The 72,089-nt window shown below is 37.4% G+C and overlaps 4 protein-coding genes across 4 annotated transcripts; 2 read left to right on the forward strand and 2 right to left on the reverse strand.

The window, feature by feature from the left end:
• The first annotated feature begins 2,318 nt into the window (after positions 1 to 2,318).
• pif1 (PIF1 5'-to-3' DNA helicase homolog (S. cerevisiae)) lies at positions 2,319 to 15,163 on the forward strand. Its single transcript, XM_067454052.1, has 13 exons — positions 2,319 to 2,418; positions 2,613 to 3,172; positions 4,276 to 4,405; positions 4,502 to 4,627; positions 4,897 to 5,050; positions 5,460 to 5,574; positions 8,523 to 8,629; positions 8,870 to 9,009; positions 9,287 to 9,393; positions 9,475 to 9,562; positions 10,673 to 10,818; positions 14,471 to 14,662; positions 14,922 to 15,163. The coding sequence occupies exons 2-13, from the start codon at positions 2,618 to 2,620 to the stop codon at positions 14,973 to 14,975; spliced, it is 1,914 nt and encodes a 637-aa protein (XP_067310153.1). The 5' UTR covers positions 2,319 to 2,418; positions 2,613 to 2,617; the 3' UTR covers positions 14,976 to 15,163.
• A 3,057-nt stretch (positions 15,164 to 18,220) lies between these two features.
• Positions 18,221 to 20,294, reverse strand: LOC137090217 (cytochrome b-c1 complex subunit 6, mitochondrial-like). The gene is made up of 4 exons (XM_067454055.1): positions 20,137 to 20,294; positions 19,666 to 19,743; positions 18,472 to 18,633; positions 18,221 to 18,384 (listed from the first exon to the last, which is right to left on the reverse strand). The coding sequence occupies exons 1-4, from the start codon at positions 20,188 to 20,190 to the stop codon at positions 18,352 to 18,354; spliced, it is 327 nt and encodes a 108-aa protein (XP_067310156.1). The 5' UTR covers positions 20,191 to 20,294; the 3' UTR covers positions 18,221 to 18,351.
• Positions 20,295 to 20,566: 272 nt separating this feature from the next.
• Positions 20,567 to 24,562, forward strand: nsun4 (NOP2/Sun RNA methyltransferase 4). The gene is made up of 6 exons (XM_067454053.1): positions 20,567 to 20,694; positions 20,786 to 21,156; positions 21,239 to 21,393; positions 21,475 to 21,635; positions 22,087 to 22,211; positions 23,346 to 24,562. Exons 1-6 carry the CDS (start codon positions 20,602 to 20,604, stop codon positions 23,620 to 23,622), a joined length of 1,182 nt encoding a protein of 393 aa, XP_067310154.1. The 5' UTR covers positions 20,567 to 20,601; the 3' UTR covers positions 23,623 to 24,562.
• A 6,536-nt stretch (positions 24,563 to 31,098) lies between these two features.
• On the reverse strand, positions 31,099 to 37,995 carry dmbx1a (diencephalon/mesencephalon homeobox 1a). Its single transcript, XM_067454054.1, has 5 exons — positions 37,824 to 37,995; positions 34,016 to 34,182; positions 33,731 to 33,909; positions 33,235 to 33,634; positions 31,099 to 32,746 (listed from the first exon to the last, which is right to left on the reverse strand). Exons 2-5 carry the CDS (start codon positions 34,167 to 34,169, stop codon positions 32,328 to 32,330), a joined length of 1,152 nt encoding a protein of 383 aa, XP_067310155.1. The 5' UTR covers positions 34,170 to 34,182; positions 37,824 to 37,995; the 3' UTR covers positions 31,099 to 32,327.
• Between the last annotated feature and the right edge of the window lie 34,094 nt (positions 37,996 to 72,089).

The following is a 72,089-nucleotide window of genomic DNA, read 5'->3' on the forward strand; positions in this document are numbered from 1 at the left end:
TAGCCTCCATTGTGGTACTGCTCACATATCCTAAGTGTCATAACTCAGCCAGCTGTCGTCTTGCCAATGAATGTAAATTAAAGAAAAGCTTGCACGTACTGAACGGGGCCTAATGATGCGGGACAGTGACCCATTCCTGGAAATGTCTTACTATGACGTAAAAGAGCAAGTCTTGTTTACGGAAATACACCAACCCATGACTAATATAATATACTTGAAAATGCAATGAACCACCTCTAAATTAAAAAAACACTTTTTCTTACTGTCAGTATAGTAAACCATGGCCTGTGTGAAAATGACGTATTTTACACAATATTAAAGGGACAGTTAAAAAATCGTAATGAAATCACTCACCCGTGTTGTTCCAACCCCCTAAGTCCTTTGTTCATCTTCACAAATTAAGGTATTTCTGATGAAATCCAAGAGCTTTCTGACCTCTCCATAGACAGCAATTTAATTACCACTTTCAAGGCCCAGAAAGGTAGGAAAAACATAAAAACATTGTTAAAATAGTCCATGTGACTCCAGTGGTTCAGCCTTAATTTTATGAAGCGACAAGAATACTTTTGTGCGCAAAACGACTTTAACAAATTTGCTCTAAATTGCTGAGAGGTCAGAAAGCTCTCATCATTCATGTGGAAAGAAAGATAGAAAGAAAGAAAGAAAGAAAGAAAGAAAGAAAGAAAGAAAGAAAGAAAGAAAGAAAGAAAGAAAGAAAGAAAGAAAGAAAGAAAGAAAGAAAGAAAAAAAGAAAGAAAGAAAGAAAGAAAGAAAGAAAGAAAGAAAGAAAGAAAGAAAGAAAGAAAGAAAGAAAGAAAGAAAGAAAGAAAGAAAGAAAGAAAGAAAGAAAGAAAGAAAGAAAATAAAGAAACTACTGTGAGAAAGAGAGTAGAAATATAATGAAAAATAATCTTTAATGAGGTGATTCAGTTATGTATACCTTTACAGTTTTTTTAAATTGCTTACATTAAAAGTGGTGCTTGAGGCCCACTCAGTGAAACCATTCACTAATCTTCAGACAATCTGCAAAACTGCAAACACATTATCTGCTTTACACTCAGTTTGCAAGTTCCCTAATAAATACATAAATTCAACGTCCTTTGCACATTCAGGCAAATTATTACAGTTTACTATTATACAGTTTCTTCTAATCTTCTGTTCCTATTTTTATGATCCTGAGATTCTGATTGGTTTGTCATCAGTTTTGGTACTTAATGTTTACTCATTATATAAATGTGTTATTTGAGTTCACAATGTGACACTTGAGTTAATAATATTATAGGCCTATGTGTTTGTGTTTTATGAATGACAATGAATGGCTGTGTTAAAATGTCATTTTTGTGTAGAGGTTTTCAGAAATCATTAAGAAAGGTGTGTTAAACCAGGGGTTTTCAAACTGGGGTCCGGGGACCCCCAGGGGTCCTCCAGAAGGTTCTAAGGGGTCCCCAGAAAATGTTTAGATAATTAAAAGATAAAGCAAAAATGGATAAAGTCTACTGGCCAATCTAACTGTTTAATTTCTAAACGTTTCTCATCTTGTTTACCTTTCAGAATTGTATATGTTTGCTTTGTATCTTGCTAGTGAATTTTTCTCACTATAGCCCATCTTATCATGATCACTGGGTTCGTAGAGCAGAATTTTTAATGCGACACAATCTGCTTACAAGTACATACATTTATTGTGAAAGTTGCTTATACAAGTAATTTTTGATTGAACACCTTCGTCAGGTTTATACGTCCAACATTAAGTATATCCAATTTAAATTTGGAAACAATGTTGTATTTAAAATGTCATACTTAGTATCTATCTAACAGTTTAAATGTTTTTTCATACATAAAAATATATTGATGAATTTAAGGGGGTCCCCCATAAAGGTGCATCATATATGGGGGTCCTTGGCATCGTAAAGTTTGAAAACCCCTGTGTTAAACGTTTTCATAAATGTGCCTTTGTTTTGGGAAATCAATTAAAAAAAATATTAAACCAAACGTTAACGTTTCGTGTTTTTCAGGTCATTTTAATCAATTGATAATTGCCATTTTTGTGCTTATTTCAACTTTAGTGTAGCTAAAATTGTGGCTTCAGAAATAATCATTTGAATACATGAAATCTAACAAATTTGCTATGGTTACTTTTGCAACGCAGACGCTCCACAGTCCAGTAGATGCACAAAGGAACGAGGACATAAAAGCAACGCCGTCTCATTGGTGCAGCACTTGATCGTAGGCGGACCCGCCGCTAACGTTTAGGAAGCGCAATCGTTGATTGGATATTGTTTTAAATGCCTCTGGTTTGATTGGTCAACAGTTTGTCACACTCGACCAATCGCTGTAGAGCGGAACTATTTGAAAATCATGTGTGCGCATTATATGAATGAACAGCTGGTGGTGGTGGTTTGCTGTTAGTGCATCAGAAAGGTGAGTTAGTTTTCTTTATTAAGTAAAATAATAGCAAGACATGAACACGTACTTTAACGCTAAATTCGCCGTTACAGATGAGATTGATATTTGTTGCATTAACCTATATTATTTAATGTACACATTGAAATTAAAGGACCAAAGTCATAAGATACTCGATCAAATGCATTAAGATGTTCTTCTGTTCCCCGAAGGCGAAATGCTGGGACACATTGAGCCCGCTGAGCTTCAGTGCACCGTGGCAGTGGAGCGCTTGAATCCTGCGGGTCAAGCCATCAAACGGCAGCTCATCCGCAAAGCCACCGTCACATTAGGGCGTAATGAGTTTCAGGAGATGGTCCTGCGCGTGCACGATGGCAAAGCTCCTCAGAACTTCATGCTGCGCGATTTCCAGCTCTTCACGCGCTTTGCAAAGGATGGTAAATGCACTGTTAAGTTCGTCCCGGAGAGCACACAGGTTCTAGTCTCTGATTGTCCACCGGATCGTTTGAGGGTGTTCCTCAAGACGCTCAGCATCAAACATCAAGCATCCCAAAGCAACAAGCCTATGAGTGATAGGGCTAAACTGCGAGCCTGTCTGCCCAGAGCCTTTGAGACAGTCAGTCCTCTCCAGCTAAAAGATGTGCAGAAAGCAAACGAGCTGAGAAGTAAAGTGAACGCCCCAATCCAACCCAAAGGTCTTTCAGAGAGATCTGTCAACAAGATCTTTGGTGAAAGGAAACAAGTGAAAAGACCCAGACCTGATTGTGACACGGTATGTTCATCCTTTTGTATATGGGCCTACATTCCATTAATTTTACACCTTTGTCTTGGCAAATTTTGCAGAATTATTTTATTTTGCTTAGATTATTTGATAAACCATTAGGTTACCTACAAAAAAAATGGAGTAGTTAAAAAGAAAAGAGGTTGTTCATCTATGAAATGAGGGTTTTGGTCTGTTACACCGAAGGTCTTAACCTTTTCCACCATCTAAAAAGCAATTCAGTGGACCTGTTACTATATCTTAACTTAAACGCATGTTAAAAATTCAAATGTATTGCCTTAATTAAACCCTTTAAGTTGCAAACATTTATGTATAGTTCTGTTAACACACTAATGTTGTTTAAAGGGATAGTTCACCCAAAAACGAAAATTTGATGTTTTATATTAGAACTAGACCCCATTGACATGCATTATACGAGCAGCGGTTTGAGTTAAAAATCTTAATTTGTTTTCTACTGAAAAAACTAACACTTACATCTTGGATGCCCTGGGGATAAACATCAGATAAGCATCATAGCAGATAAACATCAAATTTTCATTTTTGTATTATAGTTAGGATACATAATCTAGTTAGGTTTTTATTACTTTTATTACCTTCAAATGAGCCATTAAAATAAGCAATGACCGCACTAATTCGGGTGACAAGTAATATCTGTCGTATTCATTGAATATGCATGTTAAGTTGGTATGTGTTATGAAAGCTGTGATTTTTTAACTGAAATAGATGACTTCAACTTTTTTTTTGAGTAATCAAGTTCCTCTAACTCAATGTAGCTTGTTGTAGCTTAATTTTTTTCTTTTTTGTATTTGAGCCAGCACATACATTTTTAGAGTGCAATGCATTTAACAAGTTAACATATAATTGTAATCCAGTAAATTGATATTAATTTCACTATATTAAGTTGTTTCATTAAGTTCATTTTTAGTAACCACAATCATACAATGTTAATCATGTCTCGTGTTTTTACTTTTGAGTTGTTTATTTCTGAGGTTCAGCATTTTTGGAACCATTTGCTGAAAAGGACTGTACAATGACTGAAGGTTTAATGTAATTTTGATTTTAGCAGGATTATTGACTTTTTTTTTCCTGTTTAGGTTAAGGCGCTTCACCCTAATAAGAAGCCTGCCTTGGTTATGCCTGTTGCACAAAAGCTAAGCAAAGAACAAACTGCAGTTCTCAATGCTGTTTTGAGTGGCAAGAATGTGTTTTTCACAGGAAGTGCAGGTAATGAACTTCACAAATTATGGATTTATTTTATAACAATTTATAGCCACATGTGTTATGGCAATTAAACCCTTGCTTTTTATGGCTTTGTTTTAGGCACAGGGAAGTCCTTCTTGCTCAAAAGAATTGTAGGCTCTCTGCCTCCGAAAAGCACATATGCAACAGCGAGCACAGGCGTCGCAGCCTGTCACATAGGAGGGACCACACTACACAGTTTTGCTGGTTAGGAAATTAAAAGTTCAAATGATTTCACTTGTGCAAACATGTTGCATGCATTCATTAGTGAATGTCCTCATATACCGTATAATTGATGGCAAAGGTGTTTTTTTTTTCTTCTTTTAAATGACTAGTATCCTCTCACCCCAAACAAAACAGTATTTTGGGATTTACCATTCACATTCTTGACGTGTCATGATCAACACATACCTCAAATCTATAAAAAGCGATGGAGTTGTGATATTGTGTGTGTGAGTCATGTCTCTTGTTATCAGGTATTGGGTCTGGCACTGCTCCTCTTGAACAGTGTATTGAGCTGGCTCAGCGTCCTGGGGTGCTGCAACACTGGACCTCCTGCAAACACCTCATTATTGATGAGATCTCCATGGTAGAAGCTGAGTTCTTTGACAAACTGGAAGCCATAGCTAGGTGAACTTGTGTAAAAACTGATACTTTCTTTTTTTCCTTTTTCTTTTCTCAGCACACTTAATTTTCCACATGGATAAAATTCAATTTACCGTTATCAGTTAATGTGGTGATGAGGGTTATGCTTTTGTTTTTTTACAGTTTAATAGTTTCATATAATGTGATTGGTTGCATCGTAATTTGTTGCTCTGGATTTCCTCCTAACGAACACCAGGTGGCAAATGAATATTTAAATGTTATTTGGATCAGAATTTGAATACAAAGTTAATCCAAACCATCAATTCTCAAAAGTCCCAGTCTAGTACATGTTTGCACATTATCATCTGTTCTGAAGGAAAGGAACAACACTAAATATTTCAATATTAGGTCAGAGTTGCTTATTAGAAAAGTGTCTTTTAAATTATGTTTCTAGGTCCATCAGAAGATCAACTGAGCCATTTGGAGGGATTCAGCTGATTGTGTGTGGAGATTTTCTTCAACTTCCACCTGTAACGAAAGGAAAAGACAAAGCTAACTTTTGTTTCCAGGTACTACCCTCCTTATTTAGGTGTAGTTCATGCTTTTTCTACTTCAGCCTAGATCTGATTTGGCATTAAAGGGTTAGCTCAGCCCAAAATGACCTCACCGTTTACTCGCCTTCATGACATTCCAGACTGTCATTGATAAGACTTTCATTCATCTTCAAAACACAAATTAAGGTTTTTTTTTATTTTTTATGAAACCTTTTTTATGAAGCTCATTTATTTAAATGTCGTAGCATTTTCATGTGGTACATTTTCAATAGAATTCCAAAGAATTGCCTGCTTTATCATCACCATTTTGATCATCTTATCACACTTTTGGATAGTGCTGTGCGATATTGAAGAAATGCGATATGCAATACCTTGTTAAAGGCCCACTGAAGTGCTTTGAAACATGCTGCATTATTCAATGTGTTGACGTAATTTCCCCTGAAACAGCTTCAGCTGTTAGTAGCTCCTCCCCTTTTTTGAAACAGCCAATAGCGTTTCTTTAATATACAGTTTGACTAGAGCGCAAGAGAGCAGACCTTTCTGTTTGGTGCAGCCAGTTTCCTCTAACACTGTTTACCATCATAATCTCCTCCATATCGCTTTGAAATGCAGCATTCTGTGCAGAGTTAAAATGGGTCGATATGTTTGTTGTCTGTGCATATGAGCCGCGCTGCGCTCTCGTGTCTGTAGTCTAAATTTAGACCAGAGCCGTTGGGGTGTGTGCGTTGCTGCGGTGTGTGAAACTAACGTGAAAACAGACTTTATTCTTTACTTATTCGCCTCAAATAAAAGCATATTTACAGTGAATCGTTTCCTATTACATATATAGTGCACTAAGTGCCTTTCACCATGTAGAAATTAGTAAATGTGTGAATAACTGACTGATTTCAGCTGCAGCGTAGGGGGCGGGCTTTAGATTCTAGAGAGCATTTTGATTGGAGATTCGTTTTAACAGAAGTGAGAGACTGTAAAATTTGAATGCTTAGATCTCCTAAATGCAAGTTTTGTCATAGTTTTGGAACATACCAGCTTATTCATAACTTTAAGGCTAACACAGTCGTACTAAAAGCTGCTAAACTTAAATTTTGATTTCAGTGGACCTTTAAATAATGCAATATTCAATATGCGATACGGTGTTGCTGTTAGTGTGTAAAATCTATTTAAATTGAATAAACTGAGAACGATACCATTTATGCGTTTCACATTCTTTCTGGAAAAAAGGAAGCATGACTACAAAAAAATTGTCACAAATCTGGCGCTATAATTATAACATCAGTGTAAACACATAAAAAATGTATTGCAAATATTTAAATACCAAAAACTCTTTGCTTGACTTGGTAATGGTTATATCAACCTAAGAACATCTAGGTAAACAAATACACCTGGGGCCTGTACCATGATGGTAGTTTAACAAACTCAGGATTAGTTTCGGGTTGACAAAACCAAACCAATCTATTCAGGCTTTGTTGGTACCATGATGCTGATCATCAGCGTTCTCTGTCAACTCGGACTTTGATCCTGAGTTCAGGAGTTTAGGTGTGACATCAGTAGTGAACAGCCAATCACGTGCTCTGAATCAGTGGAACTGAGATTCACTTCTCGCAAGAGAAACAACGAGATTCATTTCAGAATATTACATGATTGAAAAATATCAAGAATTAAAACAAAGCTCACATGTAGTAATTTTATAGCTTTATTTATTGATTTTAAAGCTTATTTGTATGACCTTTATATAGGCTATTTATATTCATTTTAACAAGTGCCTATTAATGATTGATTAACTAAAATGATACATGTGTAATTGATTAAGGGTATAATAATTACATAATTATATCTAAATCATTTAGAATTATTCTTATAAATAAACATTGCTAAAAGCCAGATGCTTTAGTCTTTAAAACCCATTTGCTATGTCATGACCTTTAATTTGGAGGAGAAACAGGAGGAGTGACTTTATCAGAGGTAAAGGCATCAGAGGTGCCACTTTACTCACAGCTGATTGGTACAATTTCAGCTTGAGATCTCTTATCCTGAACATAACCTGCCCTGGAGCAGGTAAGCTGTGGAACGTAAATTACTATGGAGATGAACACTGCAAAAGCCAAACCACTTTCATGGTACCTAAAACCCAGGATTGGGGGTGGACGGTTATTTTTGTTATTTTGATTTCTCTTTGTTAAAAGTAAGCTCTAAAAACAGTAGTCTTCATCAATTAAATATACGCTGAAACGTAATAAAGCTACAAAGGTTATTCAGCCAGAGCACTGAGTGATCATCTCTTGTTCTTCTGTTGTTTGACAGGGTTAGCTACAGCGGCACGTTTACTGTATTATCAGCAGACTGTCACTTTAAGAGCTAATGCACAGCTTTGACTCTCATTCGGTTTCTTTCCCCAACTGATATCGTTCACTTAAAGCATAACCGACTGTGTTTACATGAATACTCAAGACAGCCATTTGGCCATGACTGTGTGTATTTGACAGTAAGTGTGTAACAAGAAACAAAACAGAACTGAAGGGATCACACGCTTTCTGTGTGTCAGACAGTAGACACCGCAAGACTGAAGTTCATGCAGCTTATTAAAAAAAATCTTCAAACGTGTGACGTATACAATTAATAGCCTGATGATTTTCTGTGGGGGCGATCAGAGTACCGGCAACGTGAGATGTGGCAGTAAACAAGGAAGTGAGGGTACGTAACAGATTCAAATAATGAAATGTCGGTACTGCGTATCATTTTGTGCTTGCCCACTTCAAGCTCTCATTGAAGAGGAATGAAAAAGTGAGTAAATCATGACAATGTGGATAATCTATAACTTTAAAAGTACATTTAAAATGTCTCTTCAAGGTGGAGAATGTTGGTTTTGTTCATTTCTGTGTGCATTGTTTTTGGGTTAGCATCTATGTATCCACAGTCTAATTTTCTCTAATACAATAAGATACAAAAATCCATTTTGCCTGCAGTCGAGAAGCTGGCGGAAGTGTATCCATATGAACATGGAGCTGATGGAGGTTCGCAGACAAACAGACAAGGCCTTCATTTCTCTCCTCCAGGCTGTGAGAGTGGGCAGGTACTGAGCTCTCACCACGTCCGCCGTTCAGTGCGGTGACTCACTGGCTCGGGGTGTTATTGGGATGCAATCCCTGTGGCTCATGGTCAGTTTTTTCCATGACCTAATGTAGTTCTTGTAGGTGTGATTTTAAATGTTTATAAGCCATGTAGTGGGGATCGTTCAAGCTTCATCTTGTAATTATTGAAGTTGTGAACTGACTTGTTGATCCCGTTGTAACAGTGGCTTTCCATCCTGTAGAGTCACAGAGGAAGTTACCGTGCAGCTGCTGAGAAGTGCCAATCACTGCATCGAGAGGGATGGTATCCTAGCAACCAGGCTGTGCACACACAAGGATGATGTGGAGCTCACTAATGAGAATAAGCTCAAACAGTTACCAGGTTGGTCATACAGAAATCTAATTTTCAACTGGAGATGTGTGAAATGTGGTTTAGTTGCATCAGGTGGTGACTGTTCTGGTATCGCTGACAATGCTGTGGTGTGAATGTGAGCGAATGAGCACCAGAAACTGAAATCTGATTCATCAGTGACGACATGAAGCACTAGAAACCATACTATATAGCAATAACTTTGTATTTTACGTGTCTACAAACTTTAAGATGAGAAATCCTGAGATAGTACTTTACACATTTCTAAGTCTCAAGTGTTTACTTGCAGGGGCCGTGCGAGTTTTCGAAGCTCTGGATAGTGACCCTATGCTGGTTCAGACCATTGACGCCCAGAGTCCAGTGAGTCGTCTGTTGCAGCTGAAAGTGGGCGCTCAGGTTGGAGTAATCTCCTTCTGGCTAACATTTGCTCTTTTTTTTTTAATGTCAAATGTTGCAAGAACCTTTTTATTTGTTTAGGTCATGCTTACTAAAAACCTGGATGTCCAGAGGGGTCTTGTGAATGGAGCCAGAGGAGTAGTGGTTGACTTTCAGCCAGGCAATCAAGGTATGGCTGACTGTGACCGGCACTTCCACAGCACATCATATTTTACTCTCTCTGTCACAAGTGTGTTGCTTTTATGAAATGCTATCATAAACTCTACTGCCATCAGTGGTTAGACTTTATTTTAAGGTTTACATTTTAAGTATTACTAACTATAGAGTTAAGATTAGTTTAGGGTTAATTTATAAATTATAATAATTACTAAAGAACCTACGTGTAATGTGTAACAAAGACACTGTAAATAGTGTTCCCTATCAGTAAGTGAATGGGTACATCTCACAAAGAATGTTGTATCAGATGTCAACCCAATTAGAGGGAGAAATAAGTAATTATGTTTTGTAAGAAGGAATTGAAAGCCAATTATTAGGACCATCTAATATTGTGTTTTGACATCATCCTGTGGTGACATAATTTTCTGTTAGATGTAATTTATGCTGATTTTAATAAAACACAGGCAGTAATACAAATACTACCTGTAAATCAAAAGGCACTGTTTTTATTTTATTTTTTGTATTTTTTTTGTATTCCATGAACAGTCTACACCTATATAGTTTTCAAAAATATATTTTTTTAAATATATTATTTAAAAAGAAATTGAGACAATGTGGTGTTTTCACAAAAATATGATGAAATTAATGTTAAGCATCACAGCTTTTTTGAGCATTTATTAAAAATAATAGTTTGAGCAGCAAATCAGCATTTTAGAATGATTTCGGAATTATGTGAGTGACACTAAAGGAGTATTACAATATAACTTATTTGAAATTGCAATATTTCACAATTACTGTATATTTGAAGGCATAAATGCACTGACTGAATAATCGCACTGACCCCAAACTTTTGAATGGTATTTTTTTCAAATTTTTTCAGTTTCATTTAGAACCACATAAGTTACACACACAAAGAAAAAAAGAAGTAATTACGCATATTACTGTAATAAAATTGAGCGGTTGTCAGAATAAAATAAACATTTTAAAATTGACATGTTCTTAATTGGCTTTAAGCTACTCAAATGGCATTCACAGCTGTATTTGGCTGGTTGTAGAACAGCTATGGAGGATATGCAGTGAGATGTCGTGACATCTCTTCATTTGTCATACCCCTCCCCCACAGGTCTCCCTCGGGTGCGATTCCTCTGCGGGGCTGTTGAGGTAATGAAGAGAGAGCGCTGGATGTTTAAAGCGTCTGGGGGGCTGTACCTGAGCCGACAGCAGCTGCCACTCAAACTGGCCTGGGCTATTTCAATCCACAAGAGTCAGGTGAGTTCTGCAATGAAGCCCCATCATGACTCATGCATCGTCAAATCTGCATTGGCTGAATGCATAGAATGAAATCTAATATTACCAGATTGTGCTGCTGTTCTCCTACTGTTCTGGGCCCTAGAGGAAATGGTCATGCAATTTTCATTGAAAGTCCTATTAAACAAAATGACTTGGCTCTGGAATAATGTGTTTTTGTGCATCTGTGAACAGATGCTCAGAACTGGTTCTGGCTTCCGTATTGATTCATTTACTAGTCATCATGTTTACCCTTTTCTGACCTTTCCAGTGCCTTCTGCACTGATGGACTACCAAAGATGGTGCTATAAGTGTACGAGTAATCAACCTCATTGGCTGTCTGGCAAATGTTTCATGTGGCTGTGTCCGAATGCTCAGTGGAGAAACTGAGAAAAGTGGCATATTAAAACAATTCCTCACAATAACAATGTAGGTCTAAATCTATTGTAATTAGTTCTAACTTTGGGATGCTACAATACATTTGGAACACTTCTGGCATTTTTTAATATCATAAAACTGTTAGCGGTAGCTTTATCGACCAATTTCACAGTTGTGTAATTTTGCAGCTGCATGTGCATTGTGGTGGCAGAAAAACTGGCAACAAGTGGAGGAAAATTAAATCTACAGAAGAGGAGAATTTATTTGGATGTCAGAATCAGATTGCTCTTTATCTTCATATTTCTAGAATACCGTCATCAAACTCCTGTGAAGTTAAACGCAGACATTAATGGTTACAAGCCATAGACTGGACTGATGAAACCTGCAATAATTAGTCTGCTATTAAAGCATGGATTTTATGTAAATAATAGATCTACATAATTCTCACATGCAGTTCATGGGCATAATGGCTTTACAGTTACAGCATGAAATGTATAACACTATAAAGTTTTATATAAGTCATATTTAAACACAAAATTTTTAGGCTTATCTCTCAGTTCTGAGGGGTAAAAGGCAGAATATTTAGTTTAAATTATTTTACGATTCTAAGAATTAAAGCAGCAATTTTCACCGTCACCCAATGGCCTTTGGTAAAGGGTGAATATAGAAACGATATGCATTTAAGTGGGTAAATATAGGAGAAATGTGGCAGTCACTTCCTGCTGCCAGCAGGGGGCTCTTTGACTATCTGAATATAGAGGGAATGCGCGTGACATCACCGTCAGCTGGAGCGCCTGCGATTACGCCCTACTGAGTGGCAAAAAGCCTGAGAGGCAGCACTGGTTTACAGTGTGAATGCAGCGAATGTAGGAGGAGGCTTGTCCACGAACCCACTGGACATCGCTGTTCCAAGCTTGAGACGGACTTTATAATGGCGTGTAATTTTCTCACCCAAACCACAGCCAACCTGCTGCTGCTTCTGCTTTAAGACGGAAAAGCTGCCCATAACTGCTTGTCTAGGATATGTAATCCTCCATAAGAATTCATAATAGCATATTATTAGCGAAAATGAGCTAGCAAATGATCCAGTGTGTATCTGTATTTGCACTCGTCATTCGGTGAGTAATGTAGCCACTCACAGCTCTAGTGTTTGTCCAGGTGCTGAGTTCAGTTAACACGCACGTCTTTATAAGACGCGCTTTATAAGACACACAAAGTGCAGACATTGTGAAGATAAGAGATTCGTTGTATACCAGCTTCACTGCAGAAATCTGTGAGATTGCTTTTATTGAATGAGTGACAGCTTTTAGTGATTATAAAGGGAGCACTCTTTGCGCGCTGTCTGGGCAATATAATTATTATTTAGTTTTTTATTAATAATCTATAGTCTATAATATATTCAAAATTTGGATAAAACTTTTGTTTTCCATTCGTCACAAGCGGCCCCATACATGCTTCAATGCACTGACCATCCGCATATACATGCGGGATTCACTTGAAAAATGTGATGACTGATCAGTTATAAATAATCATGTTAAAATCAGGCTCATAAAAAGGTCAGGAAGACACGATTCCTTGCTGCATGTCCTTATCCATGGATCAATGAATCTTTGGTAAGTTGTAAGGAACACTAGATCGAGCCCAACCTTTAGTTTAAACTGATCATCGTTTGCTCAACTCTCGTTTTCCTCTATTAACTCCAGTCACGCAGCAGCTCTTCAGCCACCCAGCCCCGGCTGAGGGGGCGTGTTTCGGCGGGAAAGTGACGTTGATGCATTCCCTCTATTGGGGTGTAGAATAGATGTCTTCAGGCCAAGACTTATCAAACATGAAGTTAAAGGCAGATTGGACATTGGATTCCTCAGCAACAACAACTTCCTCTTTCATGGCAAAACCGATTTTGTCAGGGCGCTGCGGACACACCCTTTAGGGAAAACTCAAGATTTTTACAATTTAACATCACCAAGGCTTTTAGATCAGACTGACCAAATATAATGTTGATCTGGTTAAATCTCTTGGAGGAGTTTAAGAACAATGTCTGGAAATGGCAAAAACTGCAACATTTTTGCAGAGAAAATCCAAAGTATGTGACTGGGTTTTCAGATTATGCTCCCTGTGACTTTTTTTGTGTGTAGGTATTGGGCTGCTACCTGTGTGTACCGAATGTCATTCTTGTACGTGAAATGTAGTGTGAACGGTGCATAATTTAAATTTTGTAGGTGGCGCTTATGAGCCATTTTCCCACCCCTAGTTCTGAAACTCGTATTAGACATTAATTTATGCCACTTCTGACGCGTGTGTAAAGTTTCATGAGTTTGAGCATGTTTAAGCCCCCAATAAGATTCATTTTCAGATTAATAGATTTGAGCAATTCCAATAGTGTCCTCACACCATCAGTGCTTGGGCCCTAAACATCCAATTTGCATCCAAGTTGTGTAATAAACTCAATTAGTTATTTTTTATTACGTGGCTTCCATAGTGCTACTGCAGACCTGTCATTTTCTGTAGTTCAATAGTTGCGATAATACGATCGCAAATGGGCGAACATAGGGTAAGGTAGGTCCTGCCCACACATCATCACTGTTTTCAAACACCATAGTCTCTTCCATGCTGTTGTCGTCTCCGCCAAAACATGTCTGTTATATAATTGGTCTGGTCTTCCAGCACTGCAGGCCCTTTTTTAGCATGTTTCCTATAACATCTGACGTTACATTGCGTGAGAGTCACACACACCACGCAAAAACCAATCGGAGCGGTTTAGACTAAAACGGATTTCCAGAAAAGCAATCTGAAATGGATTTAAAACCCTGTAGGAATGAAGCTTGAAATGGATTTGTAAAAATCCTTTCTTTTGTCTTTATTTTTCTTTTCTCTCTCACACTTGTTAAATAAAAAATCTGATTTGGACTGAGTCTGAACATAGACTTAGAGGTGCAGTAGTAATGAGGTCACCGGTGTATGTTTCTGTGTAACTTAGTTTTGAATGTGGCTCAACCAATCAGAATCAAGGACTGCAACTAAGCATTTTTAAATGTGTTTTATAACTATGCTCTGCTGTTAGTAAATTAGTTCTTTTTGTAAACATTTTACATAAACTCAATTTTTTTTGTATCTTCGTTATTTTCTTGGTTTTGTCAAAAACTTGGTTCCAATACTAAAAACATGGTATTTCTAGCATATTGTTTACAAAAAATATGTCAAATGTTTCAAATTGGCAGATCAATGAAATAAATTGCTGGTGTCTTGATTTGTTTAGGGCATGACTTTAGATTGTGTGGAGATCTCTTTGGCGCGTGTGTTTGAGAGCGGCCAGGCTTATGTTGCTCTGTCACGGGCTCGGAGTCTGGAAGGTCTGCGTGTGATGGACTTTGATCCTCGAGTGGTCCAGGCCAACCAGGACGTGTTGCTCTTCTATAAGAGACTGAGGAAAGAGAGGCTCCTCATGCAGGTCAGTCTACTTGAGACAATCTCTCTGTTCCTCAGACGAATATCCTTTTGTTATATCAGACTGGTGCGATTTAAAAGATTGAATCTAAATGATCATAGATTGTCATATAAAAGGCACCCAGGAAGCTCAAATTTAATGGATGATTGTCGGTCATTTCAGAATATAAATTGCCCAATTTCAACTAGGTTAGCAATGATTTAGGAAGTTTATTATAGGTCTCTAAATCATTGTTTTTCTTTGTTTTTTTCTTTCCTTCCAGTCCTCAATGAATGACTATGTTGGACAGAGCAATAAGGAGAATTACCCTTGGTGAGGAAGTGACAAGAAGCTCTCGTTTTCATATGCACTGTGTGCATGGATGCATCAGGAACATGAATTTGTTTTTCTTATTGGATAAATTATGCTACTTTTCAGCTGAATATTTATTTTTGAAAATGATTGCCTAAGCCCGGTTTCATTTTGACCATGTTTTTCTTTTAATAAAATTATTTTATGTTTATACATACAAATTGGTTAATGAAAGTCTTGGGTTTACATGCTTTTCATCAGTCTCCAAGCTGGGTTTTGCTTTTGGGAATGGTGTTCTAATTGTAAATTAAATGCTTGTTTTTAATTTTTTTTTTTTTTATGTTGGTTGAATATTCTTACTCTGAGGTTAGCTGAAGTGGCTAACATCCTGTGACTGTTTACATTACAGGGAAAAAAGTAGGAATGTATTTTAATTCTATTTTTAAAGGAAGAATGCACATTAACATGAGCACTTAAGTCTATCATGTAAATGCGTTGGATTTAGCCATAGAGGCTCATTTTCATCTGTAGTCCCCTGCAGGTTGACAGGTACAACATTTAAGAATCATTAAAAACATATTCCAGCAAACATGGCAATAACCAGACATATTAACACAAAAACACAATTTTAAATATGAGACCTGAAACAAGCCGCTACTCCAAATAAGGAAGACCCGTTTGATTATCCAATCTCAACTGTTTTATAGATTATTAAAATGTTATATTTCTGTGGATGTAGTATTCTGGGTATGTGGTGCTCTAAGAAAAGGCTGATGGTCTCTGCTCTAATTTATTCCAAAGGTGTTCGGTCGGGTCGGGTTGAGTTCAGTACTCTGTCCAGGCCAGTGAAGTTCCTCCACACCAAACTCGCTCATTCATGTCTTTATGGACCTTGCTTTATCTGCAGTCATGTTAGAACAGGAAGGGGCCATCCCCTTCCACAAAGCTGGGAGCATGAAATTGTCCAAAGTGTCTTGCTTTGCTAAAGCATTAAAGGTGGGGTAAGTGCTTTCTGGTAACCATTGTAGATATTTCAAATCACCAAAACAAACACACCCATACCCCCAAAAGGGTCTCGCCCCTATTTTGAAAGCTCTGCCCAGCAAAAACATGATTCAGGCAATGTCTATGGCAGAATCTGTGTGTTTCTAATCCAGGTCGAATATTCAATGGTCACCCCTTCCATCACAAAAACCAAAACCGTTCTCATGAACAACTCGAGAGTACACAAGAACGACAGTCCAACTAAAGATATATTACAATTATGACCGATTTAGAGCATGAACCGTAAAAAAAAAGTAGTTATAGCATTATAGCGATCACAAAAAAAACTAATTCCATGGACATGATTTGAACACCTGAATTCAATGATTTCGAGGGATGTCCCAGTACTTTTGGCAATATAGTGTATCTGCAAATTTAATCACATTTTCCCAGTTTAAAATCATATTTAGTTAAAATATTACAGTGATATACAGTTGACTTCCTATCTAATATTTATTGTGTGCATATAGTCTTTTTATAGCGTATGTATGTATTATGTTTGTATGTGTTATGGGGTTTTTAAAAATTTAAAAACATAGTTTTACTAAAATTAAGATGTAAACATGAATTTAACCAATTAGATATATTGATCATTGCAGATAATTCTTCTGCTTTTAGCATGTGAGTATATAACCAAATCATTAGCATATTTACAATTAGCTACTATGCCAATAGGATGGAATCTTTGTGAAGTTTTAGGATCTACCCAAACATACCTTATTGACAAGTGATGCAAAGTCTGATTCATTTCCACAATCCGGTTCTTCTCTGGCAGTTCAGCTCAATGACCCGGTTTAAAAAGCCGATTCATAGGTTCCTGACGTCATCATGCAATGATGTCACTATGCATTTCTTTTATGCTTTTTAATACATTTCACTGTCATGTTATATCAAGAAAACATTCAAAAAAGTTCAAATCTGTATCAATGCATATTGAAGCAGTTTAATAGTTGTTTGCGTGAGTGCATTTTCTGATTATTGCCTTTCATTCTTGTTTGTGTTGTGTTCAGGTAATTTATCCTTTGCATCGGATTTGACTGAAAATTGGGCAACTATAGTACACGTTACAGTCACTGATCAACAAACAAGGATATGTTACATGTCTGAAGTAGGCTAGCTATAGAAAGAATAAATCAGTCTTCTAAACTTATAAATTTTGCTTCACAAAAATCTAAAAAAAAAAAAAAAAAAAACATTTTGTGTGTGCATGCTTTAAAGGCAGAGTATGTAAAATTGTGGCCAAAACTGGTACTGCAATCACTATCCCCCTCCCCCTGACAGATAGGCTGCAGGATCCAGCAGGAACGTTTGTAGCTGCAGCATAGACCGTAAAAAATATGGACGACGCGACATCATCCGTTTCCGTTTGGGTATGATTGGTCACTTCTCCAACATTTAAAATAGGAGCATTAGATATATGGGTGTAACTAAATCATTTGAACCAGGAATTTTCTGAATCAAAGATTTTGTAATCTATAAAATAATAATTAAATGATTCTTCCACCTTATATGGACTGTTACTCATATTTCCCACACTATTTAATTATATTATTAATTATATTACTTTAATAATGTTATACAATTTTCCACTTAATTTCTTTAAATTCTGCCATATTTCTTAGATATGTTCTCTAGCTTCACTGATTGTCTTAATAATAATAATTTAAAATAAGCTCCTTCACAACCTTATTTCTTAAAGTGGTAAATAAACACCTGCCATTTTCCATCTTAGACCTGAGAGCATAAATATGTCCTCTTCCTACTTTAAATCTCATTCAGATCTGTATAAAAGCAAGTGAAATGAGCTTCAGGGAGATACTTAGTCATGTTTCTTTTGTGGAAAACCTGAGGCTTTTTATGTAGCAAAGTATTTGTTAAACTATCATTATCCCTAAAATGAAAAACCTACTTTCATGAACTTGTCTTGCTTGCAACACTGTTGTAATAATCCAAACAAGAATCTTCTCCTTTTATGCAAAACAAAAACAAAGCTATAATATATTTAGATTAGATTCCATTAATATTAGAACTGACAGTGAGGTGAAACTATACCCAACAATGCAATGTCTACTGCCACCTTGTGGGACTGTGTAATTGCAATACGATCTAGAATAATGTATTGTGATTTGACCACCGTGTTTACTCCTGCATGGAAAGCAAAAATATACACATATGTTCACATGTGACGTCACATGTGTAAACAAAAGAACCACCTGATGGTACATAAGGTCTACACACATTTATTTGCATACAACACAATTACAAGTTTTGAGACTTGTTTATGCTTTTTCTGTACAGTTAAATACTTAAATGCTGAGATACTCCACTGGAACGAAAGGATAGTGTCAGATGGGGCTTCATTTAACTGAATTGAAGAGCTTTTGTGCAACCTGGAAGACAATGATAATATTTCAGCAATATTTTTAATAACAGTGTCTTGAAAATGGACACCAGTATATGGGCTGAGTGTGACTTACGCAGTGGTCCCGTGCATGTAGAAAGTCGAACAGCTCTTCTGTGCAGTCCTCTTCAGTGTGTGACCGCGAGCCAACTCGAGTTTCACAAGCTTCTAGTCTTTCTTGTGTGTGCATGCAATGTGCCGTCTGCTCACATCTCTGTCTTATTGTTTCTAGGGGGTCCTGCAGGGAGTCAGACACTGTTTAATCTAAATGACATTCAACTCTCCTTCAACAATGATTTGTTTAGTCTCCTTTTCTGTTCTTTATTAAACTAAAAAGATGCAGTGCAACTGCAAAGAAATGTGAACCCCTTGTAGAACCTGTAAATATCTGAATAATTTTAACAAAATAAGAGAGAAAATGCATGTTATATTTTTTATTTGGTACTGTCCTGAATAATATATTTTACATAAAAGATTTTTACATAAAGATAATAAGATTTATAAGACATAAGATTTTGATAAAGTCATCTTTTTTTGTCTTGTGGAATCCACAAGACAAAAAAAGATGAATTTATCAAAATGACCCCATTCAAGTTTATATACACTTGATCGTGTGTCATTACACTGTAAAAAAAAAAAAAATTCAGGTCTCCAATTGAAAAAAATTTAGTGACTGATCACTATTGATCACAAAAAAAATCACTAAATTTTTCACTTGGCCAAATTAAATTTCTGTGAATTAAATTGCATCAATTCACAGAAATTTAATTTGGCCAACTGAAAATTTTACATGTGATCAGTCACTAGAACATTTTCAATTGGAAAAATGATTTTTTTTTTTTTTTGTATTTGTACCTGGATGATCCTGAGCAGTTTATGTTTTGTGATGGTTGTTCTTGAGTCCCTTGTTTGTCCTTGCCCAATGTCTCTTTTGTTGCACATTTGAACTGTTTCTATGGATTTTGAGATCCATATTTTTGCACTGAGGGACTCAAGCACAACCATTAAAAAAACATTCAAACATTCACTGATGCACCAGAAGAAAACACTTAGTACTGTACTTGGTTTTTCATTTAGTACTGCCCTTCGGAAGCAACAGAAGAAACATGCTTCCTGGAATTACAAATTAAGTATTTATTTACTTTTTTTAATTATTCACAGGTTCAGACTTTTTTTTCTTGACACTGTATATACTTTTTAACTTACTGTAGGCCTATACGATAGAGGAATTTAATAATTATTTGATTTATGTAATACTGTCGTAACATACCACCATCTCTTCTTCCTCCTCCTCTTCTTCCTCATCTGCACCATCTTCTGCATCTTCCTCCTCTATTGCTGCTTGTTCCTTTACAAATAATAAATGAGGGACACGAGCCACAAAAATGTATTACTGTGATACTAGAAAACCAATTTATTAGGGATGTACAATTTGGGGGACCTAAGTGATATAAGTTAGTGTTGTTATAGTCATTTTAATGTATTTGCAATTTAAGCATCATAAACTAGTTCAATGTAGCTTATTATACTAATCGTGTTTTTTGTTTTTTTTTTACAGTCTGTATAGGCCAGGCATTGAATACCAGAACAGTTTTTTTCATCTTTTTGTCAGGTCTGGTCAGGACAGCTAACATTTTAAAATCGACTTGCCTGTAGTTTATACAATGACGTGAAAGTTGCCTTCACAAATGCACTTTCACTAACTTACAGTAAAACTCTGAAATCACTAGACATAGCCTACCTCCTCCGCCTCGTCAGGCTCTCCATATTTGATCGTTTCCCTTTCCAAAACCATACTTGTATGCTGTAAATTCACACTTTATCACGCCAAAGTAAGTATGACTGAAGTATGTGGTGTTGTGTGGATACATAGGATGCGAATTTACGAATTCTACTACGGTCAAGGCTTGGCTTATGAATATTAATGAGAAACGTTATTGGATGGTTACAATCGGTTACGCCTTCGCAATAGTAGGGGCTTACGAAAGACATTTCTGGAAAGTTCTAATTTTATAAGCACTTTATACATTATCGGTAATATATTGCTAAATGATTAAAAATATAATCTTTTGTTTTATATATTCACCATAGACTGTCAACAATTATATTCACATCTACAAGCAATCGCTTGTATGTGCAAAAATGATTAAACCAAGCTAGGAACCAATGAGGACAAAGCGACGGACGCTTTTGATGATACACAAACATGGCAGCGTACGTATGCACGAGATTTTGTATAAATACATTCAAAGACTCGATTACATTTATTCAGCGACGGTTTCGAGTTAAAACAAAATGGGTAAGTAATAAGTTTGCAGTCATTTTCAAAATAAAACAAAGTGACAAATGCATATTTTAAGATATTATTTTCGTCGTCTATGTTCTATTAGGCAGCAACAAGACCCAAGTTTCCAGCTACTGAACTTGCTCTGCACAACTTTGACACAACGTACAGTATGCAGTTAGGGCACCTGTGGCCCTCTGTTCGAGTTGCCATGCTGTGTGAACAAAAGTATGGAGCACTGATCAACAGTTTCTCTTCAGAACCTCATGTAATCACGGATTTAGAAGCTCAAGGATGTAGAGACTACATCAGTATTGACTCTCCCAGAAATAAAGTACATCAATTTTCACAGGACTCCACAACCTCACACAGAGATTTAACAGTGCTGGAACCTGCTGCTCTTCAACACAGTATAAGTCCTGATATCAAATGTCTTGTTTTTCCACAAGGGGACACATCTAGATTTAAGCCTGCAAGGTAAGAATTACAAAAAACAAAAAAAATCGAATTTACTCTCTTTTCCTTAGTTATGTTTAATATATCTGTCTTATTGACTTAGACCTGATAGCAGTGGTATTTTGGGATATTACCTTCTGGATGCTGCGTCTGTGCTGCCTGTACTGGCGCTGGACGTCCAGCCTGGACACAAAGTGCTGGATCTGTGTGCAGCTCCTGGAGGGAAGACCCTTGCTCTTCTGCAGGCACATTCAGTCGGTATGTGAATCGTAATATCACCAAAGCTTTCTAATGGAAGAGATGCATATATGATGTGATATGCCTGTTTTTCTGTTTCAGATTATATATGGGCGAATGACTTGTCAGTTTCCCGCACAGCACGATTACGCAGGACTCTTCAGAGCTACGTACCTAAAGAGTTACTGGATGAAAACAAAATCCACATCACATCCACTGATGGTCGGCAGTTAGGCCTGACCAAGGAGAAAAGCTTTGACAGAGTTAGTATTAGGCAAAATGTCTGGAAAAGAAGCACCTGTATTATGAAGTGAAAGGAGAATGTCATTGTTTTTTTTTTTCCTTCAAAGCAAGCAATGCTTTTATTCCACAAGAATGCATTCAATTGATCAGAAGGGATAGTAAATATATTTGAAACATTACAAGGTTTCAAATAACTTCTGTTCTTTTGAACTTCTATTCATCCTGGTTTGCACGAAAATATTAAACAGCACAACTGTTGTGCAACGTTGATAATAAAAAGAAATGTTTCTTGATCAGCATATCAGAATGATTTCTGAAGGATCATGTGACACTGAAGACTGGAGTAGTGATGCAAAATTCAGTTTTGACATCACAAGAATAAATTGTATTTTAAAACAACAGTGCAAATACTATTCCAGGCATATCTGAGCATTGTGCCATTACCGTTCATCAGCTTCCATCTTCTCACAGGTCCTTGTAGATGTCCCCTGCACCACAGACAGACACTCCGTAATGGTGGAGGAGAACAATTTATTTAAGAGGTCCAGAACCAAAGAGAGACAGAAACTTCCCCTCTTGCAAACACAGCTTCTTCTGTAAGTCATTTTTATTTATTTGTGCGTGTGCGTGTGTGTGTGTGTGTGTGTGTGTGTGTATACTGTTCCGGTCTAGACTGGGTAAACCCAGCTTGATCTGCCGGCAATTTGATTTCATCCGGTAACTCAGTCCTGAAACCTGGACATTCATTTCTACTGCTTCTGTTACACTTTTGCGGGAACCAATCACAGATTGGCTTCTCCACCTGGTGCGCTATTGGAGGATTTAACACAATGGCAGATAGAGAAACAATTGGTTGTTGCCCATTGATCATGCCTCTTGTGGTCTGATTGGTTAAGGACTATCCAATTGCGTACAGAGTTATTCGAATAATGCCAGTTGATCACGCCTCTTGTGCATTAGCAAATACAGAGCAGACTCCCAAACCAATGTTCAATTTTAAATTGAGCTTGGTCTGGTGATAGCTCCAGTCAAGAGTTTGGAAACATGGAAAATGTTTTTGAAAGAAGTATTTATGCCTATCAAAAATACATAAGAAACATTAATATTGTGAAATATTATAAAAATTTAAAATAATGGTTTTCTATTTTAATATACTTGATGAGATGCAAAGCTGAATTTTCAGCATCATTACTCCAGTCTTCAGTGTCAAATGATCTTTCGGAAATCGTTATAATATGCTGATTTATTTTATGTTGGAACCGGTTGTGCTGCTTAACATTTTTTATAATCCAACCCGTGATACTTTTTTCAGGGTTCTTTGATATAATAAAAATTAAACGTAAACAAAAAAATAATTTATTTAAAATAGAAATGTTTTGTAACAATATACACCACCGTTCAAAAGTTTGGGGTCAGTCATTTTTGTTCTTTCTTTTTTTGAAGAAATTAATATTTTCATTCCGCAAGGATGTGTTAAATTGATAAAAAGTGATAGCAAAGATAGTAAATAGTAAATATTTCTATTTTATGCTGTTTTTAAAAAATGCTGTTTTTAACTTTATTCATCAATAAATCCTGAAAAAAGTATCACAGGTTCCCAAAAAAAATATTATGCAGCACAACTGTTTCCAAGATCAAGCATCACATTTTTTAGGGTAATGTATGTGGATGTTGCATAAAGACTGAGAACTCTAAACTCAAATGAATCAGATATTTCTTTCTATGTCTAGGGCTGGGATCCAGGCCTCGCGCCAGGGTGGACACATAGTGTACTCTACATGTTCCCTGTCCCAGCTGCAGAATGAGTGTGTGGTGCAACAGGCCATAAGTCTCGCTCAGGAGGAGCTGGGAATCACAGTACAGGTTCTGGATCTCAGATGGTTCGCTCAACACTTTTCTGACACTTTCCACTTTGCGCCACAGTTAAGTGTCGGGGAACTGGTTTTGCCACACCTGTGTGCCAACTTTGGACCTATTTATATGTGTAAATTACAACGAATAAACTAGCTGGACATTCAGATATTAGCTCAAATGACATTCACAACTTAATGCTCCAATAGTGCCCCCTAGTGATCAGACATAGAACTTTCTCTGACTAAAACTAATGTAAACTCACCTGGAAGCATATTACTGCTGTAAAGAAGATAATAGTGAGAATCATGTCATTATTATATTATTTGATTATTAGATTTATTAAAGTTAAATATGACACCGACATAGTTTAGTTTTTCCCTTTTTTCAAGGGGAAGTTTGATGCCTATTAATTTCAATTAAAACAAATTAACAAATAAATAGCAGTAAAGCATCTGTCCAGAGTAAAATTGTATATGTATCCACTTGTCTGTAGATCAGTGAAAATCAGAAGCTATTGTTCCTGTTATGATAAAATCAAATACAAACAAATTTCTGAAATGAAGAATGGAGCAATGGTTTGGAAAACCGAGAATCCTTTTCATTGTTAGTCACATGTTTGGCCAGTAGGGGGCGTCGACGGACTGTTAGACCACTTACTATTCGAGGTTAAAAGTAGGCACAGATGAAATTGACAGTATGTATATCTGCATGATAAAAAAGAAGAAACAGTACTGTCATGCAGATGACTCTTTTTACAGTTATTTTAAATATTAGGCTATGTTTATTTATTAATGCTATATTTGCCTAAGGGTTCAGAAAAATCCCTTAACAGCTGTATCAGTGTCTTGCATTTTCAGAATTCTCTCAACACGTTTTTCTGTATTTCTTCATTTTCAGGCAAGTAATTCAGAAATGTTTTAAGATAATGAAATGAATCTCATGTTGGCCCTTAAGCGTGTTATTCACAGATCCGTTATACGCATGGCTATTTGCATCAAGCCCAAGTGTGTATAATTTAGATGCTGTATCTAGTCACCTTTGCTTTTAGGGGTTTCAATTTTTTTGAGTAATTAAAATTTTCATGAAGTCTCAATTCATATGACATTGAATGCTTAATAACTATGTTCTTTACAATAGTTTCCCATATCAGGACACTACAGAATCTTCTTGAAATTACGTATCAGCTGTTCACAAACAATTTTTGACTGGACAAATTGGAGTTTACACATATATTAAATACAGTCAGCAATGTAGGCAGTTTGATTTGAATGTTCAGTAGTGTTTGTAACATTCATTTTAAGGATAAAGAATGTCTTTATGAATGCTACATGGGCTGATGTGTCTGCAGCGCTTCCACTCCTAATGTCGGCGCTCCGAGTGTGTCGTTTAGATTTGGCATCAGAGGAGTGTTTTGTTTTCTGGTAGCGTATAAAAGGTTCAATTTTCCCCCAGTTGTCCGTGAACCTTGTGTCTATTCCGGGCAATGTAGCATGAAAAGGTGCGCGCATTTTAGGGAGAGGGGCTGACGAGAGCCATCGACTCCCCGCTATCATTAAGCTGCTCGGAAACTGTTCCATCGGTGCCAGAGTCGAGATTGGCCGAGCAGTCGTTTACTCGCCGGCTTCTCGTTGAACATTAAGGACGCAAGAGGATACTAAAATGGGATGCTTTCCCCTCGTTTTCCCCTTCGCCTTTTATTCCACAGATGAGTGCAGATAATTTTCTGTGCGATTGTGAGTGATTACTGTATTACCGCGGTAATATAGGGTTATTTGGGAATGCAAAGAGAATTAATGACACATAAAAACTATTTTTGCATTGACTGCCTCTCTCGGCCGGGATATTTCTCCATGCCTGCATCTTGTGATTACCTAAACGTATTGTAAATATGTGTTTCCTATGGGCTTTTACATAAATTTACATTTTTTAACACTCAGGAGACAGAGGGACCATTAGGGACGAGTTCTTTTCATCTATACGTTTTATTCATTATTGACTTTGACACTGCTGAGGATGCTGGCATCTGATCATTTGGAGAGCACCTTGCCAATGATGTAAATCGGGCGTAGATCTTTGTAATGACAGAAACATGTCGGGAATATCGTCCGGACGCAGAGGCCTTATAATGACGGAATCTCAGATGTCCGTAGGTGGGTGGAAGTCATAACGGCTTCCCATGGAAAAGGCAAACATGAGTGTTTTGTGAGGGGAAAAAAACAACTTATGATTCAATCACACACAGCTTCTTGCTGAAACTTTTGTGAAGTTTGCTTCAAAACTGCAGGGATCCTCACGAGGGTCATCATGCTCAACCTTTTGGTTTCATTATTTGTATGTGAGATTAATGCTCTGATGAATTACTGATGTACAGTTAAACTTAAAGTAATAAATATCAGTCCAGTATAGCCTTCTTAAATGGAACACAAGATATTTTTTTAAAATATTTGACAATTAAAGTAAATTGAGTTCAGTGTTGTTTTGGACTTGGTCACATATCTTCTGTTGTGCTCCACTGAAGAAACTAAGTCATTCAGGTTTTTAACAGTGTAAATGGTCATTCAAAATGAATAATCTTTGAGCAAACTAACACTTTAAATGACATGCATTCTCTCTGGATCTGTAAATGTCATCTTATGACAATAACTGGATCTCTGTCACCTTAAACCTCATATTATGCTAATAATTTTAAAGAGATATTTAGTTTCAAATGCCTCCAGTACTCACACCTACTGATGCAAGATGTCATGGATATCAGTAGATCTCTGTACTCCATGTTTGTTTAAATGTCCACAAGCTGTTAACACCGTATTCACATAAATGTAACGGCTGACCTTAGGCGCTTCAGTGATAAGGTATCTGATTGTTGTAGGTGGCGTGAAGGTCTGGCCTAAGGCGTATCCTACTGTGGGTGTCTGTGGTATGAGTCGCATATCTTAAGAGCCCAGCATGAGGCCTCGGCCTCAGCACTCACTCTTCAGACTGTGGATCAAGGGTGGACTGGCCTCAGGGGCTTTTCATGATGAGTCGGTTGACTTAGGGGCCAGATGTCGAAGCCAAATATTTGTATATATAATAATAACTTAATTATACAAATAATTCATTTGTATAATTGAATTACAAATATTTAAGGTTTAAATTTTAATCTTTAAACTTTAAAGATCCAGTAAAATAAGAATCTATTAATTAAAAAATGCAGCAGACATTTGTTTATAAAACATGCGTATGAAATGCACTGGTCAAAAGACAAAAAAATGTTTTAACGGTCTGTTCTGCTTTCTTAGGCTGCATTTATTTGATCAAAAATAAATTAAAAGCAGTGATATTGTGAATAACTAATTATTACTGTGATGTCAAAGCTGAATTTTCCACATCATTTATCTTCACATTATCCTTTATCTTTACATGAGAAATGACTATATGATGATTTGATGCTCAATACACTGTAAAAAATTTGTGGTGTTTTTTGTTGGTTTAACTTAAAAAAGTAAGTAACCTGGTTGCCTTAAAATTTTGATTTTATTGAAATTAAAAATTTGAGTTGATACAATGAAGGAAATTAGTTTAATAAATAGAAACTCAAAATATTTTTGTATCTGAACCACATAAAAAATGTGATAAATGATGAAAATAGCACAGTTTGGCATGTTTCACTGCGTCATCAGAAATAACACATAATTTCCCAATATGCTTACAAAATCTTTTAATAATCTTTTAATAAAGGTTGTCAAATCTCAAGAAATGTTCATTGTATTAACTCAAAATTTTAATTTCAATGAACTCAAAATTTTAAGGCAAGCACGTAACTTTTTTTCTAAATAATTTTTTACAGTGTACACATTTATTAATGTCATCATGTTGAAAACATTTGTGCTGCTTTTTTGAAAACACTATTTATGTTGTAAAAATACATTTGAGCAAGAGCTCAAAGGTGGCTGTAAAGATTTATAATGTTAAAAAAAGATTTCAAATAAATCCTGTTCGTTGCTTTTCACTTTCTATGCATCAAAGAGTCCTGTAAAATGCAGGCCATCATGGTTTACAAAAAATAAAATAAAATATTATGCAGTAAAAAGTAAGACCTTACAGCATCACGTCAACATTAACATTACATCTTAAATTCAGATAGTAGGCTAAATAGTTATTTTAAATGAATATTTTAAAGATATAATATGAATATTATATAATATTATAATAAAGATGAATATTAATTAGTCAACTCAGGACGCTTCTTTCAAAAACATTAAAAAAACAAAATTGCAGGCCTAATTATTTCGCTAGTGTTCGTTAACTGGTCCAGTCCAGTGTCCATATCTGCGGTGGATCCGTCATTACTGATGCGATGCAGCATTCAGATAATTTAAAATTCTGCTGAAGAAGCGTTCTACGAACCGTCCGTCCCATGATGCTTAGCGCGAATTACCACACTATACATCTTCCCGCTTAATCTACCATTAAGAAAATAAATCCTCGCAGGCAACGGCCGTTTCAATACATTATTTTTTTTGCCCGGGATTGTCTGCTTTCCTTAAGTCTCGCACAGTAGCGAAGTGTCTCGCCTAACTCTCAAGTGTCCGGTGGAGACTTAATCCATATGACTGTGTCCCGCATTCAAAGAGCGCTGAGCTTCCCTCCGCATGCCCACAATGCCACTCTCCCCGTCTGAAAGGTATGTGTAGTGTGGCATTGATGTGTAATTACGTGTGACTGAAACAGCGCTTTGGTGACAGGCTCTGGAGTGCTGCGGTTGGCTTGGGTGAGCTCTCCCCAGAAAAGAGGGGTTTTCTTTGCCCTTAAGAGGATTAAGTGGGGTTGTGATAACAGAGGGATAAAAAGGGGAGAATTGAATCAGAAAGAGAGCTGGGACCAAAGAGGCGACTTTTTGCAAGCGAGTTCAAACACCTGTTGTCATCGTCCCGTCATCAGCGCGTTCTCAGCTCCGTTACTCCCATAAAATTAAAATGAACAATTATTATTTTTATGGACTGAGTATTGCTATATTGATTTATTTAATGATTAAAAGGTGCACATCACTCTTTTTTTCATGTAGCTAGCATATACCTCGTGAACTTTAATCAAAATAGCTTGCAGTGGCATCTCTTCTCCGATGACGTGTTTACTGGCGCGAGGGCGGAACAACCTGTCACCCACGTGAGATCGCAGCAATAGCAAATCACAACCATCTAAACATCCAATCAGTTCCCAAGGACAAAATCAATTCCCGTCTTGTTTGACTCATATATCGGATATAGGCCTATATGAGAGCTTGTTCCGCCACAGAAGAAAAAAAAGAGAGGTAATTGCTTTAATGCTTTATATATATATATATATATATATATATATATATATATATATATATATATATATATATATATATATATATATAAAAGCAATTATATAAAGCTTTATATATATATAATATATATAAAGCTTTATATAATTGCTTATATAATTGCTTTTTAATTGCTTTATATATGTGTGTGTGTGTGTGTGTGTGTGTGTGTGTGTGTGTGTGTGTGTGTGTGTGTGTGTGTGTGTGTGTGTGTGTGTGTGTGTGTGTGACTTTATAGCACAATTCTGAGATGTAATGTTGCAATTGCAATAAAAAGTCTGAATTGTGAGTTTTACACGCACACTATATATAGGCATATATATATATATATATATATATATATATATATATATATATATATATAGAGAGAGAGAGACTAATATATATATATATATATATATATATAATATAGTGTGTTTGTGTGTGCTATAAAGTCAGGATTGCTTTATAAAATATAAAGTCGCAATTGCAAGCAAAAACTTCAGAAATTCGAGTTTATATCTTAAAATTCTGACTTTATAACATGCAAAGTGAGAAAAATTTGCAATTATCTTTTAAAATGTTTTATTCTGAGGCGGAAATAAGCTTTTATAAATATATCAGAATAAGGATGAAAGGACAGTTGCAATTTCATGTCGACTTTAAATATTTTGGTCAAACTTTAGATCAGGGTCCAATTCTCACTATTAACTAGCTACAACTTGCATTTTATGTGACTGCGTATTAATAATAAGTTCAGCTGTTCAGTTTAGGTATTGAGTAGGATTAAGGGATGTAGAATATGGTCATGCAGAATAAGGCATTAATATGTGCTTTATAAGTAGTAATAAATAGCCAATATCATTGCATAAGCAACTAGTTAAAAGTGAGAATTGGACCCTAAACTAAAGTGTATTTTAACACATTCATTTAAGTTCAGGTTTAACATGCATTAGTAGTTGGGATGTTTCGTTTTCCCGCTAATTTCTGAGTGAGCCGTATTGGTTTCCAGGAGTTCTTTGATGTGTATCTGAACAATGTGCTGTTAGAGAGATTTACCTCAGCTGACAGCTTGGAGAGTATGTGGCAAAATTGCAGTGCCAGCGGGCTAAAAGAATGCTGAGAACAGGATTAGGATCATATTCTGGCAGTGCCTGTCACTTCCTCAATGGGCTGGGGTTCCTTATGGTGGCAGCTTTCATTCTCCATGCAGCTAAAACCAAAAAGGAGAGCATGAGGGAAAAAAGTTCTGATTGAATGGTACACTGTGATTTTTGTGCTAGGCTTTCTCGGGGTCCATTTTGTGCTTGTGCGTCTCTGTAAAGGACTGTCTGACAGTGGCACCTGATTAAACACCAAGGTGAATTTAGAAACTGCTTAATAATTGAATTTGGATGCTGCAGAGCTTAGCAGTAACTATTTGTTTTGGTACTGTGACGTTTCAGTTAATCATTTAAATAGCTGCGCATATAACAGGCTTCGTTTCCAAGCATGCAATTTAATGCCGGTGTCTTAAATCATACTTCACGATTAACAGAAAATGCTTGCTGGTCTCATTACATGAGTTAGTAAAGAGAACTTGACCTTCTTGTCACATAATCTGTGTCAAACCCCTGGAGGCGGTTTGTTTTTGCTCTCGAAAGTAGAAAATAGCGATGCTATGTATTTACACTGTTGACTTGCTCGGACGTTTAACTGACAATTTGTTTGCTGTTTGCATGTTGGTGTTCATTTAAAACAAAAATAATGAATCATTCCGCCCTCCCATGTGTGTTTTGATCTACTCAAAAGGTTGAATGTTAGAACGCATTACAATCAGCTGTATTTAAATATGGCATAGGCACTTTAAAATGCAGTTAGCAGCCCCATCAAGGGCACTGAGAACATGGTGGCGGTGGCATCAAGCCTCTGGTAAAATGCACACCGAGGGGGAGACCCTCTTTATGTGAGCAAAGGGCTTATGCATTTTGACAAACCACACTGTTTAAGATATAATAGCGGCATAATCACGGCCTCAGGCTGTCATTCTTCAGCATAATGGCCTGCTTATTCATCTGGGATGGCTTATGTCCCCACAACGATTTTATTTCCCAAGATTACCTTGTTTTCTTGCTCTCCTCACTCTCATTTTCTTGTTTTCTGCCATCCTACCTTTTACTATCACCTTATTTCTAAAAAGAAATAATCCTTACAAAATAATTGAAAGCTTTCAAATAAATATAGCAGTTTAGCACCAGTCACAGTCTAATTTAGATTTTGCATGTGGTATTTTGAGAATAATGAAGAGAAAATAAATATACAGTATTTATAAAGATGTCCAAGCAATGTTTTATTGAAGTTTTATTTTACAAGTTTTAAATCTACAATTGACATAGGGAAAGATGTGTATACTTCTGGAACACTCTCCACCAATATAGGCTACAAATTCACCACTTTGTGTGATGTGAGTGACTGTATATTGATGTCCACAGTGACAATGAAAGAGTTACATAGACGACCAGACTGTATAGGTTAAATAATCTGGGGGAGACGCAGACGGGCTGTGCGACCGGCCCAGTACAATCTTACAAAGGGACAGCTACCAGAATCATCACAGGTTTAAAATCTTCTCAGTCTAAAACATAGAACTTTTACATTTGCCTTACCAGTAAACATTTATAGATAAAGACTTTGTATTTTACATATTAAAATACTTTACAAACACGATGAGAGCTCAGCACTGAAAAGGAAAGAATGAGCAGAGAAGGGGGGTAAGCTGCCGTATGGAAGTGCTTTGCTTTCCACTGGAGAACTTCTGTTCTGGACTGTCTGGCATTCAACCACTATTCAGCATTGTTTCCAGTTGCAACATTTATATGCACGTGAGCACTAGTTTGCTTGAGAGTATTTTCCCTTTGATTGTTAATATGGCAATCTCCAATGATATGCATGGTCTATAATTGCATTTCTTCCTCTGCCCGAGGCTACATGTAATTAAAAGCTTTGCATATGTAGTCAATGAAATCATTTCCTCATTACCTCAACCATCCTCAATTTACCGTGGTTTAATCCTGACCATTAAACAGGTTAGATTTAATTAATCTATTTAGTTGTGCAAGATTTACATTTACAAGGTAATTTGTGTGATGTGTAATTTGAGAACCACGATAATTAAATTAAAAGAAAGTTATTTTCCGATTCTGGTATAGAGTGCATGCAGCTGGCTGAGGTCCTCTCCAAAAAGTGCTTATATCAAACATCTACGCTCATCCAAAACATATAAATAACACTAAATCTAATCCAGGGCCTGTCTGACTTTTTAAGCAAAATTGACAAATGTAAATTTCATTTCACCGCCTGCCTCAAGATAACAAGCCCTCTAATATTTGCAAATGAGTCAGAGATGTAATTTGCCTCTACTGAAAGCAACTTTAGTATTCAGGAGAACCTCAAGACAAACTTTTTTTATTTTTTTTATTTCCAAGGATTTACTCTAACTTGAGAAGTCCAGGGGGCATGTTGTTAGTGGTAGAGAGATGTTCCCTTGCTCAGGTAGTTTTCAGATTCCTGCTTAGTTGGGCAGCGTGTCCAGGCCCAGTGACGCCGCGTGCTGCTTGGCCCGCAAGCGTAGGTTCTCAATGCTGGTGGTCTTGCTGTTGTGGCTAGGAAGGCCTCCAGAGGCCTGCAGCAGAGGGCTGTTCCAAACCTGTTGCGCGTGGTGGGACAGAGACTGATAGTAGGACTGGCATGGGAGGGAGCCCAGGGGCGCTGGCATGTTGACGTTCATGCCCAGGTACGGTATAGACGATGGGGTAGCCATGTCGAAAGACGGATAGTGAACCAGGTTGTTAGTGGCGGCCATGTGCTGGCGAAACTGCTCCTGCAGACGGAAGAGGCTGAGCGGAGACGAGGAGTACGAGTGACTCTGAGAGATCCCGCTGGTCACCCCGCTAGAGGAAGATGAGATGGCCGGGGAACCAAGAGGAGAGTCTAAAGACAAAAAGTTTGATTGTCAAGATTTAGATAGGAACCATAATGTTAAAATGCCATTCTGGTATTTGTATGCATCCTTTTATACTCTTAAAAATAAAGGTTCCAAAAGAGAGTTTTCACAGTGATGCCATTTTGGGTTCCCCAATGAGCCCTTCTGTAAAAGAACCATTTTTTTCTTAGATTGTAAAAGAACATTTGAAGAATCTAAAGAGCCTTTTGTGCCATGGAAAGGTTCTTCATGGAACCATCAATACCAAAGAATTATTGGGCTTTTTTGCCTTACATTAGATAGTTGGAGGACAAACATGAAATCCTGGCAGAGGAGAGAGGAGAATTGGATTCCTGGAATCGAGTCGGGACTCGAACTCGGGTGCCCTAAGTGCAACAGCACTGTGGAGCACTTGCCTACACAGCTATGGCTCCAACAAGAACCTTTATTTTTAACAGTGAAATGAAATTCAAGGAGCAATATAGTAAATACATACCTGGTTTGGGGCTGAGACGTTTGCAAAGAGGGGAAAGGCTTCCAGGTGCTGGTTCTTTCTCAACTTTCAGATCTTCTCTGTGCTGCTTTATCTCCTCCTCTTTGTCGGTTGCATTGTCCTCTGTGGCCGACTCGCTGCCTGACTGCTCTGCCGATGTCACGTTAAGCTCAACACTAAGTTCTGATGCCAGTGCATGGGGAGCTGCCTCTGCTTCCATGGAGGAGGAAGAAGAGGATGACGAAGGTGGCTGGTTCTCAAGAGTTAAATTGGAGGGGGTGTCATCTTTATCGCTTGTTCCTAGGGCTCCATCTGTTGAGACGTCTTTCTGCTTCTGCAGTTGCTCTTTCTGGAGGCTTCGCTGCTTCTTACGAAACTTTGCACGGCGGTTCTTGAACCATACCTGATGACCAAAAGGCATTTTTATAGAAACATGATGAATATATTTAAAAGGTGCAATATATTTAAAAAATGTTTAAAGGTGGAATTCATTTCTTACCTGCACGCGTGCCTCAGGTAGGTTGGTGCACATGGCCAGGCGCTCCCGCATCACAACATCAGGATAGTGCGTTTTCTGGAAAGTCTTCTCCAAAGCCTCCAGCTGCTGGGCCGTAAAAGCGGTGCGACTGCGGCGTTGTTTGCGATGTTGAGAGCCGTAGCGAGCCTCGAGTATGATATCTTGAAATGTACAGCCGTTGGAAGAGAAAAGACACGGCATATTTAATTCATTGTACAATCACAATACATTTGTCTGTTAAAAGGGAGAGGGAGAGAACGCACTTACCAGCCAGTCTCTCCGCGAGGGTGAGCGCGTGAACGGACGGCCGGTAATCAGGCGCGTGCTGCGCTTGTTGCGCCGCCTGTTGATGCAGGTTGTACATGGCGCTCAACGAGTTCATGGCGTGGAGAGAGTATCCGTTTACTCCGTAGTGTTGCATGATTCAACAATACCTGAAAAAGAGCAGGATCGCGAGTGTTTTAACAACGAGCGCTTTTACCATTTTTTAAAACATATTTTAACATTCTATGGTGATCTAATCTCCCATAGGCCTATTTGAGGCCTGACATTAAGCAAGTCAAAATAAAAGCTTTGGGATCTCAAAAGTAAGTTTTGAGACCATACATTTGAACAACGTTTTCAAACAGTTTAGTAATCACAAAAGTTAAGATTCAGAGTTGGAATAGAAGTCAGAAGAAATGCTATCGATAACCATATCGTAACCATGGCAACGTTATCTAGAGCGCATTTTCAATATGCTATAGCCTTCCTACATGGATAAAATATTCCATCATGCCATTATGATATATTTCCTAAACATATAAGCATAAATGTTTTTATTTGATTTGATTAAGCCTAATAAATAACTGACAATAACTTTGTCAATTGATATAGTTCTAACTGATATTTTAGAGCCAATATTTGCAGCACTTTGGTGTCATAATTGCGGCTATAAAATGAATGACATAATTTTTCTTAATGCCTTATAATATTTAGAAAATAATTCGCATACATGATCTGCCTTTATAAGATACTTAAAGCTATTTATTTCTCCTCAGCATTAGCTACATGATAGTAAATTATCATGCATTCATTATTATTAGCTACCGCATTTATTAGGCTAAAATAAATATTTTAATTAACATTTTGCTTATTATATTTTTATGTACGGTACGCGTAGTGATATTTAGGCTATAATCAATCAATAGGTTGTCAGTCTTCTAGTGAGAGTGTCAAGTAGCGCTTTCGGAAATCCGCTTATAGGAGCGGAACTGTGTTCATTAATATCCAATTATTGTTTTGTCCAATCCATTAGTCATACACAAGGAATTAATTGGTGCAATTATCACGTGTTTACCTAATGAACTCCGACTTATGCTTACTAGATTAGATATATAATTTCAGAGGGAAATTACCGTAGCAAATCCTTTAAAAACAGTTGTCAGTGAATCATTGATTGATTTCAGTGAGATCTACTTAAGCAATGAACGAATGTTTCGATAAAGAAGTAATTATACCAGTTTTTGTAATCGGAAATGAATGTTATCTGTGCTACTTATAATGCTTGGAAAGCTTATATTTTGATTGCAGTATTAACAATTTACTGAGGCATTCCCAAATGTTATCCACGAGTCCATGTTTCTCCATTCATTTTTCACAGCCGGTTTAAGACTTTCATGGATAAAATGAAAGGCTCCAGGACACGATTAGATATGTATTAGTATAGAGTTGGTTGACAGGCACGAATATCTCCAAGGCCAATGCAGTGCGAATTATTAAGGGTATATGCTCCCGCACATGCCGGGTGTCCAGGGACTTCTTACAGCCTCGAGTTTTAAACTAAATTGTATTTCCAACCAGCATTTAAATTGCGTATTATTTACTTCAATTTTAGATTAAATGCATGAAACTAAATGTCTAAAACAAGTATAATTTATCTAAATCATATTACATTAAAATCTCTGACAATTCTATGTTGATTGGTGATGAATTATTTAAGAAAAAACAATGAGTTGAAAACTCATTGCAAGTGTTTTATGTGATATTTTGATATAAACAATACGATCAATTTTGCTGACTTTCTTAGAAAACGAAATATTTATTTTTTGCCGAACAATACGATAAATTACAATGCATTTCATTGCTTGGTAGCCTACATTATTTAAATCAACCGATTTCTATTCGTTCCTCAGTTATTGTTCATATTTTAACTAGAATAATAATAATGAAATTGCCATTATTATACCACCTATTATTGCTGCTATTATTATTATTATTTTTCTGAATGTGTTTTGGTTTAAGTAAAATGATTTGAAATAATTTATTTAATAAATGCATGGCTTTTTTGTGCAGTTAACAAGCCACTGACGTTCTATGCATTCAGACAGAACTTACTGAAGCAAGTTTGTTTGGAAGATAAGTTTAAAGGTTTGTATTTGCTCTCTTTCCGTCTTTATCCGTTTTAGGCCACCAAACCGCATTGTACCCTCCTCAGCGTGGAAGCTTAGGACAGTGTGTGTGCCCATTCCCAGACTATTAAGTCAGTGCAACGTCTGATGAATGTGATCAGAGGGCAAGAGGGAATAGTTTAATTCGCTTGGACAGAAGGTGCTTTGCTAAACATTTACTTTTCTCCCCCAAGTATTTGAACTGAATGGGGTCCGTTTCTCTCCCTCCCTTCTCTCGCGGCCCCTTATCCCATCGCCCCGGGGCCACGTTTTGGCTGAGATGTATGGCTTCTCTGCGGGTAAAATATGCATGTTGATCCCCATTTGGGTCCCCGTCTAATGGAAGTGCAAATAGGTTTCGACTGTGGAGACCTCCATTTATCATCACCGCTGACACGGACGGACGTACAGTGTGGCTTGTGTGTGTGTGCGTGGCTTCAAGAATGCTCGCGTGTGCTCATGTCTAAAGAGATGTGTAGGCTATAGGCCTATATCAACTTCTGTGTTTTACTTTTCCTAGTTTATTGACATTCAAATTTCCAGCTTACATTTAACTCAACACATCACTGTAAACAATCAATAAATACACAATACACAGATTTTAAAAATAGCCTAGCTAGTAATAGCCTAACATTTGACCAGTGATCAATGCAATAGTGATTTAGTGCGACCGAATAATAGGCTACTAGGGCTGATAATGTATAATTTAACGTTCACTTTTGCGAATTATTCGTTCAAGCGTATGACTACTTGCTAAACGTCAAAATTTCGCCACAGGCCAACTGATATTTAGCACAAAGGGCTTCTTATTTGAATACCGTGTCTCGCTGCTATTGTGCTCTGTTCATCCGCCTGTTACTGCTGCGGGCAGTGTGACACTCCATGCTTCGATTATTAAAACCTCATTATGCAAATTGGCATGTACAGTGCAACTTTTTGATCCGACTAAATTAGGAAAAATGTTAACGTTAAAACCCCATTTGACCCGGGGGGACTATTTATCGCGTCTCGCATGACATTTTATATTGTCACTCATATTTTTGTATCCCTCACTGTCAAAGGCCTCCAACATATAGTCAAAGTATAGAGGGTTTTCCTACTCACTTTCAAAGTTGACCTGCCCCCTCCTCAAATGTATTTTAACCGAGTTTAATAATTGCGAATAAAGAAAAAGAAATGCTTTTTCATACTCTTGCGTTTTGGCACTACTGTAAAATCAAGTAAGTTAAAGAAATCTTAAGCCAGACCGCTGTTTGAAGGGTTTTACACTAAGCTATTTTTTTCTTTATTTTTGAGTGCATCATGTTTTGTCTCTTTCACACAGACGATTTTTTTTCTAAATTATTATTATTATTAGTCTATTATTATTATCATTCATTATTATTTTGATCTGAATTAGCTACAGCTATGTATCTCAGAAAATACTGAATAAGTTATTGTAATGCCCCAATTTTAAATGAATATAGGCTTATTTGAAGAGTAAAGAAAAGTTGAGGAACTGCCAGCTTGAATGAGCTATTTAAGTTATTTCAGACAGCCTATTAGCCTATAAATGACAAATTAAAATCTTTCTGTTTTTGTTTTTATTTTATTAGGCTAGTTCATGGCGTAATTATTTACAATTGCATAAACGATTAGTCTCTTACCTCAGTCTTGTCCTTTATCCAGTGTCTTACAGTGTCACTCGATATGTTGTTGCTTGTAGCTCGGAGTATTTCCCAGATGTCCTTATCGCGTTTCTCAAAGTCTAAGAGCCCATTCAAATGTATCCGCTAAGTATCAAGCGCCTCCAAATCGTTCCCTGCGCGCTCTTCTCAACACATTGCGTCCATCTATTGACACGAGCTTTGAGGAGGGATTTTAAAGAGCTCGGCGTAACATCAGCGAGGCATGCTACTGGTCCTTGAAGCTGTCAATCAAAGCTCGACGGAATTTTTCTGGCTGCTTGCGGACTCCGAGCCAATTGACCCTTTACTTAGGAGTCTTAAATCACGTACTTGAAAGCACTAATGTCCATTCATAAACTCGTTTGCATATAAACAATGATATGCTATATATATATATATATGTCAAAATAAACAGAAAATATTGACACCGATGGAATAAGAGTTTAAAGCAGGAACAGAAAGAAACGCGCTTATATCGCGCAGTTTGATTACTTGTCCTAAATTTTGTTTAGTAGGCCTAATTTTAATGGGGGTTTAGGGGGTAAACAAATTAGCATTTTTTCAATATTTTACATGGGGACATGGATTTTTTTTTTTTTTTTGCTTGATTTTAGGATTTATCCTGGATTTATCATTTATTAACGTTATGCAAGGGTATTTTCTCGGAATAACAGCAGATCTTGACTATACTGAAGTCAGTTTTGCCAAACTTAGTAAATACCAATGCTTTCTCATATTGTTCTCACGCATTGACTACTTTTTGAACATAGGAATATTTCTATAAAGGTCACGGTCCCAAGACTTTTTTTTTTAAGACAAACGAATATCTCATGCATTGGTTTTGTTTGCTTTTGGGCTTTGTCATGCCACTGCAGGAGAGACTGAAGGGACTTTAGAGATCTCTAATAGATGCCAGGCTACTGCCTTCACAATCTCTCCCGGCCTTGAAGGATTTGGGTGAGGATAAGGGGAGACAAGACGCTATTTCAGCCTCCAAAAAACCTCTGTCTTGAAATGACTGCCGGTAAGAGGATTAAAACAATAATGCCCTTCTCTTCTTGAAGGGTTTTTAGAAAAGATTTCTTCTCCCGGAGCAAAACCGTTTAGGTTGGAATTAAGGGCAGCGCAAAGTAGCCTTTTAATGTAAAGCTTGCATAATTTGTTAAAGATGCTCGCAGAAAGCGGGCCAGGGTGAAAATCCCTAACTGAATTTTATCTCTGACCATAGTTTTCATCTAGAGGAATTTGAAATGAGTGGAAATTGAATGGAACTGAATAGCTGGTCTCTTTTTAAACATATTTGTCGTTTAAAATAATATGGGTGTTGTCGACTGTAACTGGTTCTGCAACGTTTCATGCTAAACGCATGGTTCACAATCTAAATAATTTCCCTGTTTAATTTAATATTTATTAAAAGCAGCAAGAAATCGTGTGCTAAAATCACTTCATTCTGTAATATAGCCTAATATTAGTTGTTCGTATCTAGCCTAATTGATTTCTTAGTCAAACATAATATATTAAAATATAGTAGGCTAGCCTAATATTCTTCCCGATGTGCTTTTTTGTATATTTTAAATACGCAAGAAAAGACAACATGGAAATAAATGACAATAGGCTGATTAGCTTAATAATGTACAAATAAGTATTTCACTCGTTAGAAATGACAAGCATAATAAAAAAAAGGAAAAAAATCTAAATTGATACGATTTTAATGCTTAGGCTGTTGAAACCGAATAGCCTACCATATTTTAAATATGCTCTTAAAAGTTAGGCTGTTTTAGTGCCATTATCAAGGACGCTTCACTCTAATTATTAGCCTATTATTAATAGGTAGCCTACACTATATAAAGCCTATATTTTTACTTTTACCTTTCTGGAACCAAACCTGTGTCCTTTCCCATCATTTCTCCCCACTTGGTTTTTTATGCTCTGAGAAAGAAAGAGGATTAACTTGTGAACCGATGGAAATAAGAACTTTAACGGGAGGTAAATCTGGGCAATGTCTCTTTGTGAGAAGCGTTTCTAAAGCAATTAAAGTGAGAAAGAATTCCTCTCAGCGCCTCTTCTTTAAATCTGCTTAAACGAGGACTACTGTCCAGCACATCTGAGGGCTTTAAATTCCTTCCATTTAAAGTGTCACAGAGAGAAACCCACCTTTAGAGCTGCAAAAGAAGCCCTCGGTCCAGTTTTACTCCAAGTCATTTTTTTATTTTGCTGCCCTCTCGTGTGTCTTCACGTTTCTATTGCGGTGCTGGATATAGCAATTTATTACAACAGCATCATGTACGATACTGCGATTATACGTGGAATCTGCCATTAAATTTATTCTACACCTAACCGACGAGGATCATTTTATTTCGAGCGAATCCGGCTGCTTTTCACGAAACGAGGGACGCTATCTTATAAACGAGTCGATCATGTCGCTGGCTTTTATTTAAACTTATGAATTTACCACTGTCCCGTAACTTTAGCAGGAAATAATGAAATAAATGCATTTGGTGTCAAAGCGCGAGATGGTTGTTATTAGCTAATTAATAGAGCTAATGATGTTTCTGCAACTTCATGAATACATTACGTTTGCAATCCACAAAGCTGTAGCCTCTCAGGCTCAATCCAAGGGTATTTCAGCATCTGTTCTTCCCAGAGCAATTAATCATTTTGATGTATGGTTTAAAATCGACTGCTTCCAGGAGACCTTTTTGACAAGAATAACAAAGCAATTTGCCAGGAGCCATCTCTTAGACACGTTATTAGCAGCACCTTCGTCTCAAAACCGGTTTCCCCCCCCGTTTGCTAAATTAGATACCTGTATTAAAGGGGCAGTGCTACTTTTTAATTTATTTTGATTTCTCCACTGATACCTCTGGAAATCGCATCATTCGTGACAAGATCCCAGGATCTTCTTAACAAATCCCCATGCTAAAAGTTTTTGACCTGTCAGTTCTGTCAGAAGCTGTGCCCCTCTTATTCTCTCTCTTCACCGTCTCTTTACTGTCTTCAGTCTCTCTTCCCCGTTGTATTTCTTCAATCTCTCTCTCTCTCTCTCTCTCTCTCTCTCTCTCTCTCTCTCTCTCTCTCTCTCTCTCTCTCTCTCTCTCTCTCTCTCTCTCTCTCTCTCTCTCCGTCTTACTCACTTTGGCCCGGATCCCCAGCACAAGGGGCCCCATTGTATAGTCCTAATCCAGAAGCAACACAGCTTTAGCGACATGGAGGGATAAAAGGCCCATCAAGCCCACAACTTTATGGGGGCAAATCTCTACCTAATCCCTCGCTTTATCTAAACAAAAGCCCCTCTCTCCTAATCCACCTTCACTGCAAAAATAAAAAGAAAAGGAAAAAACAAGAGGCGCTAAAAAAATCTCAGGCTTGAGTTGAACTGTGAGTTAAGAACCAGGAGTCATTTTACTAAAGAAACTAACCGCTTCTGACAAGCTTCTGCTACTGACATAAGTAAAAATGAAGCCCATGGACACAGCATTGAGATAAACGGATGAATAACCAAAGGTAAAGAGAAGTTTTCATACAAGTTCCTACACACAGCCAGTGTTCGCTTATTCTAATGAGAAAGCAGATTACAATCATTTTTCAATTATTTTTATGACAAATTTTTCAGTCAGTCATTCAATCAATAAAGGTTAATGGTCAAGTCCTCATGTCTTTGACATATATGTCCATTTATTATTATGAAATTATCTCATTTAAATGAATATTTTCCCATGCTATTGTAATCGTATAGTGTTGCAAATGCTTTTCATAATTAATAAGGTGCTTTGATTATTTCAATAGACTGGACTCAGATGAGATCATTATCCTCAGTATGGGTGCTGTTGGCTATAATTGGGTAATTAAGGGGATAAAGTGGCTGCTCTTCCTCTTTAGTGCTTTGATGACTATTGAGTGAAAGAAGCAGCTTCTAATAAAACACAATGAACAGCAACCTGCATGAATTATTGGCCACTCATTTATAACGTCTGTCTACCTTCAGGAATGTTTATATAGCTGTAGAAAACCTGTAGAGCTAGAAGACACTTTTTTCTGTTGTTGTCTGAGAGCATTATCCTAAAAGTTCAAGCTAATTGTTTTGTGTAATTAGTTTGATGACAGGACATGCAGATGTTTCGGCAGCAGACAGCTGTGGCGTGGGTACGGCGACATTCACAGATCACCGATATGTACGATTAATTGATCAGCCCCTGCTGCTAAAAAGGATTGGCGCATACTCTTAATACAAGCAAAGTCCTCTTTCAGATAAAAAGATGGGTTCAAAAGTTGCAAATCTGCCCTTTACAACAATACGCTTCCCCATTAACTCCTTGCCCCTGAGTATGGATTGCTCTCTGTTGCACGACTACAACATCTGTCTTTACTTTGGCAAATCCCTCTGTATCAGCTCTGGGCTTTGTACTATCAGTCAGTAATCTGGCTCTCAGCACTCTATGCGTATTGAGGCACTTTGGCGAAGAGGTTTAAAACATGACCCAGGATTCGAAATAAGCGGACTCCCTGCTTCTGACTGAAGTTTTCATCATCCTCTCAATGAGTAGCTTTAAGAGGATACCTGAGAAGAACCGCTGGCACTTCAGTCATAAGTACCCACATTGGATCCGTGCTTGGCGGTCTTATCCTTTAAGAAATGAAATAGTCTCATAACCTGTTTCATGAGCGCATTTTTGCCGTTGTAGATGATGAGAAGCGATCAACCTGGCAGGGGGGACGATCACTATCTCAGGTGCCCGCCGTCCACACGACTGCCTTTAATGTGCCTCCGGTCGAGCGAGTAGACAGTGACTAGGAGGTGTTTGCGTCATCAGTGTGTTACATTACATAGCGGAGAAATGTCGCGTCTGTAAAATAGCTATAGCTAACCGCTGGACCTCAGATAAATGCTTCAACAATGCAGTTCTGTTTGATGAGCTCTTCACAGGGGTCCCCATTTAGACCTTATGGCTGCGTCTCCCTTTGGCACCCACACCTTAACGGAGCTAATACTCTTTTAATAGCGTAAACAGAGAGAACAATTGACTCATTAGCGAGTCAACTAGGCAAATCCACCACAATCTATTGAAAATGCTGGAGAGGGTGGCTCCAGCATTAGCAGCACCTGGAAAGCCCAGATTTGAGTTCTCTGATAACAGTAATACTTCCTCTTCTCCATTCAGTCCCAAAGCGTAGACGAACCACCTCCGTATGGGATTACCTAGCCCCACTTTAAAATGTTTTTTTTTTTTTTGCAGTATGGCTGCCTGATGCTTAGCCTCCCACAATAAGTATAAATCCTCTTCTTCTGTGGGTATTACGGGAATGAGCATAAGGGATTGTGTTATTGTTGACCCATAATCTGGTTTTAACTCCTTGTTTTACAAATGGCCCTTTTAAAAAGCTTTTCCTGCTTTTGGCATTGTAAAAGCTCCTGGTCTGCATTTCCTTTACATCTTGCTTCAGAGCATTATTTGACTTGTACTATAAATGTCTTCTGCTTTAAAACAGGATTCCTGTATTCTGCTGTATTGCAATAAGAAGTGAATGTTTTTTTTTTATTTGTTTTTTTTTTTTTGGTAATAATTACATGATTAAATATTTCAAGGTTCTAAGAGGCGTCGTAGTATCCAGCAATATTTGCACTAATCATGTCAGTATTTACTCACCCTCATGTTGTTCAAAACCTGTATGGCTTTGTTTCTTTTTTGGAGAACACGATATATTTTAAAGACTGTTTCAACCATTTCTGTTTATACAGTGAAAGTCAGTGGGGTTGTCTTTCATTGACTTTTATTGTATAGAGTTTTTTTTGTTTAAATATCATCTTTGGAAGAAAGAAAAAAATTCATACCGGTTTAGAAAAACATGATGAGTAAATTTAAGAATTCTACTTTTTGGCTGAACTACCAACACAATCTCATGTACGTGTTTTGTGAGGTGCCAATTTTTGTTGTTGAAATCATACAAATTGGGCAACTTGCCAAATAGGTACGAAGCAAAATTAGTTTACAGTATAATATTAATGAATCTTTAATTAGCTCACCCATGAATATGATTTCTGTCTGATTCTTTTCCACCAGATGTAGAGGTGAAGACAACAACTCCCATGATTCAGTGCATCAAGCTACGCCTTTGTTTTGAATAAGCGTCCTTTAGCTGCAAAAATGACATATTGTGCCTTTAAGAGGAGTGTTTTGAAGACAGACATAAATGGTTTTAACATTAATGGGCACAATTTTTAATCGCTCTCACATTTAAAAAAAAAAAAACATGTTTAAAGTCCTCTGAGCTGTGTCAACATTAAATATATTATCCAAAAATATACAGCTATGCATTGAGCTTGAATCATGCTTTTATCATTCTTAATAATAAGAATAGGCATGCATGTCATCCATGCAAACTCTACAGTATCTGATATCTAGCACTGTGAGAGATCTCATACATTATCATTGGCTAATTTGAAAGTGAAATTGCATCTCTTTCTTTTCCTGAAAGAACTGAGCATATTTTCCTTTGAGACCCATTGACTCTGGCCAGAGCTATTTAGCGGTAATCAAGATGTCTTGATAGACTTTCAATGAGTCATGCTATAGAAACCCCTCATCTCTTTCTTATTAAGCTAATTAGCAGACGATTGGAAAAGATCATATTGGGCAGAAAGACTCCACATTAGAGGGTTTAAATGGCCTAAAGAGGAATGATCAATGCTCATATAAGGGAATTAAAGCATTTATTTCTAGGCTAATTGTTGATTTCACCCCTGACCTTGCTCCATTTAGCGATTGAGTGCTGTTTTTTGTAACTGGCACATTTGATGGTCTTAGATTGTTTTAGTGTTTAATCTAGAAACTCTTGCAGCTTCACTGACTCAGTCTTTCATTCTGGAACAGATGTGAAGTGGCATGTGCTACTGTCACTGTAACCAATAGTCAATGAACTCTGGTGATCAGTCATCAAGGAACTGGCACAGCTGTGCCCACAGCCCCATCCAATGCCAAATTGGTGGAGATCACCGTGTCCAAGGAACCTCCTCTCTCTGCATCCGTAGCCGTGGCCCGCTTCTTATTTCTCCTCCACGTGATGTTGAACAGACTCTTGCTGGGCCCAACTGCCCATGTAAAGAGGTGGGCTGGTCCATCGCAGTGGGGTGGGAATGAAGTGACAGTCCCCCTGAGTTGCTGGGAGCTTGTCAGGGCCTTGTTAGCTCCTCCACCTCCCCCTCGCCTCCTGCTTCTCTTCCCTGGTAATCCTCCAACACTCTTCCCCAGCAGGGAGGAGACGTAAGGACAGAGGGAGGGCCAGAATTAATGGACATGTTTGTTTACCTATTTGTCCTTGACATGATCAATTGATCAGGGGGCTAATTCACTGCCTCCGTGGGATCATTAAATTTCCATTTAAATTGCAAATGGATTTCTCCCCAACCTCCCCAGACCACCACCTCTATTTATGTACTCACATACGCACTTCTCTAGGTTTTTTTTCCTGTTGCTGCCTCTGTTGCGGTTAAATGAAAAGGGTTACTCTCTTAAAAATAAAGGTTCCAAAAGGCAGTTTTCACAGCGATGCCATAGAAGAACCATTTTGGGTTCCCCACAGAGCCTTTCAGAGAACAGATTTTACCAGAACCATTTTTTTTCACATTACTGATATTTGGTGAAATTTTGTGGGCAAAATAGTCCATTGCCTCTCATCAATATTCAAGTGATGGATGGCTCACACATAACTCTCAACTCAAACTGGTCAGCATAGTGAATTCAAGTGACCAAATCGGACAAGAGCGAATATTCATGGGGAAATGATTTTTCCTCACGTGATACTCCTATTGGAATGACTCCATTTCGACTGTGAAATTTGAGAAACTATAATTAACACCTTTAGTGTGAAGAACATTTGAATAATCTAAAGAACCTTTTTCCACTATAAAGATCCTTTTGACCAGTAGACCCTTTTCCCATTTCCAGGTTTCTCAGAAGTGGACGCTATCATAGCTAGGTAAAGTTCTAAAGCAGAATGAGAGACTCCATTAAATATATTTGTTGTGTGTTCCCATTTGCGCAAATAGCAAAAGAAACTCCACAATAGTGTTTTAACACCTTTCAAAAAGAGGAAAAATTAGAGTGCGATTTTACTGTCACTCCCATTATAGATGTTGCATTAGTAACACCCTCACAGCAGCGATAATTCATTTTTTGTAATTTGATGCAAAAGTAATATAAAGTGTAGTGTTGAAATGAAAAAACCTTGCAGGATTTACAAGCTTAATGATTGTTAAAACTCATCATCACAATCTTTGAAAAGGGTCCATTGAAAGGTTCCATGGATGTTAAAGGAATTTATGGAACCACAGATCGTGCCATAGAGAACCTTTTTCATTTTGAAGAGTGTGGCTTGAAAAATGTGGGCAGATTGATTGGACCGTCCAATTTACCATCACCTCTTCTGATAAGAACATGAATGAAGACTGAGATCATTGTGGTACTGTATTCTAGTTCACAAACCTCAAAAGACATTTTATGTGTGTGTGTGTGTGTGTGTGTGTGTGTGTGTGTGTGTGTGTGTGTGTGTGTGTGTGTGTGTAGGCATAATGTATTGTCATCTCTCTTTCTTCATTTAACAAAACATCCCTCAGGAAGAGGGGCAGTGAATAGATCTGTTCAACTCATTTGAAAACATCAGTGGTGATAATTACCCGTATCATGAAGATGTCAGTCATTTAATCGACAGTTAATTTGCTTTTCATGGCAACCCCCTCAAACACTCGCACACGCATATTCACACACTCAGTCATCTGTAGCGCAATGAGAGGAAAATGTGTTAATTCCTCTATGGAAAAGCCCTGCGATTAAACAACAAACAGAGATTACAATGAATGATTACAGTTTTATATTTGAGTGCTCTTTTCCAGTGGGGCCATGGACTGAATGAAATCAATCTCCAATTTGAGCAGAATAAATGCTACATTTGAGTGTCTGATGACACTTTTTTTAGGCTGCAATGTAATGTTATGTATATTAGTTTTTAAAGGCACAATATCTAAGATTTCGGATCAAAATATCTACAAAAAAATTAGAACAGTGTTATATATTTTGTTGACTTATGTATTACATATGGATGCGTTTCCTATCAATGACATCATACCTGCGTTACCCTCGATTATTAGTTTTATTTTGTAGAAACCATGAAAAAACCAAAGACGCTTTAATATATTATCTGTTTTATTAGACAAGGGAACAAATGTTTAGAGACATTTATAGACAGAAGACTATAAATTGTTTATTTATTGTAATTATTTACAAAATTATTGTAATTTTATAACATGTTGCATGTTTTTTTTTTGTAAATAACTATTAAAAATGCATTTAAATTCCACAAAGCACAAAAATACAGTAACATTTTTTTTTTAATTAAATATAAAAATTTACTATTTTATTCCTGTGATGTCAAAGCTGAATTTTCAGCAACCAATACTCTAGTCTTTTCATAATTATCAATGCTGATTTGTGCTGCTTAAAGGTGGGGTAAGTGTTATTTCAAAACCGTTTTACAAAATGGACACGGGCCAAGTCCAATAACAAACTTGTAGCCAATCAGCAGGTAAGGGGCATGTCTACTAATGCTAGTGAGCGCTCAATGCACGTCATTATTCAAAACACACGACGGACATTAGCCGAGAACTAATATATGCTGGCTTTTGCTTGAATATGCTTGTGTGTCATGTTTGCATGTTTGTCCATTTGCGATCGTATTGTCACTCACTTCAGCGATGATAAAGACCCATTCATTTCCACACCGCATGGAGCATCTAAATCTCCTCACTGTCTGTTTCAAGTGTCAGCTCACAAAATGTGTCCGACCAGTAAGATACTATACTCCTAATAAATGTTTATTTCCTCTTTTCATGATCTATATAAACATTATCCGGTCATAATTGTAATGTCATTAGCTGGACTGTCGTGCCTGTGTACTCTCGAGTTGTTCATGAGAACTGTTTGTGTTTTTGTGATTGAAGGGGTGACTTTTCATTGAATGGATTGACCTGGAGTTCGACCATTTGAGATTTGATAATTCCTACTTCTGAATTTGTCTCTGAATTTCGAGCTCATCCCATTCAAAATTTGGAATGGGAGGGCGTTCATGATGTGCAAATTTTACTTAGGAAACTCGTATTTACGATAATTACGATAGCATGTGAAGGCAGCATAAGACAGATTCTGAAACAGTCATTGCCTGGATCATGTATTTGTGGGGCGGAGCTATCAACATAGGGGCGAGACCCTTTTGGGGACAGGGGTGTGTCTGTTTTGGTGATTTGAAATATCTACAACAGTTACCAGAAAGCACTCTTACCCCCTTTAATATTGTTGTGGAATCCTCTATAATATATATATATATATATATATATATATATATATATATATATATATATATATATATATATATATATATATATATATATATATATAAAAAAAAATATATATATATATATATATATATATATATATATATATATATATATATATATATATACATATATATATATATATATATATATATGTAATATTCTTTGAATAGAAAGTTCAGCAGAACAGCATTTTTTTAAATGCAAATCTTCAGTAACATTATAAATGTCTTTGCTGTCACTTTTGACAATTTACTGCATGAATAATGAATATGTTTGGTTAGATAAGTGTACTTATTATTTTTTATATTATATTTACATTACTGTTCTTCTGACAATCAATAGCCTTATTATAATAGCCCTTATAATAAGTTATATTTACATATGCTTGTAAATGATTTGGACTGAAATGTTTGGAGCTTACAGTGTCAATATGAACCAGTGCTGTTGTTAAAATATGGTTAGTTTGATTTGAAATCTTTGATGCCCTTTGCATTTAGCGAAACATGCTTATCACGCCCCTCACAATGTGGCGAGGGATCTGTCCTTATTGACCCATATGTCTATATCGTAGGCCGGATCCTCATCATGTAGTCATTACCTAATGTTGGTTCTCCAGAGGGCATGAGGCAGTCATCAGTGAATGTCAGGTGTTTTTCCCGACACTGTCTCTGACACATGTTGGCCCTGAGCCAGATCAAGCCGCACCTCTCGCACTCTAATGGGGCTGATCTGATAACCCTGTAAACCCTCCTCTAATATCCCTTCACCAACACACCGGTCCGATCGAAGCCTGTAAATTTGATCTCCATCTAGCATGCCGCCGGGCGCAAGCCGCGGCCTCTCCCCCTGCTACTTGTTTCAAAGTCCAGGCCTTCCTGACACATCTGTCAGGAACCCTGTTGAACTTTGACCTCTCCCACTTGGCCCTGTTATTGATTTCTCTTTTTTTTTCGCCACCTCATCGTGCTCAATCCGGATGAAAGGGGCAAAAGGGAGAATTAGTGAGTGAGACAGGAGGGACTCGGAGGATGTGGAGCGATCGATGCAGAGTGATTTTGAGCTTACAGCAGCGGAAAAAAATGTAGACAGGTAGAAAATGCTTGAGGCGTGACAGATAAGCATTAATAGAGCAGGACTTCAGCCGCTGGACAACTACAGTAAAACCAAAAAGAAGGTTGGTTTTCTGAGCGTCATTCTTTGGTTTGGTCAAAAGGTCAGTCTTTTCGACAGCAACAAGCGGCTGTGAATAAACATGTTCAGTGGTACAATACAGATCCCCAATTCCAAGGATGTTTTTCATTAGTGCGGGTGCAAACACCTCCCATGAGGCTTTAGGTCGCACAAATCTCTCCCTCAGTGTGCACTTGTTGAATCACGGCCTGGCTCCGTCAGTCACGTGGCTCAATTGGTCATGGCACCTGCTCAGCTAAATAAAGTTTGTCATGGCCCTGTTCACTGGCGCTCCTGGGAGAGCGTGGGCTTGCCTGGAAGCGTATGCTGGGGAAATGCACCACACAAGCTGATTAGTGTCATATCGCACTTTCTCTGAGCTCATATTTACCGCCTGGCCACAGTGCCCAGACAACCTGCGGCACAGACCGTGTCCACACGGAGGAGATGCTCCTGCTACAGGCAGCCTGGCTTGGCTTTTCTTTCACCTGATCTAAAGTGCTGGGCAGTGACACAGAAATGGATAATCATTTTAAAGGATTTTTTTTGATTGGCTGATTAGAGATTTTTAAAAGGCAAGGCAATTCATAAAGCATTTATTATGTATTTCCTTTTTAAAAGAATTTGATAAATTAATGCCATATATAACTTAACTTTATAAAACTTTTTTAGTTTAAATACATTTTTAGTACATTTAAATAATACATATGGGACCTGGACCATAAATTAAGGGTACATTTTGAAAATGATACATTTTTGATTTATACATCATATGAATAGATTAGCTTTCCATTGATGTATGGTTTGATAGTACAATATTTGGCCGAGATGCTTCTGAAAATCTGGAATTTGAGGGTGCAAAAAATTCTAAATATTGAGAATCGCCTTTAAAGTTGTCCAAATCAAGTCCTTAGCAATGCATATTATTAGGAACACCAGTTCAATTTCTCATTAATGCAATTATCTAATCAACCAATCACATGGCAGTTGCTTCAATGCATTTAGGGGTGTGGTCCTGGTCAAGACAATCTCAAGACAAGCAATTTTGAGCGTGGCATGGTTGTTGGTGCCAGACGGGCTGGTCTGAGCATTTCACAATCTGCTCAGTTACTGGGATTTTCACGCATAACCATTTCTAGGGTTTACAAAGAATGGTGTGAAAAGGGAAAAACATCCAGTATGCGGCAGTCCTGTGGGCGAAAATGCCTTGTTGATGCTAGAGGTCAGAGGAGAATGGGCCGACTGATTCAAGCTGATAGAAGAGCAACTTTGATTGAATTAACCACTCGTTACAACCGAGGTATGCAGCAAAGCATTTGTGAAGCCACAACACGCACAACCTTGAGGGGGATGTGCTACAACAGCAGAAGACCCCACCGGGTACCACTCATCTCCACTACAAATAGGAAAAACAGGCTACAATTTGCACAAGCTCACCAAAATGGGACAGTTGAAGACTGGAAAAATGTTGCCTGGTCTGATGAGTCTCAATTTCTGTTGAGATATTCAGATGGTAGAGTAATACTTTTGCGTAAACAGAATGAGAACATGGATCCATCATGCTTTGTTACCACTGTGCAGGCTGCTGGTGGTGTAATGGTGTGGGGGATGTTTTCTTGGCACACTTTAGGCCCCTTAGTGCCAATTGGGCATCGTTTAAATGCCACGGCCTACCTGAGCATTGTTTCTGACCATGTCCATCCTTTTATGACCACCATGTACCAATCCTCTGATGGCTACTTCCAGCAGGATAATGCACCATGTCACAAAGCGTGAATCATTTCAAATTGGTTTCTTGAACATGACAATGAGTTCACTGTACTAAAATGACCCCACAGTCACCAGATCTCAAACCAATAGAGCATCTTTGGGATGTGGTGGAACGGGAGCTTTGTAATCTGGATGTGCATCCCACAAATCTCCATCAACTGCAAGATGCTATCCTATCAACATGGGCTAACATTTCTAAAGAATGCTTTCAGCACCTTGTTGAATCAGTGCCATGTAGAATTAAGGCAGTTCTGAAGGCAAAAAGGGGTCAAACACAGTATTAGTATGGTGTTCCTAATAATCCTTTAGGTGTGTGTGTGTGTGTGTGTGTGTGTGTGTGTGTGTGTGTGTGTGTGTGTGTGTGTGTGTGTGTGTGTGTGTGTGTGTGTGTGTGTGTGTGTGTGTGTGTGTATATATATATATATATATATATATATATATATAATATATATTTTTTTTTTTTTTTTTTTTTTTTCATGAAACAAGATCTTGACATAATATCCAAATGATTTTTGGCATGAAAGAAAAATTGATAATTTTGATTTTAATTTTGGTTATCGAAAAAATATATACCCAAGCAACTTATGACTGGTTTTGTGGTCCAGGGTCACATATCATTTTTTATGGTCTGTTATCTTAAACACCCAAAGTGTCAGGTGGTGTAACTGTCCAAATAAATGAACAGTCTAAGAAAAATATTAAAAATGGTTTCTTAATAAAAAATTGAAAACTAAATTAAAAATGTACTTGTCAGTGACCCATAAGCTAATGAAATAAAAGACTATGTTTGGCCATGTTTCTGAACTGACCAATTCACAAAAATGACCCCGTCTTGCACTGAGAATACCCAACCTTACACCTTATATCATGTCCAAGAAAAATGTGCACTTCAAATTTGGATCTTATAATTGCAGAAAAGGAGTGTGAAGGCACTGACCATGCAGTAAATGTTTTCAAACAGCATATGTGTGACATCCAGTGAAGTGTAGTATCTGAACTCCATGAATATCCCAGAGAGAAGTCTAAAGCATGCTACATATGCTTAGCAGAGACCCTAATATCTCCAAATCCCTGACCGTGAACTGATAGAGCAGTTTTATGTATGGATACATGCCTCCCTTCCTCATGATTCGTTCCATAAGCCAGTCCTCACACCTCTACACTTATCCCGACTGTGACTGGATTCTGCAATCTCACCCTCCCAGAGCTGTGGATTAATGGGCCCTGGATTTCCTCAAACCTCACAGACGCGTCACTGGAGAAGAAACCCCCACTCACACTCAATACCGATATCAAAAATTGGCCCTCGTCCTATTGGCCCTCATTAGAGTGATCCAGAGGCCAAATCCCTCAAGCTGTGAATGATAAAGAGCGTATAGCGTCGATCAGGTTTGAGTATATGGGTCCTGACAGTACGGGGGGATTCTCTCGCATGCTTAGGGCACTATCAGGCACGGCCCAAAACTGATCGTAATCCTCTTAGCTGTCAGCCTTATTAACCAATCGTCCCATTAGACATGAAAGAGAAGCCCACCAATGGGAGTAAATCTTTTCCATGGTGTACATTTTTATTCCAATTTTTGGGCTTCCATGGAATTATGACGATTGTGTCACAGTCCCTCAGAGAGACATTTGACATTAATTGCTTTGGACTTCTGCTCTCTTCCTAAATCCTTTGATAAACTGAAATTTAATTAACATTTCTGCATGGATTTGGGTATTTCTTTCCAGTTACATCTGCCGGTTAATTAAATTTCACATTGTTTGCAACTGTATTTTCACCTACTATCATTTTTTTTAATATCATTTTCACAGCATGACCGTGAACTAAAGTGTGCAAATGAAACGTGACAGCTGATTGTTTTAAGTGCCGTCTATTCCCTCTCCCCTCCTCTGCTGCTCCCCACACTTGGCCACCCTCTCTAGGGGCAGATCAAGCCCAATCCCCCAGTTCCCTGCTAATTGATATTTATGTAATTGAGTCAGGCCTGGGATTCCCGTAGAGAGTTAGGTGTTCTCTGTGGCCCTCTGTCTCCAATGGCCTGAGAATCAAATAGATTTTAAAGCTGCAATTATAAAAGCCCTTGTGTCCAATTCAGAAACACACAGTTTGCATGTGCTGAACTGAAAGGCAACTTTAAGAACTAATGGGGGTTATGGCTGATGTATTCTAGTTCACTCCCAGCAGACATAGGCTTTTGGCCTCTGAGACTGAGGGGTGGACGTGTCATATTTAGTTACTTATACGTAGAAATTCCTCCACGTTTTTCAAGCCTGGGACAATCACATGCTCCCCATATGTTCCCTTGGCTGGAGACAAAAATGTGAACTCGTAAGTAGGATTTGATTCAGACTGAGTTCCAATTTTGAGGACTTAAGACTGCAAATACAAAATTTAAGACTTTGAATTTATTGCAATTTGACTTTGAGCTTAAGACAAACTACAGCCTAGTTATACTGTGCCTGATAAAATGTCCAGTCATAACTGACCAGCTGAATCATTTTTTGATAAATTAGGTATGGCCCACTTTACCTGAAAAAATATCTGTCGAGTGCATGAAGTGTTTATTTGGTATGCCTTAGAAATAACATATTGTATATAAACTATATTTAAATTGAAATATTGTAGCAGGACCTTAAACAGGGTATATGCAGGAATCCTGAAGTTAATTTCAATACCTTTTTAAGACTTTTTTAAGACCTTCTCAAAATATTTTAAGACCTCATCGCACTTCAAGTTCTAATCAGCAACAAACCTTTAATAAACAGTTGTAGCCGAATGTAGACTTAAAATCTCTATCATAGGCCAATTTTGTATTGTTTATATTGCATATCTGTTTTACAACGTATGGAGGGCAACACATTACCTAACTGCGCATTCCACAAAATACATGACGTCACCCGTAGACAGCGCGCGCCAGGGATGGAAATTAACTTTTTTCAAAGTCTACCACTCAATGTTTTTACCAGCCACTTTTTTGTTTTTAACAAATTAATACTACAAGCTCTACAATACTTGGGCAGTTTATTTAATCTCAAGTCTCAATGAATTCCTGACATTTTCACGATGATTTGTGGTCTTTTATGGCTTCCAGTTTTATGGTTTTTAGTCCCAAGAATGAAACTATTCGTTCTGGCATCTTTGAAGCGTGTTGACAACATACTGAGCAGAACATTGTCAGTAGGGATGCACCGAAATCAAAATTCTTGACCGAAACAAAAAAAGAAGAAACCAAAGCCGAAAACCGAAAAATAAAATTCAAACTAGATTGTTTAACTCGACCTCACTCATGTGTTCATTAAATAATAAATGTACAGGTCTACTGGCCTGCAGAAAGGTACAGCAATTGAATAAAGTAATCAAATGTAAAATAACTGCATATTTAACTGTTTAAATGAAAGATTAATCCTTATTAAACTTACAAAAACTATTCAATCAAGAGCATTGTTTAATGTCAAACTAAATATAAGGACATCCCTCAGGGAGCAGTAAAGGCTACTGCGCCTTTAAGACCTGAGGCAGGGATATGCTCGTCTTTCTCGACTGTGCACACTATACAGTTCACTTAAGGCATATTCAGACGATGTCTGCTAGGATACTCATCAAGATGGACATGTTGACATACTTCTTGTGTGAGTTTGTCCATTTAAGCGCAAGACTTGAAAGAGAACTCAATATTTGCGCGCTGTGAGACTCGCGCGCGCTCTCGGATGATGCACAGCATCAGATCTTCTCTCAGCGCGCGCGAGTCTCACAGCGCGTCTTCACGCGAGTGATGACGGAGAAAACGACTGGTTATATGCGCACATACGGCAGCACTCGCGTGCACTGAACAAAGTTTACAAAGATGTGAGCTCGGTAGGTGAAGCGAGTTTACCCGCCACAACTCAAAATCAGCCGCATTTGGCTGGTGGCGTGGCGGCGCTAATTTCCATCCCTGGCGCGCGCGCTCCGAGCAGATCTCAGACTGAGTACCCGGTTGTTTTTTAATACTTATGGGGATGAAAATAAATATATTCATAAATACTTTTTGGAGTCAAACTCTTTTGACAAAGCTTGAACAAAATACTTTCAAAATTTAAGACTTTATAAAGCCGTGATAAGACTTTTTAATACTTTATAAGGGTCTTAATTTTCCCAAAATTGATTTATCACCTTTTAAGACTTTTCAAGACCCCGCGGATACCCTGTTAAAGTTAACAAAAGTAATAAAGAAAAGAAAAAACATCTAGTAGCCCACTTTACCTGCATTGACTTTAATATCAGGGGTCTCTAGTACCAGTAGCTTGTGGAATGTTTGGAGGGTATAGCTTGCCAAGACGTATGTCATCCAACCAGTATTTTTTTGTTTGTTTGTTTAAAATCCAGCCATCATTTTTAATATTATTTTCATTTTAATGTTTAAACAAACAGAAAGTGCATAGTACTCCTAATTTGATTTGTTGTTTGTTATTTGTCGACATAAAACTTTGTGAAATGAGTAGTGTATGTCAGTATGGTTTCATATCAGTATCAGTACATTTCCAGCACAATATCTATCAATAACAATATCTATCATTTTGGTCATTATAATCGTGATATCTGGTGGGTTGGCCCAAATTTTTTTTGAAGTTTGAAGTTTCAGTTGTGTCTGACAAATGAATATACTGGAGTTTGGTTTTGGATGAGCGAGAAGGAAAACCTGTGGTGATGTAGGTGCTGTTTGATCTTTTTTTAAGGCTTTCTGACCCCAAGACTCTCCAATTCTCTAATTCTCCATCTGGGAGAGTTTTTTCCACTCAAATTCTCCTCCTCACCATGCATTAGGACTATATACACGTCCTCTTTCAGCTATTAGCTATTTTATTAAAGCCACTTTCTATTTTGTGAATCTCAACAATCTTTTGCTGTACATCTGAACTATATTATTTAATTTTACTCCTTGTGATGGATGATTAAGTGAATTTGGCCTTTGACAGGAAGTCATAGCTGGAAAATGTCATGTTCCTAGTCACCCTGCAGTGCTATAAAAATGTAAATATTAATGGGAAAATACTTTGTATATATTTTACTCCAAAAAAATCTAGGGGTGCCAATAATTGTGTCCAACGTTTTTGCGAGAAAAACATTTATTTTATAATGTGATTAAAAAAAAACTTGAGAGAGATTATTGTATAACTTGAGCAAAAAGTAGATTACAAATGAAATAATAAGGAACCCCGTTCTAGATGGTATGAATATGGGTAGTATGAATTAAATGCAGGTGTACTACAGCCGCCATTTTGTCACATGAAAGGGTCAGTTGTGTCGCTTCACTCCCATTCATACCCCCCCCCCCACACACACACACACACACACACACACACACAAACGCACACCACCATTTCAATTCTTCTTCTTCAACGAAATTAAATTCTTCTACATCTTTTATGCGATTTAAAAAAAAAATTTTTTTATGAAAGATCAAAAAGATAAACAATGCAAATTAATTTTTTACAGCCATTTTTGATTATATTTACCTAGGGGGCAATAATTCTGACCACAACTGAAAGTGACCCAAGTTATTCCAATTTACCTGTATTCACCCTATACAGGTCATCTTTATGTAGAAATTCCCAACTTCATTTGAATCATCAACTTTGACAAATAAAATCCCTGGAACTAAAGTGCTGGTTGCATCTTCACTTAAAACTTTAGACTTAACTAAAAACTATAGTGACCGAGTGATGAGCTTTAATTATTTGTAATGCAAATTCATAGTAGATGCCTCCTAGCCAAGTAGCTTTATAGTTATTGTCAATTGTCAGATGCTTGTTATAGTGTGACAGTCACTTCTCAACTGATTATCTCTGGGGTGAGGCTTTTAATTAGATTAAATTAGATGAAGATGTTCAGAAAAATCCCAGTCTGACAATTTCTTATAAATGGGAGCAAAAGGGTTAAATCCTGAGAGTAGCTGGGTTACACACCGACTCCCTCTGGGGAGATTGTATCATTAGACAAGATAAACACTGTGTTTTCCTGACTGAAAACTGTGATAATCCTAACAAATTCCCATGAATCTTGGGTATTAATGATGAATAAGTCTTAAATCCTGGTTTATCTGGCAGCCTTTCCGAGGCTTTGGGAGGAATGCGCAAAATAGGGAAAGCCTCTTGCAAATGTGCTGAATTTGACTTAAAAAAAAAAATACTGATAATGCTGTTTTTCCAACGCTGTTTGTTTTTAATCTGAGCTGTCAATTGCTATTGATTCAGTATGGATAAATCTTAAAATTAGGTAGCATTTTAAAGAGACTCAATGTATATCCAGTAATTACCATTTTGATTTATCCAAGCCTAATATTCCATGTCACATCATCAATTCTAAAGGAATGTTCACTCTATGGATGATGACTACAACAATGAAGTTTTAATAATTGTTCTAATTCCATGGGAATAGGAAAGTTCTTACCAGTACTATGATGACACAATGACATGGGGGAACAATATTGTTGGAATCACTTTAAAATAAAAATGTTCCAGGTGATACAACGATACAAACTGTGACAGCCAATAAGAATCCACCCAACTTTAAAGAGCTTGCACATTTAAATAAATTGAAACAGTTTAAATGTAATAAACATAAAAGTGTGATGGGCTGGATGTTAATACACACTCTTTAAAACAAAGGTTCTTTATATATGGTTCTATAAAGAACCGCCATATAACCTTTCCATTCCACAAACGGTTCTTAATAGTGGAAAAAGGTTCTTTAGATTTTTTTTATGTTTTTCTCACACACACAAAAACCGTTATTTTAAGAACTGTCCATTAAAAGGTTCAATTAGGAACCCAAAATGGTTCTTCTTTGGTGCCACAGCGAAACCCCCTTATGGAACCAGGTCTTAAAGGATTAGTTAACTTTAAAATGAAAATTTCTTGATAATTGACTCACCCCCCATCTCATCCAAGATGTTCCTGTCTTTGTCTTCAGTCAAAAAGAAATTAAGATTTTGAAGAAAACATTCAAGGATATATCTCCATATGATGTATTTCAATGGCAATCAACGGGTTAAAGGTCCAAATCAATGCCGTTTCAATGGGCTTCAAATGACTTTAGATGGATCTGCATTATCAGAGGAATTATCCAGTGAAACCATCAGCCATTTTTAAGAAAAAATTAAAATGTATATAATTTTTAACCATGAATGTTTGACTTCAGTGTTGTGATTCTTCACGGTGTGTGACGTAAGAGAACATAAAGGACAGGTTAACCAAACTGAAAAAACATAAAACTAAATGAGCCTGATCAGAACATTTCCAGAAATGTATTATTTGATGACAATATAATCACTTCACAGTGGTCCATTACGATCTGTCAATCATGGACTCATGCTGTAAAATAAGTTTTGTAGCTCTCTTCAAATCCGCCAGTGCAGATTCCTCATATACATCCTCTCAGCTCTAAACCAATGTAGTGTGTGTTGACTCGATTATTATCAGGACTGTGTCAAATTGTGACACTTGCGCTTAAAATACTTCCAATGAACTTCACTGCAACGCCTCACTGTCTGCGCGCTGTCAGACAAATGTGTACAGTACAGAAGATCTCACACACTGAGGCACCACACATTAAAGGGTCTATAAAATTTCACAACCCCTTGAAAAAATTCCCCTGTACCTGGAAAATAATAAGTACAGTGGCTCTCTGTGTACTCTGGATTGTAGGTTGAGGTGCAGTTAAAGTTCAGCCTTTTGCCTTGTTTCAATTAAAGGTGCCGTAGAATGAAATTTTTTATTAACCTTGCCATGGTAAAATAATAAGAGTTCAGTACATGGACATCACATACAGTGAGTCTCAAACACCATTGCCTCCTCCTTCATATGTAAATCTTGTGTATGAAAAACACCATGGAAAAATAAGTTATTCTCAACATTACGGCAACCGTGACGCAATCGTTGGGGATCATTTATATTTGCATCCGTCCAAACATGTTCATTGTCAGGCAGAACTGACGGAACCGAATCATCAGGATCTGGAGGTAAACAAGCGACACTTAAGGGATAGCAAAAACGGCAGCTCTCATGGACACACGTCATGTTCCAGGGTGTGCAGGGGACGTGAGGACTTTTCTACCTTTTCATAGATAAAAAATGTCAACAGTCATGGTTGATGTGTATTTGGATACCACAACAATTTAATTTAAGACCGTTCGTTTGTTCAGCCCATTTCAAGCAAGCTTCACTCAGCGTCAATTACAACTGTATTCCTGCAAGCAGTAAGTAGTGATTTTATCCACTTATTGACTGTTTAAACAATTTCTGATTAAATTGAAAGTTTCTTAGAGAGACAGCATTGTCTAGATAATGCAAGATGCTTAGGAAACTCCAAGTATCATACAAAACTAAATAGTGTCTAATGACAGGTTAATATTATTTTGTATTACAAAATACAACCGTAGATACTTTGCTTACAGATCCTTTACTCAATCCTTCAAGCAAACGTCACCTTTTCCACCATATAAGTTAAAATGAGTCATTTGACAAGGCTATTCAGTTTGTAAATATATACAGGGAGTGCAGAATTATTAGGCAAGTTGTATTTTTGAGGATTAATTTTATTGAACAACAACCATGTTCTCAATGAACACAAAAAACTCATTAATATCAAAGCTGAATATTTTTGGAAGTTTTAGTTTTAGCTATTTTAGGGTGATATCTGTGTGTGCAGGTGACTATTACTGTGCATAATTATTAGGCAACTTAACAAAAAACAAATTTATACCCATTGAAATTATTTATTTTTACCAGTGAAACCAATGTAACATCTCAACATTCACAAATATACATTTCTGACATTCAAAAACCAAACAAAAACAAATCAGTGACCAATACAGCCACCTTTCTTTGCAAGGACACTCAAAAGCCTGCCATCAGTCAGTGTTTTGATCTGTTCACCATCAACATTGCGTGCAGCAGCAACCACAGCCTCCCAGATACTGTTCAGAGAGGTGTACTGTTTTCCCTCCTTGTAAATCGCACATTTGATGATGGACCACAGGTTCTCAATGGGGTTCAGATCAGGTGAACGAGGAGGCCATATCATTCGATTTTCTTCTTTTATACCCTTTCTTGCCAGCCACGCTGTGGAGTACTTGGACACGTGTGATGGAGCATTGTCCTGCATGAAAATCATGTTTTTCTTGAAGGATGCAGACTTCTTCCTGTACCACTGCTTGAAGAAGGTGTCTTCCAGAAACTGGCAGTAGGACTGGGAGTTGAGCTTGACTCCATCCTCAACCCAAAAAGGCCCCACAAGCTCATCTTTGATGATACCAGCCCAAACCACTACTCCACCTCCACCTTGCTGGCGTCTGAGTTAGACTGGAGCTCTCTGCCCTTTACCAATCCAGCCACGGGCCCATCCATCTGGCCCATCAAGACTCACTCTCATTTCATCAGTCCATAAAACCATAGCAAAATCAGTCTTGAGATATTTCTTGGCCCAGTCTTGACGTGTCTTGTTCAGTGGTGGTCGACTTTCTGCCTTTCTTACCTTGGCCATGTCTCTGAGTATTGCACACCTTGTGCTTTTGGGCACTCCAGCGATGTTGCAGCTCTGAAATATGGCCAAACTGGTGGCAAGTGGCATCTTGGCAGCTGCACGCTTGACTTTTCTCAGTTCACGGGCAGTTATTTTGCGCCTTGGTTTTTCCACACGCTTCTTGCGACCCGGTTGACTATTTTGAATGAAACGCTTGATTGTTCGATGATCACGCTTCAGAAGCTTGGCTATTTTAAGACTGCTGCATCCCTCTGCAATATATCTCACTATTTTTGACTTTTCTGAGCCTGTCAAGTCCTTCTTTTGACCCATTTTGCCAAAGGAAAGGAAGTTGCCTAATAATTATGCACACTTGATATAGGGTGTTGATGTCATTAGACCACACCCCTTCTCATTACAGAGATGCACATCACCTAATATGCTTAATTGGTAGTAGGCTTTCCAGCCTATACAGCTTGGAGTAAGACAACATGCATAACGAGGATGATGTGGTCAAAATACTCATTTGCCTAATAATTCTGCACTCCCTATATATATATATATATATATATATATATATATATATATATATATATTATTTATTTTTTTAGAACTTAAGTATGATGTTTTTGCATGCTTGTAGTTCAGAGTACATCACAGTTCACTGCGTAGCCTACATTGTGACTAACATTATATAAACATGCAATATCATTGACGAAAAAAGTAAAGTCTAAAATGTAGTTTAAAAAATAAAAAATTGAACAAAAACCACTGGTTTTGGTTTTGTCCAGCGGAAAGAAGAGCGTTCGTGCTTGCGGTTGCAAGATTTCAGAAATTAAATCCCCCAATCAGCTTTTCTGTGAAAAGAACATGTATACTATCCGTTGTTTTACATAAATATTTGCAATCTGGCAATCAATTTGCAAACCATACGCATGCAAGCTCTCTCTCTCTCGCGCATGCGTGCAGATGATCTGAAAACACCAATAAAGCAGTAAGCTGCATTTTAGCAATCTCCATTTGAGATGTTCTGCTTAAAGTGTCATTCAGCCGGTCTGTGTTCTGTCAGGACGGTCAGGACTCAGGAGCCGCTTTGCTGAACAACTGAACTGCTGTGAGCTGTGAGCTGCTGAAATAAGCCAATCAGAGCAGAGCTCTAATTTTAATATTCATGATCCTTCCAAATAAGGCAAAAACAGAGCATTAAGTCCCAGGAACAATTTATAGGGTTGTAAATGGACCTGTAAAACTGAATCTGGACAATTTTTGCACTTCAATAAACCACATACCCTCTATGTAGATATCAGAGAACAATTTTACATATTGTTTCAAATCATTCTAGGGCATCTTTAATATATGCCTTTTTTAAAGTGCACACCATCCTTTTAGGCCTGAATGAAGGGATTTTTATTATGATTATATTTAAATAATATATAAACAAAATAAGGTTATTATATAAAATAATATTATACCTTGTACTCTAAAATAAGAAATTATGTATTTAATAAAATATTTAAATTATATTATAAAATTACAATACTAGTATTTAGACATTAATTTCTTCATTTTTATACATTATACAATCAAGGTTTTATTTTGACAGATTGCCAGGAATCAGATGCATTCACAGTGAAACTCGTCACTTTATTGGTAATGCATATATTTATTGAATTTTTTTTGTAGCCTGTGCGACTTGACAATTGCATTATAGATTATCTATAGATATAGATTTTATTTTGATGTATCGTGCAGCACTAATAAACATTTAAATAAAGGGGAAATAATGCTAATAAGGTCAAATAATAGTGCAATGCAAATTAAGCTCTAATTGTACTGTTCACCTTTATCTATCTTCCCCACAAAACTGCTCCAAGTTTAATCAGTAGTCAGGAAGTGAACTTGTAGAGGTCAAGATGGGGTCGCTTGGCGTCTTAGCATCCATTGCGTTATTCTCAGGCTCAGTGGCGTGTTAGATCGAAGGAATTTATGTATGAGTGCGATGTATGTGTCTGCACTGAGTCAGACATGAGGCTCACCGTGTTTATCTTGCAGGATCTTCAGGACACGCTGAGGGGAGCTGTCATCGGGTGCTGTTGGAAGTAGGTGCACGTCTCGGTTTCCTCCTGTTAAGCTCTCCTGCACGGCGGTCTGGGAATGACAGGACTGTGTCAGTGTTAATATTTACCTGTTCGGAAGAGCTGAGAGACTCTCACTTTCTCTCTCATTCTCACACCTTTCTCACCTCATTCAGATGAACTGTTTTTGTTATCACAAGCTTTAGGATGTGAACAACTATATATGGAAGACCCGAGAATTTTTTTACTCCCCTGAATTGTTCTCAGGTTTTATTCATTACATATTATATGTAAGATACAGTTCATTAAACACATAATGACCTTTTTTTGTAACATGGCCCAATAGGAGTGGGGTGAGTTGTCACAGTGGAGCCTGCAAATTAACAGCCTATATACTGTAACTGTACTGTACAGCAGTGTTTCTCAACCAGAGGGACAGGGGCCACTAGGGGGCTTTGAGATTTTGATTTAAAATAAAACAAGTATTAAAATAAGCTAAAACAACTTAACTTAATAGTTTCATTTACATATACAAAATATGTATCACAATACAATGTATTTTATGTCAAAGAGAATTATGTAAATGTATATACTAAATTTTTAAAATTGTTAATTGATAAATAAGTATGTAACTTTCATCGTGACAACTAGCCCCAGTCTCCCTTTATAGCAGTCTGGGAACCACTTGGAAGTAATAAAATCGTTAACAGACTCTTGAATCCATAATCAATTAGTCACAGTCTAGTAATCACATAAATTAACTGTTCATGATCACTTATCGTTGTAATTATATTCAAATGTTTTTGCCTTTGCCCATCAGTCAGAGCAAATCTATTTGGCTTATTGTGTCTCAATACCTCCTCAGAAAGGACTAACATTCAAAGGGATCATTTACTCACTCTCAAGTTTTTTTCTTATCTTCTGCTGAACATAAAATAAGATATTTGTTCAACAACATTCTTCAAAATATCTTCTTTTGTATTCAGCAGAGGACAGGACTTCATACAGGTTTGGAACAACTTGAAGGTGAGTAAATTATGAAAATTTTCATTTTTGGGTAAACTATTCCTTTAAGGAGGAAGGACACACTGATCTGAATTGGGCTGATCACTTTTACTCACTATGGCTTTTTTTATTTTCTCAGACCTGTCATGCAATATGGTGGCTGAGATCTGAAGTCCTCCCTGTCCCTTTTTGAGAAGGAGAGGGATTCCCTGGGCAAGTGCTGAAAAGAGATTAAGAATGCTGTAGAGCGTTAAGCTCTTTAAAGAGGTATCGCAGTGCTGTTCGGGCTCCAGCATGCTGGGTCACTGACCATGAACCCTATGGACTCCCAGCATGCACTGAAAACCCACAATGAGTTCAGAAACCAGAGCTGCACACCTCAGGTGAGAAGGATCAAAAAAACTACATGATGAGACTAGAATATTACACACGCTGCCCTTTACACCACAAAATCATTTTCATTTGTTATATGAGAGATCTTATCAATCATAGGAAAAAGCAGACAGATAATAATTATTTAATTTTATTAAAATAATAATTATTAATAGTTTATATATTAACTGAACTAAATATAAACCAGTTTACCTAACACTACAATAATAATATTTGTTAAAATATTTGTATTAATAAAATAATAAAAAACTATAATTATCACTGTAGTATTAGCTACACTTTATTAATTTCACTGTGAAGATATATATTTTCTTATAGTTAATAGAAACTAATAGCATTACATGCTAATATTCTATTGTATTTGCTTTATTGTTGAATAATCTTTTTTATATTATAATTTAATTTTAAGAGTTAGGCATCTCAGATTAAAGCTGCATTTCTGTAGACATTTTCCTTAATGTCATCAGGGTAATAATAAAATAATAAAATAATAATTATATCCCCCACCTACAAAAACAGCATTGTCAATTTAGCACAATGATGACTTGGTTAATCAATCTGATTTTTTGCTCAGCTAAGCCAGCGCTTAAAAAAAAAAGAGAAAAGAACCTTATCTAGTCAATTCGAAGGCCTGTACCCATACAGAGAGGATAACCCAGAGTCCTGGGAATATCAGTGGCTGCCAATTGCAGTAATGGCCCCTAATTCCAAATTAATTCAGTCTAAATGAACTGTCAGGAGAAGATTGATCTGTTGTAAAGGCTGTCTTGATGAGGAGTGTCTTGGGAAAGGGTGATTAGCCGCGGAGGGCTGGCTCAAGCCGGCACCGCCTGAGGCCGGAGCGCTGGTGGAGGGGTGGATGCTGAGGAGCAGCTGTGAGCCCAATGGATGGAGGAGGGAATGTTTCGGGGAACCGGCCCTGCGATTTTAGAGACGAGACACCAACTTTGTCAAACGTGTGCTTCTTGAGTTACGTACCATTATAGTCGTTTTAACTCTCATTATTGATATCTTTTCAACAGGATTTACTTTGTATTGTTTTGGGTAATAATTGTTTATCACATGTATCAGTTGAGCCTCTAAAGTCCACTCTGCTGTTTATGACATCTTCACGTCTTTATGCAGCATCCCTGCATTTATAGTACATTTTCAAATCTGATCGTAGGAGTGACATCTTCATATAATGAGATCTTCTCATTATTACACCAAATTCGACACGATCCATTTCAGGCACCAATTCAACCTTCATGTTTAGTGCTTGACCTCTTCCTGTAGAGCAGAGTAATTGTGAAATACATTTATTGATGACGACGTTTTGTCCTGACATCACCCCCAACCAAAGTTAAGTTCGACTAGCACTTCATAAGATGATCTCGTAAGTTCGGAAAGTCTTCACAGTTAGTGGCTTTCATGTTTAACCATGACTTTCTTCTGAGATAAAACGGATGTGTAAACAATTTAGAGATGAGAATTATTTCATCAGGCATAGAGAATGTATCTGAAAAAACAGACATAGACTCCAATTCAATTAACAAACGCTGCAATAACTATTTCAGTGCGCAAAAATAGTTTGCTCAAAAAAAGAAGAAGAGCAATTCACGCTCTAAAATGATTCCGCAGCATTTTATTTATTAGGTAATCATAATTTTTTGATCCTTGATCCATAGGTTCAGGCCTCTTCCCAATCCTATACTCAGGGATGGGTCGTTATGGTTACTATACCACTGAATTCCTCCGAGCATAATTATGTTAATCTACACAGCAGGTTGAGCTCCAGTGCTGACACCAGAACTTTAAACCCCACCAGCTTGAAAGAGGCCAGCCTATAAGGTACTGTTTGATGTTCAAATCAATCTCTTTCAAAGTCTATATTAACGGCGTGCCTTAAAGTATTGGACACACTCCCAAGTACTGCAATGGCATTAGATCTACTGTCATTAATTTGGCCAGGCCCTTGGAAAAATATGAGAAGCCTCTCAAAAGCCAAAATAGTTAACCTTATTAAGGCATCCATTTATTTAGAGCGTCTGTTATTTATTTATTTATTTATAGGCCCAGAGTGGAATTTTCTGCTTTGTGAATAAATATAGGCCATAAAAATATTTTCAGAACTGAGCTTTATGCTGAAAAACTCCTTATGATGCAAAGAGGAAAAAATGATGGTCAGCATAGGAATGTGCATAAATAAATATCGTTTTAATGGAACGGATATTGGAATTTGAGGACCTGACCGCTAAAAATTGTTCTGATGTGCTGTAATTTAACTTTGAACGTTCACATCTGTTGTTTTTGTATAGACTGGTGAACTATAGTGTAAATATTCTCTATTTTAAAATGTTTTCCTTTTAATTGCATTGTTAAAATGTCAGAAGTGTGACATAGACTGTTATGATTGCAGCTGGGCAATTGTGTGTGTGTATATAGTGCATTTTTCTCACTCTCACTGCTAATCTTTATAAGCCCCCCACCCCCTTAAACACAACACATAGGAGATTTGTGTGATCACGGCTCAGAGAAACATGTTTTGGGGTGAGATGTTGACTGCCACTGACCAACTAATTTTCTTCCATCTGGACATATGTTTTTTGAAATTGATCTCTGTTTGTTTGTTTTAGTATCTGACCGCACTGCCATACTAATCCCCACCAGAAAAACACATTTGTTTTGCATAAACAGAGATACTTTATTATGTCACATAACGTGGAAGTCTGTTTTAAGAATATACAGTGGGGTATGCTGTTTCAACCCATGTTTGAGTCGAATATGGACAAACTTTAAACCAATGGTCTCTAAGTTCCCATTTACACGGTTATTTAGAAAAAATGTGTATGTCAACTGAGACAAACGGGTGTTTAGGCAGCCAACGTCACAGTATGCGCCAGAACTCGCACCTACCACTGTAAAAAAAAAAAAAAGTGTTGGTTTAACTCAAAAAAGTAAGTTACCTGGTTGCCTTAAAATTTTGAGTTTATTGAAATTGAAAATGTGAGTTTATTTTGAGTTTTGAGAAATTTGTTTAATAAATAGAAACTCAAAATATTATTGTATCTGAACCACATAAAAAAATTAATTTAATAAATCATGAAAATATCCCTATTTGGCATGTTTCACTGCGTCATCAGAAATAAAACACACACAATTACCCATATGCTTACAAAACCTTTTAATAATATTTTAATAAAGGTTGTCGAATCTCAAAAAATATTAATTGTATTAACACAACATTTTTATTTCAATGAACTCAAAATTTTAAGGCTACCAGGTAACTTTTTTTCTAAATATTTTTTTACAGTGTACGTCAAAAGTGCGACCTATGTTTAAATGTGATCATGGAAGCGTTCAGAGTAGCAGTCGCATTTATGTTGGTGCAAACTCTTCTTGTGTGTTTGCATTTGCAAATACAGCTGATCCATTATGTCAAGGAGCAGAGACGAATAAGTGCTCGGAGGAACTAGTCACCACCAGCGCCGCCACTATTTTCGGGATTCTGATTGGCTTACGTGGGCTTGAGCTTCTCGTTACACTGCCACCTACAGGTTTGGCATGCTCTTGACGGCATATATACACCAGTATGTGTAAATGAACACTTTTCTGAAAACTGATGTGTGCACGAGGTTATTTTTGAAAATAGTGTAAACGTAGCCTAAATTTAAACATGAAAATGAACAGAACATTTTAGGATTATGAACACTTTAAGTCCAAGAAGCATGACAAAACTTTTGCACTATATTTCAAGGTTACTAATCAAAGTAAATTTGTAACATTCATCAGCTGAACTCCTTTGTACAGACGGTCAGATGACACTTTACTCAAAGGTGTTTATAAAACTGCAAGAGGGACACTATATATATATATATATATATATATATATATATATATTTCCTTCAGATCATATAATTTGTAATGAATCCACTCACACCAGCTCAGAGACCCACTCAATCAACTTTTACTCAAGTTACTGTAGTAAACGCTGCACAAAGGTATCACCCTCTACAACGGCAAAAATATAACTGTAATTAATATGATTAGCCTTTTGCTTGACTACATTATCAAACAGCTAATAATGTGTTGCTAATGTTACATAAGCCATGTTCCCGTTCAACATCTCTGATTCAGGCAGCTGCCTTCTAACAATATGCATCCTTAGAAATGCTTTGAACATGATAGAACTTCAGTGGAGAAAGCCATATAGTTCATCATAACCAGTGTTGGGGGTACGGTATTACAAGTAACTTTAGTTATGTAATCAGATTACTTTTTTTCAATTAACTAGTATAGTAGCACATTACTTTTAAATTTACAACAATATATCAGAGTTACTTTTTCAAATTAGTATAGCAAGTTACTTTATTTTTCCATTTATTCACTGACAGCTCTTGTCGAGGAAAATTGGTGTAAACATTTTGTTGTAGTTCTAGACTAAATGTAAACATTTACTTATCTCACTTGCACACAAAAAATTCAGTATCCCTGAAAATTAATCAGTGAAATGCAAGATCAGAAAACTACGCAAACCTCCAATATTCAATTGCTCAATAAAAAAAGGTATGCATTTAATCTCACTTTATTGACAAATATACTTGCTGCTGAACTTTAATGATTCAGTTAAACCATAAGCAAAAATGACTTTAGATCTTTTATTTTTATTGTTGAAATGGCAAACGATGCACAATTGGCACTAAGGGGCCTAAAGTTTCCCAAAAAACATCCCCCACACCATTACAACAACACCAGCAGCCTGCACAGTTGTAAAAAGGCATGATGGATCCATGTTCTCATTCTGTTTACCCCAAATTCTGACACTACTATCTGAATGTCTCAACAAAAATCCAGACTCATCAGACCAGGCAACATTTTTCCAGTCTTCAACTGTCCAATTTTGGTGAGCTTGTGCAAATTGTAGCTTCTTTTTTCTATTTGTAGTGGAGATCAGTGGGGTCTTCTGCTGTTGTAGCCCATCCGCCTCAAGGTTGTGCGTGTTGTGGCTTCACAAATACTTTGCTGCATACCTCAGTTGTAGGAGTGGTTATTTCAGTCAAAGTTGCTCTCCTATCAGCTTGAATCAGTCAGCCCATTATCTGGCCTCAAGAATCAACAAGGCATTTTCGCCCACGTGACTGCCGCATACTGGATGTTTTTCTCTTTTCACACCATTCTTTGTAAACCCTATAAATGGTTGTGCGTGAAAATCCCAGTAACTGAGCAGATTGTGAAATACTCAGACCGGCCCACCTGGCACCAACAACCATGCCAACGATCAAATTGCTTAAATCACCTTTCGTTCCCATTCTGACATTCAGTTGGGAGTTCGAGATTGTCTTGACTAGGACCACACCCCTAAGTGCATTGAAGCAACTGCCATGTGATTGGATGATTAGATAATTGCATTAATGAGAAATTGAACAGGTGTTCTAATAATCCTTTAGGTCAGTGTTGACATCTTGTTGATATTAGTTAATGGACTGTGAAGTAACGTGAACAAACCATTAACAGCTGGATTTTTATAAACTAATGTTAACAAAGAATACAGTAACACGTACTGCATAACATAGTAGGCCTAATGATGATTTGTTAAAGCCCACCCGCACGTGGACATGATTGGTTACTGGGTGTTTTGTGATGTAAGAAACGCCCAGCAATTTCAAATCGTGTTTTTTAAAACTCTTTGGTTCGTTGGACTTTAAGGAGAAAATACTCAGCAATGGCGTTGACATGAATTTGCTCATGGTTTATCTTAAAACGTATTAAAAACACCATATAGACAAACTTGAATTTCACCAAAGGTATAAAGGAAAACCATTATCATAATCTCAGATTTTTCACGCCGCCTGTACTTTTTTGGGTAAAACAAAAAAAAAAGATTAATACTATTTTATGTTCTGTTTAAAGCAGCCCCCATTTTACTTACACTGCCGTGTCATTATCATGTAGTTCATTAGTTATTAGCATCAGCTCAGCGAGCCAGTGCTGATGTAAGGGACCTGTGCATCCTGAGAGAATCTGCTCTGTCTCTATTTAATCTGGCTGCCTGGCTGGCTGTAAAGTAACTTTGGACCCTTGATGCACCTCAGGACATATGGTGTCCAATGTCTCATTTCCCTGATGTACCTCCTTGCCGTTTGACATCGCAGAGATTTGACGTCGATGAGATCATTAGCAACTTTACTCCCCCAGTCGCCCGGGGCTATAAGCAGATAGACGGCACAATCTCTATGGATTCCCTTCATTTCAGCCCGACGCCGTCCTCGTCCTTCTTCCAGTGTCATCCTCTCTCCATCTCCATCTCCTCTCTCCCCTCCTCCTCACACGAGTAGAGTCATTTCCATCCTTAAAAGAAAACTTATTTCAACCCTCGGCCTCCGTTGCCCTCTCTCAGTGATCAATACCCGAGCGGCGATGTCGGCGTGCACCTGGGAAGATTAGATTATCGATAGCATTTAAATACTCCTCACAGCCTCAGAATGGATACTCATTACTTAGTAATGTTCTGGTCTGGCCAAGTGAGATCTTACGGATTGGGATGCACTCGTTTACTGTACCAAATAATGTTCCTAGTGATACCTATACTAGTCCATCATCTTTAAAAATGTCACATTTAACGGAATGTGTTATTTGCAATTACTTTGTAATTAATTTATGAAATTACTAGCAATTTCTGAGGGAACATGGTTTCCACAATATCACTCAATACCACGACCAAACATACCACTCAACACCGATTTCAAACGTCATAAAATCTTATAATGTGCTCACTCATTTACTTCCTGATTGTCTGTCAAAGTTATAACGAGTACACTATTAATTATTAGCTGTTGGCGCACATAAAATGTTATACATTGAAACGTGTAAGACAATAGGTGCTGAAATTTTTATTTTAAATGCCTCTGTGCTTAATACATCTTATCATTAAAAGAAAAAGCAACGTTCATTGAGAAACGCCTCAAATGAGCCGTGACTTCCCGACACCCGAAGCCATAATCCAATTTATATTTCGATTCTGCAAAGCAGCAATGTGATCATTCCATCTTGTTGTGCCACTGAGCCTAATTTCCTCTACTTGATGAACATGTTAGTAAAATATTGAGATATATGATGCCTTGTGATTAAAACTCAGGAACTTTTCGTATTTATAATATCCTGGGAAGTCTTGACTTTGGATCTGTTGTCATATGCTGCATCTTTTTCTCTTTAAAGATTGAAGGCCTGGCCCTCTCACTGTAAAATCACCTGAACTTGGGTTTAACTAATATGTAAAGTGGGCCAGAGCTTAGAGAGCCATGATGCGATTTTGAGGAGTGCCGTGGTTTTGGAAGAGGACTCTTAGAGATCTGAAGCGCCTCCCTCCCTCTTTCTCCTGCTCTGGAGGTTTAGAGACCCAGTGCAATCTCGTTCCAAATCCCCCTGATTTCATGACTCTCAGCAAGTAAGGAGCAGGCTTGTGGAAGGGGGTGTCGGGCGGTGGGTCGACTTTAGGGTGGCGTGCCTTCTCATGGGCTGGAGCTGGCAGCCACGGAAGGGGGAAGTGGGGGGTGATTTGTTTGTGCTTCCCTTTAGAAAAAGAGCTTACGAGTTCGGCAGAAGAAACGCGGGGAGCTAATGTGAAGATTTAGGACTTTCTCTCAGGCTTGGCCTTCCTTAAGCTCTGTCTGCTTGAGCTGTTTGCCGAGGTCCTGCTCCCACTGAGCGCGGATTAATACTCCCTCACTCCTATAGTCCGGGCGACCCTCCCACTCAGCTTCCAGCCACCCCGCTCACACACAAACACGGACACAAACAGTCCTAATCACCCCAGCGCTCTAATCCACATTCTGCTATCTTGCTCTCAATCTTGACTAAGTGAGTAAGCATCTTCCAGGGCTTATTATTTTCAACAATGTATGGAGAAATAAGATAAATGTTTTTTTCTTTTCCCTCCTGCAAAGCCACAAATCTACAGCATTAAG

This window comes from Pseudorasbora parva, chromosome 9, assembly GCF_024679245.1.
Source record: "Pseudorasbora parva isolate DD20220531a chromosome 9, ASM2467924v1, whole genome shotgun sequence".
Classification (NCBI taxonomy): domain Eukaryota; kingdom Metazoa; phylum Chordata; class Actinopteri; order Cypriniformes; family Gobionidae; genus Pseudorasbora; species Pseudorasbora parva.

What these genes read in the sequence shown, in the direction of transcription:
- pif1 (XM_067454052.1), top strand. Translation starts at nt 2,618, where the DNA reads ATGCTGGGACACATTGAGCCCGCTGAGCTTCAGTGCACCGTGGCAGTG. An exon ending in CCAGACCTGATTGTGACACG is followed by an intron (nt 3,173 to 4,275) that starts GTATGTTCATCC and finishes TTTCCTGTTTAG; the next exon opens with GTTAAGGCGCTTCACCCTAA. An exon ending in CACACTACACAGTTTTGCTG is followed by an intron (nt 4,628 to 4,896) that starts GTTAGGAAATTA and finishes TCTTGTTATCAG; the next exon opens with GTATTGGGTCTGGCACTGCT.
- LOC137090217 (XM_067454055.1), bottom strand. Translation starts at nt 20,190, where the DNA reads ATGGTTTTGGAAAGGGAAACGATCAAATATGGAGAGCCTGACGAGGCG. An exon ending in AGGAGGAAGAAGAGATGGTG is followed by an intron (nt 18,634 to 19,665) that starts GTATGTTACGAC and finishes GACTCCCTGCAG; the next exon opens with GACCCCCTAGAAACAATAAG. An exon ending in TACATGCACGGGACCACTGC is followed by an intron (nt 18,385 to 18,471) that starts GTAAGTCACACT and finishes ATTGTCTTCCAG; the next exon opens with GTTGCACAAAAGCTCTTCAA.
- nsun4 (XM_067454053.1), top strand. Translation starts at nt 20,602, where the DNA reads ATGGCAGCGTACGTATGCACGAGATTTTGTATAAATACATTCAAAGAC. An exon ending in TTCGAGTTAAAACAAAATGG is followed by an intron (nt 20,695 to 20,785) that starts GTAAGTAATAAG and finishes ATGTTCTATTAG; the next exon opens with GCAGCAACAAGACCCAAGTT. An exon ending in TCTAGATTTAAGCCTGCAAG is followed by an intron (nt 21,157 to 21,238) that starts GTAAGAATTACA and finishes TTATTGACTTAG; the next exon opens with ACCTGATAGCAGTGGTATTT.
- dmbx1a (XM_067454054.1), bottom strand. Translation starts at nt 34,169, where the DNA reads ATGCAACACTACGGAGTAAACGGATACTCTCTCCACGCCATGAACTCG. An exon ending in CCTCGCGGAGAGACTGGCTG is followed by an intron (nt 33,910 to 34,015) that starts GTAAGTGCGTTC and finishes GTACATTTCAAG; the next exon opens with ATATCATACTCGAGGCTCGC. An exon ending in ACGTCTCAGCCCCAAACCAG is followed by an intron (nt 32,747 to 33,234) that starts GTATGTATTTAC and finishes TTTTGTCTTTAG; the next exon opens with ACTCTCCTCTTGGTTCCCCG.